This window comes from Cibotium barometz, chromosome 46, assembly GCF_041138505.1.
Source record: "Cibotium barometz isolate CiBa-2024 chromosome 46, ASM4113850v1, whole genome shotgun sequence".
In the NCBI taxonomy this organism is placed as follows: Eukaryota; Viridiplantae; Streptophyta; class Polypodiopsida; order Cyatheales; family Cibotiaceae; genus Cibotium; species Cibotium barometz.
Genome location: NC_141091.1, coordinates 1,250,453 through 1,322,541, shown reverse-complemented (window position 1 = coordinate 1,322,541; position 72,089 = coordinate 1,250,453). Strand labels below are relative to the sequence as shown.

Here is a 72,089-nt window from a genome sequence, read left to right as displayed (position 1 = left end):
CACATCTAGTCTATGAAGAACCACCACTTATAAAGAATTACTTGAGCGTGACACACCACCACATGTAGATGTAATGTTTACAAAAAATATATATTGACCTTTAAGAACCTAGAGAAGATGCTCGTGGATGCCTGAGTGCTTTTTTTTGTTCTTGTTTAAACCTTATTCACTCATATAATCAAGCATGCAACTAAGATCATTTGCAAGAGGGAATGTCAGATCTCATTCCTCTATGGTTATTCAGGGACACCTAGGTGACCATTGTATCATGCTCATCATTGGTTGGTGTCATGGTGGGTGAGACCACTTAATATACTGATGATTTAGGCTATTGGTATATGTAATTGGGGCTACGCTAGTGCCATGGGTGAGACCACTTAATATATAGGATGATGTAGACTATTGGTATATGTACTTGGGTCTACATTAGTGTTATTAGAATTGCGAGTGATCACTATGTTGAATATTAGTATATATTTGTTTGTGCCTATTTTAGATTGTCATTTTGGGATTGATTGTATGGATTCCAATTAATTATTTTGGTTGACATGGTTATAGGTGATAGTAGTACAATGGCATTACAAATAAGGTGGTGATACATAGTGTGTGGACACCCACTATAGTGTCACATGCTACTTGTGCCGAAGCTTGATACTCTGCATCTATAGTAATCAAGGCTACTTTAGGTTGTTTCTTTATGTCCAAGAAACAAAACCATTCCCAATTGAGCAATACATGCCTATGGTGCTTCTCCTTGTTGTTGATGGATCACCTGCCCAATCAATATCATAATATGTACGAGGTTCATACTCATTTTAGTGAAGTCCATGTTTCATTGTGCTTTTTACATGTTTCAAGCTTCTTCTCATTGCATCCATGTGAGGTTTCCTTGGTCTTCGCATAAATTGGCTTACCACTCCAATTGCATAAGCAATATCAGGCCTTGTAATTGTGAGATAAATGAGTTTTCCCACAAGTTGTCTATATAAGTTTTCCTCTTCAAACATCGACCCTTTGTCCACTTTAAGCTTTACATTCTCCTCCAAAGGTGTAGCTATAGGTTTGTTATAACATGTTTATGACATACTTTCTTTGTGATGAAAACACATATGCTTGTTCTCCTTTGATTATTTCCACTCCAAGGAGATATCTTAGCTCTTCTAAGTCCTTTATGTTAAACTCTGCATAAGGTTATGCTTTTACTTTTACATTCTCTTCTTCATCATTCCTTGTCAAAATAAGATCATCCACATAAATTACCAAAATTACAACATTGCTTCTATCTTCACAAAGAGTGAAGGATCCGCATAGTTGTTGAAGCCAATATTTCTCAAATAATCTAAGAATCTGTCAAACCATGCTTGAGGTGCTTGCTTTAATCCACATAAAGATTTCTTTAATTTGCACACATGTGTTGGATGATATAGATCTTCATAGCCTTGAGGTTGTTCCATGTAAACCTCTTCCTTCAACCATGATCCATTAATGAAATATCCATCCTTGATTTCCTAAAGCAGTAATGGCTCTCACCATTGACATCTTTGAAATAGGTGAGAAAGTTTCTTCATAGTCTACTCTATAAAAGTTTATGCATATCCTTTGGCAACAACGATTCTTGCCTCGAACATGTTTTTACACTTCCATCCGAGATATATTTGATCTTATAAACCCATTTGCATCTAATGATGACCCTTATGTCATATTTGTATGGTGTGAGATCCCAAGTTTGATTCTCTTGAAGAGCATCAATCTCTTCATCCATAGCTTTTTTCCACTCATGGCTTTATATAGCATCCTCAAACCTTTTTGGTTCTTCCAACTCTATTATCTTTGTCATATAAGCATAATGTTTAACCATCAAAGAGTCATATGTCAACCTTTAAACCGGATGCCTTATCTTGATAGAACTTTGAGGTTGAATTTCTTCAACATCTTCACTCCCTTGATTGATTTGAGGAATCACTTCTTGAGTATCACTAGTGCTTGGTTCACATTTCCATGGTGGATACATATTTTCCTCTTCTAGGGGCAATAAAGAGATCTCTAACTACTACCACCACAAGGTTGCTTTAGCTCGAGCTATGCCTTAGATACTGCCCGCCAACCCCAGGCAACCGCTGGCTTTGCCAGCTCCTGCACATCACAACGTTGCTCAACTTGGCCAAGAAGTGGCCCAAAGAGGAATCCTTAGGGTACCAGAAATGCCCTTACCACCCCCAGTTCTCCCATCACAACTCCCGTTACCCAAAGTTGCACCAGTTTGTTAAATAACCCTGACAGAACTCTTCAAGGATGGGAATGAGGGAGAAATCCTAGAGACTCCCACTTATGAAACCCAAGAGCCCATGAGCTCGCCCTCACAAATTCTCAGTCACTATGTCATGGAGGGTGATCAAATGTTCCCTGTATACTTAGCAGCTCTGATATCGTGGGCTAGGGATATGAATCAAACAATGAGAATTCCACCCATACAGTCTTGTGATTGTGGTGGACCTCACGAGTGGTTGAGTGTCCCAACATGAATAGAACGGCCGAGTACCCCTCCAGGTGCTCCCTCCATGACTCCACTGTGTGTTGGATGATGCGGTATCGATCATATGTACAAAGATTGCTTGTGCTAAGACCAGGAACAACTAGAAAGGCTCATGAAGCTAATCCCAGCACCAACCTTAACTTGCTAAGTGTTAGAAATGGTTTCATTCGAGCAGTCCCCCTCAACGCACTAACCAGACTACAGAACTGGCAAAGGCCGCAGCACATGTGCGGCTACAGAGGCATCAACCTCTCAAAACGAGGACCAATCAAGAGCCCTTGAACAAGCCCGAGAAAATTGGCGCTCACATAAGAAAGCCACCAAGGTTGGGAAGGGGGTGAAAGCCAAGTGATTATCAAAAGCGGTTCTGACTCTGGTATAACAGCTCATCCTTTGACTTCTTCATGTGAAGAAGAGGATATGCTACATGTCGTCACTCGCACACCCAAGAACCCATCGACCCCCATCAGCTACCCAAAAGGCTTATGGAGTATCCAAATCCTATTGAGGAAAAAGAAAGGCAGGAATCCTAGCCACCCGAGAGTTAGTTCATGAGTGCCAAGTTCAGTTGGAAGCTGATCCTCCTACTTCCTACCTCAAACCATGTCCATCTGTCTCAAACCAGAGACTTGCACATGTTGCTCAAGTTTATCCTTGCAAACTTCCAGACCAACCACTCCTGCAAGAGTTAACAGAAGAAGAAGCTACCCCCCAACAGAAAGATAGGGTGGTGGAATATCTTAGAGACCTGGGAGATGAACATCATAGGGGAACCAATGCAAAAATCCTTGTTCCCATTCCATACACCTCAAAAAGCTTAAGACAATGCAGACCTGACCTTCCTCAAAGGATAGCCTTTATTCCAAGAGACATTGCAGGTCTCTCTTCTTAGGTCTAAATTCCTATCAGCACCTTGATCTAAGGTAGCCCAAGCTTATGGAGCAACCTGAAAGATTGGATGGAGGGACGTCTCAAGGTAGGTATGCACAAAACCATGGAGCTTGATAGCTCTGATGAATCTAAGGAAGAAGAATTCCACATACCTCTTAAGGTAAAAGGGATTCCTACTGTTTGAGTGAACAAGCTCAGACAATACTTTGAAGGCGATGAACTTAATGCAGCCTTGCCGAAACTTTCGAGACCACTAAGTTACTGCAATCTTGGATGGGGAGGAGCCGAGTGAGCATTGTGACCAAACAATGCTGGGAAAAATGGGGAGCACTTGGATAACATCCGATTGTTAGTTAAGCTCATTGATGGAGCCACCGCTAAACCTATTGGTCTACTAATAAGGAATCTTAAAATTAAGATTCTAGAAACCACCTCTACTGCCACATTTTTGTGGTGATCAATCTTGGATGTCAGCTAGTTTCATATGACTACATCCTTGGCAGACCCTAACTTACATCATTATATATGCTTAGTTTAGTATATTTACCCATTATAGCCACGCAAGAGCTTGAACAGGTTGTTCAAGCCAAGCCATCAAGGAGTGCACGCTCCCATAAAACTCACAGGCGCAAAGCATTCCCTCGGCTAGAGAGGTACATCTTCCCAGACAATTCGGAAACCCATTGATTGAAATATGTGGGTGTTGTGCTCCATGATCCACATAAGGCACTGGAAGCTGAATCAAGTGAAAACTGGGAACAAGAGTAAAAAGTTTGGCGATGCCACCTACTACTGACACACATGCTCCATGACAGGAACACCACCCTTTGGAAGCATGCAACTACACAAGTGCAAAACTTAAAGGCAAACCTTGAAGCAGCATAGTCGAGACTCACAGGGAGGTCATTATGAAGAGCTTAAAGGCTACAGAGGAGCAGAAACAAAGGTACAACTCCTTAGAAAATAATAACCTCTTAAGCCAGACTATCATCAAAAGATCAACGATAATGCTGACCTAAACGCCAAGCTGGAGCAAGCAAAAGACCAACTCCAGAAAGAGGTCGCCCACACACAGAAACCCACAACACTGCATGCCCCACAAATCAAGGAGTGCCACAACAATGCAAAGGCTAAGGAAGATGTCCACCAGCAAATCACGCAACTAATAGCACAACTCAAAGCAAAGGGAGAAAGGGCAAATAGTCCGCAACAAGAAAGAGAACAAACAAACAAAGCACATGCAGAGAAGATCAGAGCCCTCAACGAAACAATAAGTGTGAGCCAGGCAAAAGTACGGAGGAAAGAATTGGAGCACCAAGAGACCGTGAGACAGCTTACAAAGCAACTACAAGACACACAGAGGTTGGCGGCCCAAAGGCTCCATCAAATTACCGAAGCACAAGAAAGGGAAACAACTGCTCGATGAGCCCAGGAAGATGCAACGAGAAGATTTGAAGAGATGGATGCTATAAGGATGGTCAGGGAAACGACAATTTCCAACCACCTCAGCAATACCGACTCCCGCCTACAAGATCTTGCACGTCAGCTTAGCAGCACAAGAAAGAAGTCAATGCTCGGAGCCAAACGATGATCTGCGTATCCTCCTTGAGCGTGCCTCGGAGTTGGGCCAGCTACCAATAACTCCTCGGGCCCCTCCTCACACTCTTTCTTTGTTTTTATATACACAAACACTCTCTTTACTTCAGTATGATATAAACCTAGCTGAAGATATAGGCCTAGGAGAATTAACATTAATCAAACAAAATACTGAAAGAGATGCTGACCCAACCATAGTCATGGGCATTTTGAGGGGCGACCTTGTATTAACTAGCCCATAGGACATCTTCTTCTACCCCTTATATCCTATAGTGCTAAACCTTTGTAGTTGGTGCCATGTGCTCCAAAACTCAGAAATACTAGACAACAGTATCAAAAAACTCGACCTCTTTGTTCCAGATGGCATACCAGCGACGCGAGCCATCTATGAGGTGGTAGCAAATACTTACCAATGGGTTATCGGTCATGGGTGGCTGGAGGTGTATAACACTCACCAACATTTGAATCTATGTGAGTCTACATTATATCACCCTGTTGGCATACTTAAACTTTATACTAATATCCACAAACATTTAGAAGACATGCTAACCAATGTACGATATAATTTTGATGCCACTCACATAAACTACCCTGATATCAATGATGATGAAATTCCTGAACTACAAAACTTTTTAAAAGCCCATAAGCCTAGCCACCCACCCCCTAGCATAGGTCAAGGTCAAGAAGAAAGTTCTTCTTCACTTTCACAATCCTTTTATCCTGTATATTCTAATATAGCCAGTAAGCTTCTTAACCCCTATCCTAACACGCCACCTATTAACTCCTCTCAAGCTGGCTGTATTTTCTCCTCTTTCTCTCCTCCCGAGATAGATTTTCCCACTAACACTCTCACCCCCGAAGAGGTACTGGCACCTCACCCATCCCCACCACGGCAACCTCAGGAGGTATGCAATCTCATTCCACAAGATAACCTTGAGTCTTTCACTGAAAATAATCTCTTGGATTCTTTGATAGCTACCGAGTACGAGGGATTCATTCGCACAGGCAATCCTCTTTTAAAGACAATGCTGATGTTCAAAGTTCTCATGCAGATTACTCCATTTGGTCCCACCCACCAAATCATGCCAGAGGCATACTCAGAAGTCACACCAACAAGGCAGCATAATGTACCATACCCTCTCCGTGCCCCACGCCTTGACTTAGAAGAATTACTTCCATTGGCTGGAGAGGGTACATTGTGGGCGAATGTAGCAAAACACACAAGAATCACAAATTCTCAATTGGCTGACTTGCTCGAGATTCACATTGTAACATTCATGATCAGCTACTATTTTAGGAGATGGAGAAGGACACATCCTGTACACACTAGAGGTGGCTACGCCACTATCATCACTAATGAAGAAAACCCACAATTGACGGATTTTGGAATCCAACTTGACTGAGGAAGGAGTACTTGTCAATTCCAGAATACAGGCAAGTATACATGAGCGCACCACCAATAATGAGGGTCGATCCATTGTACATGCCCATCAAGAAAAGGTGGACACCGCTAGAATTCCAACAGGCCAAAAATCGGGACTCACATGTGTGTTACAACTTCCCTATCTTCACACCAGCAACTTTTGGCCACATTCAAGAATAAAGACAGCAGATGCTGACATGGATCAGGGCATGGCGAAGAATACCAGATCCCGCCATTGTAGCAAGTGTCAGATTTATGAAATTGTTGGTGGTGCTAATAGATCAACCTCAAGAAGCCTACGATGGCTTTGAAGTAGAGAATCTGAAGTTCGACATGAATCAAGGGCCGTTGAACAAAGGTATCATGATGTACTACCACCGACTATGATGTATTCCAACATACATGCATGCTACATTCGAAGACATGGTGGACACTCGATTTTGGAAATCACACTCAGCATTCCGCTGCACACTTCGAAAGCTCCAATCCAAGAGAAATTTCTACCGACATGAGTTCGGTGACTAGGTCTTCTGACCTAGGTAACAGGTTATGGGTGAGGACAAAACCTACATCAAGAAGGGGGGGATATTAATCCCATTTTGGATTAACAACATGATTCTCAAAATTGAGGACATTAATTTATACTTATAGAGAGCTTTATCTCTCTCTCACACTCTACACCCTTGTGTTTTGTCATTGAGCATTGTGTGTGTGTGAGTTGAACTCTCCATTATGTGTGAACTAAAAGAGAGGTCCTCACTTCACTTGGTCTCAAAATCCTATGCTCTAGGTCCATATTGGATGGAAAGCTCCCCCCTACCAACATCTTTTCGTCCTTCTCACTTCCTTAGCCACTTTTGGTATGTATATGTTACCATCCTCATCCATATATGTTGTTTAATCTCGCTGGTGCAATGATAACACCTATTGAGACTAAAGTTGCTTCTAAAAACTTGTGGTTTCCCTATGCATCCCTCTATGCATTCAAGATGTAAATAGGTTGCCCTTGGTATCTTTGTACTGGCCTATGTCCCCTTGATTGACTCTACCTCTCCTCAGGAAGAATCTATCTCTATCATATTTAGACATTGAGTCACAAATGGCTTTGTGCAAGCTCTTGAACTCTCAAATGGCTTTGTGCAAGCTCTTGAACTCTCAAGGACTCTATGAGGTCCTTGTGCCTCTATTGGCACACCAAATCGGTGGATATTGGGGGAGTCTCGTGGAGAGATATACATATTTCCCTCTAGGTCTACATTAAACTTGTGTACGTTACATATTTCCCTCTAGGTCTACATTAAACTTGTGTACGTTACGTATGAAGCGACTACCACTTTTGGGTTATCCAAGATCTCTGGTTCATTCTGTGGCATAGCTGAAAATGACCATCACTCCAAGAGCACCCCATTATGCTCAATGTAGATGAAAACTTTTATTGTTTCATAATAAACATAGTATAATAGCACATAGGTTTCATTTGAGTGCGTACTTATTCCCTGATGTTCTCATAGATGGCTCGTCTCTTTGCAGTAGGACAAGATGCTTGAGCTAATTAGACCTTCTGGATGATTCGCCCATGAATGCTTGATGCTCACTTGGCTCCATTCTAATTTTGGGTATATAGAAAAGAGTTAACAGTACCTTTATCTTTAATGTGTGCATCCTTCCTCGCTAGGGCTCTAGGAGCTCAAGTTTTGGGTGGAGCATCAAAGCCAACCAAAACAGCCATCCTTGGATGAGGTGGTAATGGCTGAAACAACTTCACTAGCCTTTGTACCTACTCAACACTTAGCACTCAACACTTAGCACTTAGCTCCACCTTGAACTTTTATGTGTCCAAGCAATTCTCCTTAATGGCTACCTTGAATATGTTCTTATAAAGTGGAAGGCAATCCTTGTGAATAGAAAATCTCACTTATAAAGGGAATACTTCTCCAAAGGAATCACTCTCCCACTTGAAACCCCCATGCGAAGATGATGTGTACATGCCTTAAAGTACTCTCTGATTAATATTAAACAAAAACATCTAGTTTTCACTTAAGTCTGGAGGGGTAGTGATGCGTACATTTTCATTTCCTCTTCATCCTTGGAATCTTCCTCCGCGGGTTGACATATCTGTATAGAAGCTGTTCATTCTATTGTGATCGAGTCGTTACCAAACAATTCCCCCTCCATGGGGTGGGCTTTCCATGTTCTTAGGTCAATCTTTAAGATTTGCAAATCCCTACGTACATACACGTGATCCAAGGCCCAATCATGCACCAATTTGGACTCCCTCATGAATGGTCTTCCCAATATTATGTCGTATGTATCCGGTTGACGTAGGAAGTCCATGACCACGAATATATGATGATAACGAAATGCAAAAAGTTTGAGTTTAACATTTTTCAGAAGCCCCATGGGTCTTAAAGATGTTCCGTCAGCCATTTTAACGATGAGATCTGCTCTTTTTAGATTAGGTTTCTCCCAATTTTCCCAGCAACGTTTTGTAATGATACTAATCCCTACCCCTCCATCCAGGATAGCCAATTCTTGGTATCCATTATGATGAATCGGAATGGTAGCGTTTGTGTCGTCACTCTCGTAATAGCGTCCTAGTTGGTTAACTGATATCTTAACGACTCGGGTTGTCTTTGTATGCTTCAAGGTTCTCTGTGCTAGGGGTAGCAGTTTTCATTTATAGTCTCAACTGGCCGTAGACCCGCCCTCTACCTATTCTTTTATGTCCGTCCATAGGATTGGTGAATTGTGTAGCAGTTGCCCTAATGGAATTTGGATAGGCATGGTACAGCCGCAAGGCTTCCTATATCCCTAGGTTTTTTGGATATAGAGGGTTCTTTCCATGTAGGTGTCTCGTATTCTTCCATAGGGAACGAATGGATGGACCCCCCCAACTCATTTTCCTCAAACATTCTAGACATTGTGTTTGTTTGGGAGTCCTCTTCTATTCCTTCCACGGAATCGAGGCTGGCATGTTCAATACCCTATTCCGAGTTGGCTCGTCTCGTGGGCCTTGGCATCTTCGAGCTTTCTTATTTCTTCGTTCGGCATTGGGATATTTGCCAGCCCCCTTAGGAGTTATTGGTTGTTCTCCTTTCTTTCCCTGGTCTAATCCTCCAAGATTGATCCTCTTCCTTTGATTGGGTGGATCTGGTATCAATTGTATCTTCTTCAGATCCGTCTTGGATTGTAACCCGTATGTCCCCCTTACCTACTTTCTTCACACTTCTCCTGCGGCTAGATCTGGAAACAGTCGCATCCACCTGGTTTCTTCCCTTTTCTCCTAGTTGAGTTTGAGCTCTTGTTAGGACATTGAGCAATGTGATCTTCCCAGATTGTACACTAATGGTCTGGATGGTGGCCTGATTAGCAGTAGAAACAGAGCCACTTGCTCGGTAGGGACAATCCTTGATCAAGTGATCAACTCCACATTTAGTGCAGGTGAGCACTGGCATGTCATTGGGTGAGGCCGCCACTTGTTGTGGTTGATGTGTATGATTCATATTCTTGTTTGGGCACTCGGCTACTTGATGTGGCCCTCTACAACCAAAGCATTGTAAAGGTCCTCTTCTCAAATTTGAGTTTATGTCCTTGCCCTTCCATTGTACCGTGGTTTGAAACACAGGTACTAGCGTGTTATTCTGTAGGACGTAGTATTATTGCGTAACCTCAGCCGTGTCCTTATAGTAGTCCTTGCTAAGTTCTATTTTTCGCACCATGTTAACATCTTCTGATGGCTCTTCAATCATTACTTGATTGATCTTTGTCTATGGTGGTTGTGGGGGTGGTAGAACTAGTGGTGGCAAGGGCGAAGCGTCTTGTACCCGGAACATCCCCCTAGGTAAGTAGGAAGAGTTGGGTTGTCCAACAGTGGTGGTGATCTGAATAGGTGGTGCCGACGAAACCAATGGGGCTCTAAGTGCTGGTAACTATGCCACATTTTGAAACCTTGGATATCTACACATTGCAGTGTCATGATTTCCCAATTTTACACAGTGAGCACAATAGAGTAACGGCCTTGCTCCTAACTATGGACATTCAGTGGTGGTATGATTTAATCTATACATAGAGCACCACACCAATTCCCTACAGGGGTAAAGGTGGTTTTGCCCATGCTCAAATGTTTCTCTTCCCTCCCTGACTTTTAATTTTTCTAATATGGCATTACTAAGCTTATCCCACAGTCATGTTTCTGACTTGCTTACTTTGAGCTCCAATTTCTTAGTGACTCGAGACATGCAAAGTCGTGGTTGCTGCATATGTTTTAACATCTTCAGGTTGTGGCAATTCTAACATATTATCTTCAAATTCGATTGCCAATTTGCAGCATGCATCAAGAGTAGCTGGTTGGGCTAGTACCAGATAATCATGCATTTTATGGTCTCTAACCCCCCTCCGGAAACAAGGCAACAATTGATCATCTGTCAACCTTTCCCAAAGTTTACACCTTGAATTTAAGTGCTTCAAATGAGAGACAGTCTCTCACATCGACTTATCTTCCTTTTATTTGATGTTATGTAACTGTGCCACATGGCTCCATCTGTCACCACTGCGGGGGGCAAAACTGGGCACAAAAATATTCTTTAACCTTGTGAAGTTAACCTTATCCTTAGGCTTAAGGGTTCGGAACCACTGATGAGCTTTTCCCTCTAAGGTCAGCGAGAAGGCATGTATCATTGTTACATCATTGACTGGTCCGTAGGTTTCACATGTGGATTCAAAAATCTCTACATGTTGGATAGGATCCCCGTCCCCAAAGAACTTTTGGACAGTTTTGCAATGATATGGGGTTTCATTTGGGAAGGTCAGGGTTCTAGAGTAGATCCTAGTTCCCTGACCATCCCCCGGCCCACCATCTCTACTGCCATATTTAATAGGTCTGCCCTTGTGGCCACATTAAGGTCCATGGCTGGATCGTTCCTAGGCCTTTGGGGAATTGCTCCCCCCTTTCCTAGACCTTGTCCCCTACCTGTATTGGCTCTTCTAGGTATCTCGAGTTCATGGAATGGTCTAGTTTGGTGGGATTCCCCATTAGTCGCCTCTGTGCATCTTTGTATAATTAAGAGCTCCATGTCTTGTAGGAATGTAGGGTTATTAATCGTTAGCTCAATATCCTTTTTGGTATAGAGTCGGTCTTCTACTTCTACTACCATGTTATAGAGTCGGTCCTCTACTTCTACTACCATGTTAGCTAGGTTACCCTAGTTTGCGGTACCTTGGTGGGATTCCCCATTAGTCGCCTCTGTGCATCTTCCATGTCTTGTAGGAATGTAGGGTTATTAATCATCATTAGCTCAATATCCTTTTTGGTATAGAGTTGGTCCTCTACTTCTACTACCATGTTAGCTAGGTTACCCTCTTCTTCTCTAGTTGTAAACCCTTCCTCCGTTCTAGATTCCTTGTTGATGGGTTCTCGAAATTTCTCCCTCACTTCTACCTGTAAGTATTTCAAGTTCCTTTCCTCGTGGTTGGAGTGGGTTAACACTTCCTGTCTCCTTTCTCTCAGCTCTTGTCCTACAAGTATCAAACTCTTGTTTCCTTAAGCTCAATTCTCAGAGTTGTCATTCCACCTCACTTCGTTGGAGGTCTAATTCCACTTCCTTAGTGGTGGGAAAGAATATTTGACCCATCCTAGCCGCACTTTCCACATCTCGTTTAATTCAAGGGGTGCCAATATTCGATAGCCTAGAATTCAACGTTTGGAATGGCACTTCTTGTCTTGGACGACTGAGTCCAGCGCTAGTTGATGGACCCACAGATTGCGCTTCTTTATCATGATTGGTTTGGAGACCAAAAAATCCTTGGACGATATTAATGATCCCACTGGACTTGGTTGGGGAATGTGGTTTATACTCTTCCCCAAACCCAGCGTACCTCAGCCCTTCTTCCATAGATTCTTTGCTAGCGGTGGTCAGGTTTCTCAAAACACTCAAGTGTGTGCTTGCGGAATGTCCTGATCCCACACTTCTTTTTTTGTGCCTGGGTGATTCGATGCACTATCGTCAGACGTAAGATCGTCTCCGATGAGTTTTCCAGATCTTAAGTGCATGTATATACAATTTGATAAGCTATTAATCCAACCAAATTGATTTCACTTCTGATTCTATCACTCTGTTCAGGAGCCATGAAGCAGCAGAGAATGTTTCACGTCATGAAATTGCAGGAAATGGTTCACGGCATGAACAGTTTTCCTACACTTTCACGTGCTAAAAAATTTTCCACCTTAGGGTTAAATTCCGTCTTTAGTCGAAGTCACTTTCCTTAGCCGATTCTCGTAGCCTTGGTATTATCTATCCGTTGGTTTGGCCTACACATTAATCTGCAAGAAATATTTCACGTCATGAAACAGTAAGGGTTTCACGCCGTGAACCGCTTCGGGCCAAAGGTCAAGTTGCGAATCTGTCAGGCACGATCCACTAATCCCATAGTGATATGCTGAAAGTCTTGATCATCTACCAAGCCACTAACATCATTATTGGAATTCTCTCCATTCATCTTATTATCATGACTTATTCAACTCACCTACTTTCAATCAGAATTTTAAAAAAATCATCATCCTTCAATCAGAATCCAAATCAATTCATCAAATTTTCAACTAGAATTCAAAAATCATATCAACCAGCATTTGAAATCATCATTTGGGATAGCATTTTTGCTCATAACTTCAAGGTCTTAGATTCACTCATATATATTGTCAATATAGAGCTGCAGTTATACCCACGGTATATACGGGTGGTCACGGTCCTTGGTGTTTTAAGGCAAATGTCATCATATCTAGGCCTCAAGCAAGTCGAGGATTCCACACAATTGCGGTACTTCCATCTAAAAACCCAATTTCTAATTTATGAATTTCCATTCTGAATATCAACTCGTACGAATTTTAACACACAATTTCAATCTTTTGCTGGTAACTCATAAATTTTTGATATTTGTTGCTTCTTGTTTATCAACTTCAACCAAATTGCTCTGATACCAAATGTGAGGTCCCTGCCCTCTCTGCGCATCAAACTCTGGAGTGCTGGCAGCGGAAGTAGCAACCTTACACGCAGGGCAGAGCTTCCCACTTAGGACCTCCCCCACACGAATGTCCGGACAAGAGACTAATCCCTCGGTTCTTCCAAAATTGAGCCCGAAAAAAACTTCCCTCGCCCAGAAAGCATAGGCGATTCCTCCAGGAAAATCTTTTAACGTAGTCAAGAGCCTTAACTATCCTTTGTATTTCGACCAAACCCCCGCGGGTCACATGGCCGGATCAAGGAAGAACTTGCACTTGGTTCATATAGACCAAATCTTTTCCCCCCATAAAAAGAGGCACATTCGTTGATTCTTTTCCATAGAGAACAAGAATTATCCTATGACTTACTTCAACTATCGTAACTTGAACATAATTGAATTTTATTATAGGAATCCATCGATCCAACCTAACCCCATCCAATCCCATGGGTCAGCCAACCACCCACAACCACTGTATTGATGGGATCCATTATAAAAATTTGGTTATGTTTTGTTCCGGGTACAAGGGAAAAGAGTTCCCATGCCCCCTAGCCAGTACTCATGCAAAAATTAAATAGACACACCACTTATGCACCTAATATGAAATTACCTTTTTCTCAGATTCAACTATTTCCAAAAGAGAATTGCAAATAAAACCACAGTGTTTCCATCATAATCCTCAGTATTCCAGTTCCAGGGTTCAAATTCCAACTTTTCCAATTTCCATCCACATGAAATCCAATTTCCATCCACATGAAATCCAATTCCATTCCATCCATGAATTCCAATTCCATTCAATCCTTCCTCGGCGTACCTATGGCATCATCGGCAACAACCAGAATGCTCACCACACCTGGTTAGTTCCTTTGGGCTCACCTAGTACTTCACTTAGGGGTCTTTTCGACAGTTCCTAGCTCATAGTACCCAGGAGTATAGTGAATATTTTTCCATAAAATCCATATGGACTCTCCGTTGAAGATTAGCTAGATCAACCAACAAGATGCATTTATCAAAAAGAGCCATGAACTCATCCGTTGAAGACCAGCAAGGCCAATCAACCAGATCCATGCCCATGTTCAGAAAACAACTCCAACTCATTTTCTTCCTCGACGCACGCATGGGTATCCTGGGTACCGTATGGTCAACACCCTCTAGGATCCTTCGCAGGTGACCTTTTTGAATAAAAAAATACCCCTTTGATGTGATTTCTAGGTGCCTCCTTGATGAGGGGTTTTCTCTCTCCTGAGGTGTCACAAAGCCTCCCAAAAGTCTCCTAAATATCTGAAAACTTAGAATTATTGAATCTTCATCTCATGTGAGCCTTTCTTTACTATTTTTTTTGTGGATAATTCCAAAATTTCTCATTTTTCTTTAATTTTTATTTTCCAGCCTTAATGGATAAGGATATCACATTTTTAAATTCAAAATAATTTAATAAGGCTTAGAGCTTTGAACTAGCGGACTCCTTGGTTCACCCATTGTCCAAATCTAATGCAACTTAGAAATTTCTGATTAAAATTATGTTTTAGGAGATCACTTTCTATTAAAATTATGTTTTAGGGGATCACTTCCTATTGATTGGAAGAAAATACTTATCCAAAAATATTTCAAAACTGTATTACCTCTCTCTAGAATATTTTCTTTCTCTAGACCAAAACAGGGTCAAACAAGATCTTTTTCCATTTCTGAAGGGGGGAATGATTACGAGAGACTGAAGGGGAGGTTCTTACATCTTTACATCATCAAAAGCTAGAGAGAGGAATCTTATAGATTCTATGCTTGATGCTGTTAGTAGGCCATGAGATGTATTCATTCCTAGACTGGTTCAGTGGATATAATCAAGTTCAAATTGCCCTAGAAGATTGGGAGAAAATAGCTTTCATCATAGAATGGGGAGTTTTTGCATCAAATGTTATGACTTTGGCCTCAAGAATGCTCTCGACACATTTCAACGCATGGTCCAAGAAATTTTTGCTGATTTTATGACCACCTTTATGCGAGTGTTCATTGATGACTTCAGTGTTTTTGGTAAAAAAATCTCAACATTTGATGCACTTACAACTGTGCCTAGCCAAATGTAGACTCTCTAGATTAAGTTTAAATCCAGCCAATTCGACCCGCCGCCCAAGGTCGAGGTGATTCAGAAAGCCCCAACTCCAACAAATGAGAAAGTGCTGAGAAGATTTTTGGGACAAGTCATATGGCATAGCCGAAAGCTCAGATACCTTGCCCATGTAGTAGCCCCCTTGAATCAAAGGATGGTGCATATCAAAACACCTCTAACCAAGCAGTTAAGGTAGGCAAATTTCAAACTGGATAGAGGAATGAGATGTCACATTCCGATATCTCAAGCTCATGCTATCAGAAGCATTAGTTTTCCAACCCCCAAACTGGGACCTACACTTTCATGTCTTTGTGGATGCCTCTGATGTTGCAATTGGTAGTGTGCTGATGCAAGAGGCTAAGAAGAAATGGTTTTGGCCTGTCTAGTATGCCAGTCAAAGGCTCTCTAATTTTGAGAAGAGGAACTTCTAAACCACACACAGAGAAGCCCTTGGCATGATCTACTCAGTAACCAAGCTTTGGCACTACCTATTGGTGTGAGCAATAAAATTACCTTTCATGTGGATCACTCCGCTTGCTGTATTTAGTAGATAAGCAGAGTCTAGCAGGAAAGCTAGCTAGATGGATACTAATACTCCAAGAATTTTAGTTCATAATAGTGCACACCCCAGGAGCGAATCATACAGTTGAAAGATCCCTACCCCCTCTCTGCGCAGCGAATTTCGGGGGTGCTAGCAGTAGAAGTAGCACCTCTTGCGTAGGGCAGAGCCTCTCACTCGGGGCCTCGCCCACCAGGATATCCTGACAAGAGACTAATCCCTCAGTTCTTCCAAAACCGAACCCGAAAAAATTTTTCCTCGCCCAGCAGATAGGCGATTCCTCCAGGATAATTTTATTCTAACGTAGTCAAGGTCATCACTAACCAAATTGATCCGACTGAACCCGTAAGTCTCATGGTTAAATCAAGGAAAAGACTTGCACTTGGATCATAGAGTCCAATGATTTTTTCCTCATCAAGAGGCACAACCATTGATTCTTTTCCATAGAATAAGAGTTATCCGCGATTTACTTAGTGTAACTTACAGAATTGAGTCTCATTTTAGGGATCCATTAGTCTAGCCTAACCCCATCCAATCCCATGGGTTAGCCAACCGCCCAACCACTGTAGTGACAGGATCCATTTAGAAATTTGGTTATGTTTTGTCCCGAGTACCAGGGAAAAGAGTTCCCAGGCCCCCTAGCCGACGCTTCAAGCAAACTTCAAGATAGCCACACCACTTACACACCCAATATGAAATTGCTTATTTTCACAGATCTAGCTGTCTTTAAAACAATCTTTTAATGAAACCATAGTATTACTAATCATAATCCTCCAAAATATCCAGCTTGAATTCTAATTTTTGATCATTCCTTCATCGGTGTACCTATGGCATCATTGGCAACCATAACGCTCACCACTTGTTCACTCAGGGGCCTTTTCAATAGTTCCTAGCTCATAGTACCCGGCAATATAATCACATAAGAAAATCCAGATTGACTCTCCGTTGAAGATCAGCAAGATCAACTAATAGATCCATATAAAAAAGCCATGGACTCATCCATTAAGGACCAGCAAGGACAATCAACCAGATCCATGCTCGAGTTCCCGAGTTCAGAAAATAACTCTAACACCTTTCTTCCTCGATGCACGTGTGGGTATCTTCAACGACCCAGAGCCCGAGCACCGTATGGTCATCAGCACCCTCTAGGTTCCTTCGTCGCAGGTCACATAGTGCTTCACTCATAGGCCGTTTCCTTGGTCCCTCATCCACAGTATCGGAAGCTCACCATTTAAATCGAACCGAGGCTGGTCAAGACCTCGGTCGACCTTGCTACGCGAGATGTCCTCCGTTTACTCTCTGTCAGCTATGCAACTTTATCACTTAGGTCACCACCACGACCTCATTCACAAGATGGTCAAAATGCTTCCCCAGCATTCTTGACATAAAACAGTCATTTAAAAACAGGTCATACAATTTCTAACGAACTCTCATCTTTCCACATTGTTCCACATCAATTCACATTGTTCCAATCATATCTATTCCCATCATCCTTCATCCATTCTCATCCATCATATCTATTCCCATCATCCTTTATCCATCCTTCATCCATTCTCATCCAATCATACCATATTACATCTCATTACATCTATCCACATCACATCACATTCATCCACATCACATCTCATCACATCTAATTACATCTATTCAGATCCTCATCACATCACGTCCTATCCACATCACATCACATTCATCCACATCACATCTCATCACATCCAATTACATCTATTCAGATCCTCATCACATCACGTCACATCCATCCTCATCACATCTCATCCATTCACATCTTCCCATATCCACATCACATCACATCACATCTCATCCATTCACATCTACCCCGATCCACATCACATCACATCACATCACATCTCATCCATTCACATCTACCCCGATTCACATCACATCTCATCATATCCATTCACATCACATCTTATCCATTCACATCACATCTCGTCCATTCACATCTATCCCGATTCACATCACATCACATCACATCCGTTCAGATATCATCACATCACATTCACATCTCATCGCATTATATTCACATCCACATCTATTTACATCGCATCACATCTTATCCACATCTCATTACATCCACTCATATCTCCTCACATCACATTCACATCTTATCACATCACATTCACATCTATCACATCACTTTTAGTACGGTTTTCTACTTTCGATACCGATGGGACTTTTCTAAGTTTCTGCCAATTGCTTGGCCTAGTTAAAGGTACTTTTTCTCGATGGATATTTTCATATTCTTTCTCAAATTTCTCAAGTGAAATATATTCAATATTCTTCTTTTTGAGTAAAAGATTCATGGGATTTACAAAAATCAATTGTACCCATATTTCCCAATTAAATTTAACAATGCTCAAAATTCCACTTTTGATAAATTCTCATAATTTGAATTATGCCAAAAATTTCTCTTTTACCATTTAATTTCTTGGATCTCAATTGTATCATGGGAATTCCTCTTTTTGCATAAAATAGATTTACCAAAAATTCCTCTTTTTTCATTTAATTACTTGATTCTCAAATATCATGGGAATTCCTCTTTTTGCATAAAAATAAATTTACCAAAAAATTCTCTTTTTCCATTTAATTACTTGATTCTCAAATATCATGGAAATTCCTCTTTTTGCATAAAAATAAATTTACCAAAAGTTCCTCTTTTTCCATTTAATTACTTGATTCTCAAATATCATACCAAAAGTTTCTCTTTTTCCATTTAATTACTTGATTCTCAAATATCATGGGAATTCCTCTTTTTGCATAAAAAATAAATTTATGAAAAATTCCTCTTTTTCCATTTAATTACTTTATTCTCAAATATCATGGAAATTTCTCTTTTTTTAAAAATTAAGTATTTATGCATAAACACTAAAATTTTGTTTCCCATGAATATGATGAAAATCATTCTTTTAGCATAGGATGTCCAATCGTAGAATATAGTAGGAACTCCTCTTTTAGCATTATGCATAAAAATAAGATATGTGTTAATTTCTAAAAAATTTACCATAGCTTCGCTGCTATTACAGATAATTTTTAATTTTTCTAGAAAAGAATAAGACTTTGTAATACAATTATGATAGAAGAACTATCCTTAAACTTAAATCCAAATTATGGAATTAAATCATAAATTTACCATAATTTAATTAACATAAAAAGCATAAAAATACTATTTTCTTAACCTTTAGCTTAACAAGCTTAGAGTTTGGTTTTTAATTAAGAATTTATCAATGAGAAGCATTCTTTTTCTAAAGAATTAGCCATAGGAATGACTATTCTTTTGGAAGAGAGATATACATAAAAAGCATTCAAAATAAGCATAAAGATTAACTTTTTCTAGAATTAGCCAGAGGAATGACTATTCTTTTGGAGAGAGAGAGATATACATAAAAAGCATTCAAAATAAGCATAAAGATTAACTTTTTTATGATTAATCATTAAAGTTCTTAGAGAAAGCTTGATTTGCATTAAAAACAACTAATTAGAAACTTCTCAAGCTTGAGAGGGGTTGAGAAGTGAAATCATTTGAGAATATTAACAAAAACCATGAATTCCTTCTTACCTCTAGGTTTGGCTTGCTTCTTTATCTAGAAGTGAAGCCCCCAACCAATCAATTGGTTTAGTGAGTTGAGAAGAAAGCTCCAAGAGTTATTGAAGAGAGAGAGAAGCTCCAATCTCTCCAAAAGTAGAGGATTTGTTAAGGGATAATAGAAAATATGATATTATTTCAATGTAATAGTGGCATGGTATAGCTCACAGATTTCTTTTACAAAAGACTAAGGGTCTATTTATAGGTGAGGGAGGCCACTAACCAAGTCCAACTAGGTTCTAAAATTTTCCAGGTTCTGTTTGACTCAATCTGGACAAGATTTGGACCAGTTTGGCTCCCTTTTTTTATCTAGTTTGATCCAGGAGAGAGGAGAGATAAAAATAGCACATTTTTTTGAATTAAAAAACCTTCCCACACATGTGAAGGAGGTGCCTACCTTAAAGGTCCCCCCTTCCTTACACCAAGGTGTCAAAAATTCATCATTTCTCTAAAATATCTCATTTTTTTAGTAATATCTCTTAATTTCTAACTAATAAACCTGTACTCAGTCAACTCTTCATCTTATGTGAGCATTTACTCATTTTTGGGTATTTTCTTTTATTCTTTGGATTTATCTCATCCCAACACTTGCATTAATCCTATTGGCCATAGGAACCTTAATTGGACCATAATCTAATTTTTTTTTGAAAATGTAGACCCTTAGGCTAAGGTTCCTTATAGCATTTTCAATAATTCCTAATGCACATTGGATTAATTCCTAATTCCTAATTAATCCCACCACATTGGATTAATTCCTAATTACTAATTAATCCCACCACATGAGCATGAAGCTGTCCTCCTCAGAGAAGCTCATCAAGGAATCAGTGGAGGACACTTTGTTGGAGAAATCATTGGGAGGAAAATCCTCCAAGCAGGTCTCTGGTGGCCAAGAGTACTTGGTGATGCATACAAATGGGCCAAATAGTGTGACGTATGCTAACGTCTTGGCCAGCCAACTAATAGAGACATGATGCCACACAACCCAAACCTTCCCCTAGAATAATTCCAAAAATGGGACATTGATTTTGTTGGCCCATTTAAGCCCCCAGCCCATTTTACCGGTCACAAGTATATCTTGGTAGCAACAGACTACAGTACCAAATGGGTAGAAGCTCGCCGCCCTCTTTGGGCTAACATAACACAATTGCCAAATTCTTGTACGAGATGATAATCACTCATTTCAGATGCCCGATCAAGTTGATTAGTGACCAAGGTAAGCACTTAGTCCATGATGTCATCAAAGAACTGGTCACCCAGTATCTCATCATTCCTAAACTCTCCATGGTGTACTATCCACCACAAGCCAATGGTCAAGCTGAATTGACCAACAAAATCCTCAAGAAGATCCTCACAAAGTTGGTCAATCAAAATCACAATGATTAGGATGAAAAGCTTTATTCAGCTTTATGGGCATTCCACTTAGCCTACAAGATTTCGATCAGAATGATCCCATTCAAACTAGTTTATGGCACCAAGGTAGTCATACCAATGGAATTCCTAGTGCCAAGCCTCTGCATTGCCATTACAGAAAAGTTAATCCCAAAAGAGTCCCTTCAGCATCACCTGGACCAGCTCCTTGCACTGGATGAATCTCACTTCAAGAGTTTCTGCGTCACCCATAGTCATTCAGAAAAGAAGGAAGAAATGGGTCGACCGCCACTCCAAGTTTCAGATGTTCAAAGAAGAAGATATAGTCCTCTTACTTCAGTCTCGCATGGGTTCGCATTCCGAAAAATTGAAGCTCTAGTGGACAGGACCATTCAGGATCATCGAAAAGTTCTATGATGACGGCACTTTCCTTCTTGGCATGCTCAACGAAGAATAGTTCCACAAGCCAGTCAATGGCTACTACTGCCTCCAACCCTACCACACACCAATGCTGTCGAATCCCTTTGTTAAGGCAACAGAACCACCAAACCACTACCTGAGCATCCATCACCGTCATGACATCACCCCCCTCCAAACAATCATGAAAGATTCACCTCAAGTGCTAAGCGACATGATGTAGTCTCATTAAGAATTTTCAACCATTGCTTGCCAATGCTACATGGTAACTCTTTTTAAAACCCCCCAAAATCCAACTAATCTTGGTGTATCTATCTGTTTGCATGCAGAACCCCTTCTCACTTCAAGCCATAACCCTTCGCTTGCAAATGACCTTCTACACTTTCTCTTACCTTGCACATGCTTTGCAAACAGCCATGAAGAAAACCATATATTTGCCCAAAGGCCAACTTCTAACCATAGAAAACCTTACCCTCGTATCCAAAATTGATGTACAACCCATCTGTACATCCACACTCCATGAGGTACAATGCACTCCCAAAACCCAATAGCCCCTAGCTCCTTTCTTTGTCTCTGTTTACACAAGTCCAAGTCACCATTACCCTAAAAAGTAAGCCACCATCTATGGTTCCTATCTAGGTCCTCATAGAAGTTTCTACAGTGAAGGGAGGCTAGTCATTTGGCGGTGATAGTAAAGATCCTTACAACAAAGGGAGAAAGCCAAAAAGAGAACCGCCTTTTTTGCAACACTGGAGATCAAAGAATGGGTTTCAAAAGCTCACTCCTGGCTATGCCAACAACCAACACGACAGTCATAGCTCTGATGACATAGACAGTCATAGCTCTGATGCCAACACGACAGTCATAGCTCTGATGACAAAGACAATTACTTTGGTTGGAGAGGACAAAGAATCCAACATTCTAGAAGATGAAGATACAACAACGATGACACCAGAAGACCATTTACAAGAAGATAGTCTAGTTCTGAAGTTACTACCAGCAGTAGTAACACAGAGGAACATGCAAACATAAGGGCTCATATTCAAGGATCATGGGCAACTCCTTTACCTCCCATATCTATGATCCTACCCGATATAGCTAGGATATCACTAGGAGAGGCAAAGCCATCCTCATCTTAGAGCATCACTTTGCCCTCTAAAGTAAGTGATGAAGTTAGGAAAGTGGCAAAAGCAGTGGAAGTGGAGATACCCCCACAGAACCTGCTAGCACTAAATCCACAAGCACCTATCAATATAGGAAGGTTGCACAGCTATTGAAAGTGCTGAAGTATTATTCTCCAGAAGAACTATGACCAGTTGCATGACCGGCTAATTACCATGATAATTCCCGAGGACAAAAGACTAGCACCAAACCGATAACCACCACCGCCCAAGATCCTTGCTCACATCAAGGAAGAAGCCAATACTACCCCAAATTTTTTCTTCCAGAAATTTGCTTCTGGGAAGTAATCCCCAGAATTCATCTTGTGGAAGGCGTTTGTCATCTTTTGCCTTCTGGATCCATTCTTCCAAGATGTGCATGCTACCATAGCATTCATGATCTGGCCTCTACAAGAGGTCATCACTAAACACCTCCATTAGCTGTGATCAAAACTCACCCAGAGGCTAAAAGGAATCTAATAGTCTGGAATATGGCAACCTTGTGGGTTTGAGTCATTGGATTGGGAATCTGACCCACCGGGTGTGCCAAGTGTTAGGCTAGCCTGAGTTGTGGGCCAGCACCGCAATAGAGTCGAATAGTCACATGTCAGCACCGTCAACCGCTGTCGGGGCCTGCCTACTTCTTAAACACTCAATCAGCACATCTTATCATAGTACCGACAAATACTGCAAGTAGGCACTATAAATGGATGAGTCCCGAGCCTTGCAAATCGATTGTATCACTTTATATTTTGGATTGATATAAGAAAGACCATTCTTTTTTGTTATCTCTCTCTTGTACATTCATCTTCTTGTTACGTCTCTGTGTATTTCAGTTCTGTTTCATACGTTATGATCGTTAAAGTTATCTACGAAGGTATTGTGTTTTTACACTCTTTATTAAGCGGTCAGCTCGATAGTGTTCAGTGATCTGTGTGCTGTGTTTGTTTTTATGTTAGATCCGTATTTGTCTAGTGTATGCTACGTGCATAACCACTGAATCTCAGTAGGTTGCTATGAGAATAAGCAGTCATATTTCCTTGTCAACATAAATATGTAATCAGAACTCTGTACAGAGGCTGGCTATTTCTTCTTTGAGCCAGGTGTTTTTTGTCAATAAAAGGAGCATTCTGTATCATTTGTGTATATTCGTCTTGTGTTTATCATTCCTGTGAATCCATCTTTGAAGTCTTGTATTTCATTTAGCAATCCAGATCATGCGCACAAGTTGATTAGTCTTAAGTACTCGTTTCTGTTTGCATAATTGCTTGTAAGCGATAAGTAATTTTTTGTGTCATTCGGTGCATGTTCTGTATCAGATTGGTGTATTTCTACGTGCATAACCAGAGACACTCAGCAGGCTAATCGGGGTAGCTGTGTGTGGGGTTAACTATGACAACACTTTGGCGACCATAATGCTACGAGAATAAGCAATCATATTTCCTCGTCAACATAAATATGTAATCAAAACTCCGTACAGAGGCTGACTGTTTCTTCTTTGAGAGCCAGGTGTTTTTTGTTAATAAAAGGATCATTCTGTATCATTTGTGTATATTCATCTTGTGTTTATCATTCTTGTGAATCCATCTTTGAAGTCTTGTATTTCATTTAGCAATCCAGATCATGCGCACAAGTCGATTAGTCTTAAGTAATCGTTTCTATTTGCATAATTGCTTGTAAACCGACAAGTAATTTTATGTGTCATTCGGTGCATGTTCTGTATCAGACTAGTGTATTTCTACGTGCATAACCAAAGACACTCAGTAGGCTAATCTGTTGAAATGTCAAGCTCGTATACAGCTGGAGGATAGCACATGGGTGCTGACAGAGTGACAGTATGGTCGATGGATATCGTGTGGTGTGTTTATGACCGCGTCCAGCTGGTCATGTGTGGTGTGGACATTACATTAGGTTTACTTTGTAGTGTGGACATAACACTATGTTGTGTTCTCCTTTGTGTGTGTGAGAGAGATGATGACTATGGCTTCTCTCCTTCTTTATGATTGATGGATATGGATTAGGGTTTGCTTCTCTTGTGTGTGCTCCCTTTTGCTTCTGTTTTTTATCATGGTATCAGAGCCTAGAGCTCATTAGTTGTGTTGTGAGAGTGAGTGAGAGAAGAGGGAAGAAGAAGAAGAAGCTGTGAAGATTTCCATTGAAGCTGTGGAGTAAAAGAAAGCTGTGGAGCTCACCTCGGTTACAGATATGAAGCTTGGCCTAACTGGTAAGAGTAGCAAAACTCCCTTGAGCGGATTGCAGGTGCCAAAGAGCAAGTTCAGTGAAGATCGAAGTGCATAAAGCAAGCAGAAAATTTCTGGTTTTAAAGCTTTCATGGAAAGCTTGTGAAGGAATGTACTTTGTCAAATGTATTGGGGCAAATACAAAGTAAACAGAGAGGTTGTCATGTATTATGAAAGGGCACATGTATTAGCAACACTGGAGCAAACCATTGCATGAAACATTAATGTATTTCAGGAGATTTGTGAAAGAAAAATTCTGGTTTTTTTGACTCCTGCAAACCAGAGAATATATGCCACGTGGAGGATCAAATGTGGCAATTCTACTCAAAATTGGAGCTTGCCCTTCATACCCATGATAGATTAGGTCATTGCTAAGAGACCTATCAACTCAATGGTGATAACCCCTCTCAGAGCCTCAGGAGAGCAGGCGGCGCATTCTGGAGCAGAATTCTGGACAGTTTCAATAGATTTCATGCCATTCACTTATTACTAATCCATTTGATGCCATTCAAAGCTTGGGGAGTTGAGCAAAGGCATTGCTAAAGCATTGTGAAGCTTGGTTGCAGCTCATTTGATGTATTTGGAGCTCATTGAAGTCATTTATCAGAGAATTGCAGGTTTGCAGAAAGTCTGTCCAGAAACAAAGCATCACTAATCAAGGAATTAATCCTTGTCTATATCAAATTGGCCTAATTCCTTTGGTACAAGTAGAGTCCTATGAGTTGCTAAACTTTTGATTCAAAAAGTTTTGAATTTGGATCAGATTTGAAGGAGATAGAGCACTTTTAGTGAGAGGTGGTACCTGACATATGCAGAAAAAGGCAAATCAGAGAGCTACAAAAATTGGTGGTTCTCATTAACCTTGAAGAATTTGATCAAACCCTTCTAGGATATGTTGGAGCAATGTTTTATGAAGCCAATGAATGCATAAACATCAAATTTGAACAAGATTTGAAGGAATTAGAGCAAGAGCTTTGACTGGTTCTCTGGCGAGAAAAAAAACCAGAAAAGTTTTTGTGAAGAAGTATCCTTTGTTTTCAACCTTGATCGAGTATACATTGTTGATGAAGCATTGTGGGATCTAAAAGCACATATATTGCAATCATTTGATGTGATTTGGAGAGATTTGGAGCATTACAGGTACTTCATACATTGTGATCAAAGGGGTGCATCTTTTACCTTGCAAACATGGGAGATGGTCCGATACAAATTGTTGGAGAGAAGCTTGACAGAACTAACTTTCAAGTGTGGAAGTTTCGAATGAAGAGTTTTTTGAAAGGAAAAGGTTTATGGAGTCTCGTGTCGGATGAAGACTCGGAGCCATTCCTACCTCCTCAACCAAATAATGCTCAGTTGGTGGCTCACAAGCAATGGGTAGAGCGGCCTTCGAAAGTGTTGCATTATTTTTCAATATGTGTAACAGATGCCTTGCTTATTCACATCCAAGATGCAGATACACCAAAAGAAGCATGGGATATATTGTGCCGAATGTATGAGACAGATACTGGTGCAAGGAAGATACAACTAAAGCAACAGATTCACAGTGTAACACGAAGGAATAAGAGTATACATGAGTATGTTCAGGAAATCAAGGGTTATGCAGATTCCTTGTCCTCAATCCATGCTCCAATGGATGATGATGATTTGGTTGCCCTCACATTGCGTGGTTTAGGCAAAGAATACAAATCTTTTGATACTTCCATCTCAGCAAGGTTGGGAGGAATGCCAGACTTTAATGAGCTTGTGTCATTGCTCATTGTTGAAGAATTGAAGCTTGGACTTGGTGGTATGAGTCTTATAGGTGGTGCATCCTCGTCGAGCAATGATGAGCATGCAAGGAATCAGGCTTTTTACTCATCTAGAGGCTCTCGAGGCAGGGGGAGATTTACCCCTCGAGGCCGTGGAGGACGTGGTTGGAATGACAGGTTTAGTCAACCACAATCAAATCAGAATTTTCAGAATTCACAGTCATCATTTGGATCACGTGGAGGTCGTGGATTTCAATCCCATAGGGGGAGAGTTGGAACAGGTTCTCGTGGAGGACGATGGCAAGGTCCTCAACAAAATTTGAATGGGATTGAATGTCACTATTGTGGCAAACTTGGACATATGACAAAAGATTGTTACAAAAAGCAGAATGATGTCAGGAATGGAAGACCACAACATGGAAATTATGCATCTACTAGTAACAATGATGGGAGTTCAAATCATCTTTTTGCAATGAAGCACATTATGGGGACAATGGATTCTCAGAATGCTGGAGATGAGTCATGACCATAATGCTACGAGAATAAGCAATCATATTTCCTCGTCAACATAAATATGTAATCAAAACTCTGTACAGAGGCTGACTGTTTCTTCTTTGAGAGCCAGGTGTTTTTTGTTAATAAAAGGATCATTCTGTATCATTTGTGTATATTCATCTTGTGTTTATCATTCTTGTGAATCCATCTTTGAAGTCTTGTATTTCATTTAGCAATCCAAATCATGCGCACAAGTCGATTAGTCTTAAGTAATCGTTTCTATTTGCATAATTGCTTGTAAACCGATAAGTAATTTTATGTGTCATTCGGTGCATGTTCTATATCAGACTAGGCTATCGGGGTAGCTATGGGGTTAACCGTGACAACACTTTGGCAACCATGATGCGTCTTGCTATTTGTTTCACTTGCTGCTTGATTTCCTTTGTGTTTGAATAGATCCTTCATGTTATAACGCATGTGAACTGCACTACTTAGCGTGGCTCAAAGCTTGAGAACTCCAATTTTCTAGACCCGAAGAAGAACCAAAAGAAGAAGAACTTGAAGACGAACCAATAACTCCACCACCACCCCACGACTGTTCATACCACCCCCACCACCCCCACCACCACCTCCCTACCTTCTACATTACAACATGCTTCAACGATCAACCGTCTCGGTGAAGTATCTAAAATTATATGGGAAATCCTTGGAGGATGCGGATGCCCACATCCTTCTCTTTGACAGTGCATGGCACGTGAACATCCCCAAGCCAGTGGATCAAAATCTCAAGAAAGCCACTTTTGTCCCGACTTTACAAAAAGTGCTGCTGTCTAGGCTGCTTAATATGAGTATGCTCATTTCCCGACATACAATGCAATCAAAGATGCCTTTCTTCAAAGATTTAGGGAAGATTTAGGGAAGATAAAACATTTGTGCATGTGCTTGATAAGCTCTACTGGATGAACCAGAAAAACTTCACGGTCGAAGACTATGCTGCTAAGTTTCGGAAGCTTGTTTGAAGACTAGATGTAACCAATCGGCCTCAGCGGAGGAGATCCTCAATTCTTATTTCATGAAGGGATTAAGCAAACAGTTGAAAAGGATAGTAGCTGGTGCTGATCTCACACCAATGACTCAACAGCAGCTCGTTGAATCATCTCTTAGGGCAGAGCACATGTTGGTAGGGTCTGTCAAGAATAAAGGCAAGAGAAAAAGCAAGAGGAAGTCTAAAAGATCCGCTTCTGACTCTGAGGTCAAAGAGAAAGAAGGTAGGAAAAATGGCCAAGAAGCTGGTTGCAGCCATGGCCAGTGAAGGAGCAAAGTCCTCTTCCAAAGTTTGATAAGACACTTGGTGGTCGAGGTGTCAGAATCATGGTCATGACGAGAAGCCATGTCAAGTTCTTTGATTGCCGCTATCTCATTCAATGTGATGCATTTAGCCCTGTAGATAGTAGCACTAGCTTAAATGAGCTCTGGTGTGCCATTTACAGAATTGCGACACACAAAATAGAGGCATGCAGATATAATGGGAGGAGAGAGCCTCAACAACCTGCAATCCATGCCCCCGAATGGTGGTCGCAGCCTAACTTGCCCCTGCGGCGGCGGATGGCTCTGAAGGATCCATATTGAAGACCACCAGTCCACCCACATAGGAATTTTCCTCCCAAGGATGTGCCTGGTGCTCAACGACCCACTTTCACATGCTTCTATTGCCATGCCCCAAGTCACTGCAAATCTGACAACCGAGATCTAGAAGAGGCATAGGGCCAAGGTAAAAGGAGCCCAGGCCTATATCAAGCCTATCGGTAGTAAATGCCATATGGAAATCTAGGCCCTGGACGAGCAAGAAGTAATCAAGCCAACCATAGAGTCAGTGGAATCATCAGCCATGGCAGTGACAAGATCCATGCAACTTGAGACTCCAAAGGCGGGGAAAGAATCGACCCACAGGTAAGAGGGGGAAGCAAAATGTTGTCACCTGGGAGGAGTAGAGCAAGGTACGGATGGAGGTTTCCGATTGGTTGGAAAAGCAACAAGCCCGAGAGGCACTGCGAAAAAAGGAGCCAGAAAGGCCCAAGCCGATTTGTTGGCAAGAAGTCGAAGTGACCATACAAATGATGAACCCATATTAGGGAGGTGAAGTGACCTCACACCATGACCCAATGGGAACCAAGACAACAATATGGAGACACTGCGGGGCAAGAGAAAGGTGCAAAGACACCACGACATCCAAAGAAAGGCACAGAGGAAAGATGAAGTAGGCTCATAGAAGGAGAAATGATGCCATACAATCTGTGGGAAGATCTAAAGTGGTAGCCGGTGGGACAACTCCTCACATTAGTGTCAAACTTCAAAGAGAAGCTATGCTTGTGCTGCTTGATGCTCTAGGAGGATGTCACCCTCGTAACCTATGAAAGCCATGCACATTGAGAGGATAGAAACTCTTATGATGAAGCCATCCTAATGATCCAGGTCAAGCTGACCAAAGTGGACATAGCAGAAGTACTACTAGATGGCGGATCAAGAGTTAACATTTCGTCAGATATGACATTTAGAATGCTTGGGTTGAGAAGATGGGATCTATCCCCGTTTACTGTAAAAATAGCGGATCAGCAGCAGTCGAGCTCACAGTGGAAGTCTCTAGGTTCACTTTCTAGATTGCAGTAGTGGGGGTCCGCATTGGAGGACATAAAAGGTGCCTAGCCGATGTTACTAGGTAGACCATGGCTTAGGCAGGCAAGGACTGAGCAAGACTAGGATGCAGATAGGAGAACTATCCGGATTGGAAAGAAGGAAGTCAGGATTTCAACACAACCAGTCAAAGGAAAGTGGAGAATCCTTCTTACCCAAAAGTAGCCGAGGAAGTAAACATGCTGGAAGGATTAGAGTGCGATGAAGAGGAGGAATATCTCCAAAAAAATACAAATCTGATCAGCCTATTTAAGGTTGATGTGGTTTGTATCTTGGAGAGATATAACCCATCCCATCATCTCACAAGAATGAAGCCGCTAGGAATCAGCCCGATCCGTTGAGTGAAGGGCAATTTTCTAATGAGGCCAAAGATTTTTATGAAGCCTTATATGATGATGATAGCACACCGAGTCTACAAATCATTACGGTAGAGAAAGCATTTTTTGAAAGAGACCTGAAGCAATCCAAATGGGTCAGAGAAGATGAACTGATGGAGATGAATTGAGGTATGGATGCCGACTCAAAGATGGTTAGAGTCAATGTTGCCCAACTAGACGCTTCATTCCGAGAAGAGATTCAGGTGCTACTCACATCCTTCAAGGATGTTTTTTCCTCGGGGGGTCCACTATATGGAATCCCCTCCTACGACGTGCGTTCAAGCGGTATTTAAAAATCCCCTTATCTGTGAATTTTGAGCTAATAAAACTACCCCTTTTTCTTTATAAACTTACGGTTTTTTTTCCAAAGTACAATTAAAATACCCCACTTGTAATTGTATTTCTGTAAATTTAACCAATATTTTGGATTAAAAAAACCCCACCTAATGATCGCACGTGGTAGACTTACATATTTTGAGGTGCACCCCCCGAGGTTTTTTCATGGAGCTACATTGAAATGAAAGGGATTGACCCTTGATTCTACCAACATCAGATCAATATGAGGGAAGATACAATCCCCATCTGGTAACAATGATACCGGATGAATCCCAACTATGTAAAACGGGTCAAGGAGGAACTGGATAAACTGTTGCACGTTGAATTCATCTATTTGATCGATTGGGCGACATGGTTGTCCTCGATCGTGATTGTTCCCAAGAAGAATTAGAAGCTCAGGGTCTGTGGTGGTGGATTATAGGAAGCTGAATGCCATGGGAGTTTTTTTGGCGATTTTCGAGCGAGCGCTTTTGGGAATCAGCCGAGCGGATTCCAAAAAGATTCCCCCTCCCCTAAGACAGAGAGGGCCTACAATTGAGGTTATTGGTTTGAATTGAGAGTAAAACCTAGTTTTTTAATGTAAATCTTCCAATTACAAAAATTCCAAGCCCCCCTCCATAAAGAGAGAGGGGCAAATCAAGTTAGAGAGAGCAACATGACATAATTACTTCGGCGAGAGAGAACACATAAACACATGTCAACATCACATCCTCTACATTGGGGTTATTGGTTCAAAGTGAAAATAAAACCAAGTTCATTCACGTACACCTTCCAAATATAGAAATGCAAAAACCAACATCTTTACTACTATGGGCCTCGCTTGTTCTTTGGGGTGTAGGCACAAAGTAAGCGAATGGTGTTTGTACCCTTCCGTACTTCCTCTAGTAAGACATGCTCGAACGATTCATCAATAAAACCATGAACTCGACAAATTGCACTTAAGCCCACCACTTTGTCCTTAACTTGATAAATTTTTTCATCATTTTCAAAAAGTGGAAAGGATGTGAGACATTTCCATGCTTGTGCACCATCTATGGTCTTCTGCTTGATCTCCACATCGGTGGCCTCCCTCTCGATACGTGCAATAACAACTTCAATGCTAACATTTGATGAGGCCATCACAAGCAAAAAGAAGGAGGGTTTGGGTTGTTTTACTCTTCTAACAAGGCTTGGTGGCAATGCTATATAACAAATTGCTTTTACTTGAGCTCCAGTCTCTGCACTTCTTCTACCACCATAGCTTTCATTTTCAAAGCAACCTTTATTTTCTTGGCTACTTCCTCTGATATATTGACGTGTAGTACTTGACTCTTATGCCATTTCGCATGCTTGACCCACCAACCTCTATGTTAGTATAGTGGACCCATATGGCAGATCTTTTGAAGCTGTAGTTGTTTAGAACCTTGAAGCCCCAATGCTACGCGATGGGGTGGGCACAACATCTTCCGCATTCTTGCACTCCACCTGGTATCCATCTTCCCACAATGAACATACCTCCTCGTTTGTGAGGTTTGTTCCTATAGCAACTCGCTATATCTTGGGTGGTGGAGTGGGTATTGGGTCTATGTTGTTGTCCACTATATAGCAATGAAGCACGTGGTTAGGGCAGAACCACATCCATTGTCTAATGAGACCATTAGGGTGCTTGCGATAGCCTTCAAAGGAAGGTGCACGCACACCCTTAGCAGATTTGACTATGTGTTGCCCACACCTCTTAACCCCACGAGGTGTTCTGTTGCATGTGACCTTGCTGCCAATGCATGTCCTTTGGATTGCCCACATTGCTTCATTCACCTTGCACTCAATGACATTGCCCTCTTTGACTTCTGCAGTTCTTTCTGGAGTTTTTCTTGTATCATGTTATTTGAAATTGATCTTCTGTGGCATCCCAAAATACTTGCGATCTCTTACATGTGTGTTGTACTTTGGTCGATGCATGGCCTCATCATCAATATCAATTACCACCCTTGATGGTCTCTTGTAACGTGCACTCTCTTTGTCACTAGTGAGAGGGGTAGCCACCCTGTACATGGGTGTTCCTTCAGTTACCTGATTAACTGTTCGGACCACTTGGGTAGGACTTGTAGAGCATCATTCTTTTAGTTTCTCCAAGCTTGGGCCTCTCCCTAACTTGAGTGTAAGAGAGTGCCTTTTTGCTTTGCAAAATTTCATTCACCATATCAATAGTACATGCATCGTAAAGAGAAATCTTGTGTCTATATCCTTGCCCTACCAGCCAACTTCCATGCTTGCTTTCTGCTAGGTTTGTTCTTGAGGTATTTGGCTTATCTCTATCATTGTCATGACTGAACCCCAATATGCCATGTGTACTTCCCACCAGCTCAACCAAGAGTCCATTTTTGACAAATTCCTATCCATCACACCATTGACGTATCAATCAAGCCTCCACTGATGCACTAGGGTAGGAGCCATGCGCCACTTCTCACACATTTCTTTGTGCTCTCCTTTTGAGACGTAACACACACATACTTAGTTGTGTGGGCAACCATGTTTTGCTCCCAATGAAATAGGCAAGACCTCTCCCTATCTGTTAAGACGTTGTTTTTTCCACCATCAAACACATGTTGAACTGCATTCCAGTTTTCTTGAGCCTCATCTACCATGAAACCATAGAAATCTACCCTCTCACAACCATGGTTGTCCATCACTTCATTAATGCATTCTCAGAACAGAAATTGGGCATCCGTATCCTCCTCTTTCATTTCACATGTTGCAATGGTGAGAAGATCCTACATGCTGCGTGAAAACGATAGTCATTTAAGAGGTTATACAATTAGCTTGCTCTAACCATTTAAATACTCTATATTGGCGATTTTCTATCTTGGATCATATACATGACAAGCCATGGTCATTTAAGAGGTTGTACAATTAGCTTGCTCTAACCACTTAAATACTCTACATTGGTAATTTTCTTCCTTGGATCATATACATGACAAGCCATGTCACCCAATTTGATGTTCGTCAGGTGTGGTTGAACTATATCCACACATGTTGCACGTTGCCAAAGCTGGTTCATCGCATTCTATTCACCAAAACCAACCCTGAAGCGGGTCTGATGGTGGACGTCTTAAAAACATAGCACTTTTCACATGAGGACCCTTGACGTGGGAACCTGCTTCCATGGAAGAAGTCGTAAAAGTGCACTCTTGCTTCAGCTTCAGCTTCACAAGTGCATCCAAGCTAAAAATCTCCTTTGAAGGGCCTTGAGGGGCTCTACAGTAGCGACCGACCCCCGAAACCTAAATAATAAATCGTTCAAATATTACAATGCATCTTATCAAGTTTTTAATAACTATTTAACACCTACCAAATTTACCAACCAGATTAGCCTACCAATTTTCTTCCACTAGTGGTCGCATCTCCTCTGCAATGTTGATGAACTCTTGTCCCCCAATGAAATGAGAGGAACCACTTTCTTGCCACTAGTGCTGCCAAACGACAATTTCTCTTGCCACACACGTTTGAACCTTCCTTGCCCCAGCATTGCTGTAAGATTCCTCCTCAGTAGCCTGAATAATGAATAAGCTTTTACCTCAATCCCCTGTAATCATTCCCTATTTTTGAATACAAGAAAATATTATTTTTCCTTGTTTTTGCATAGAGAGGAAAAATTTTAGAAAGAGGTAATTCAATATTGAGATATTTTTAGATATAAAAATTCTCCTAGTATCTAAAATATATTTCCCTGAAACAGAAGTTCAAAATAAATTCTCCAAGGTGAATTAGGAATCAATTGAAAATGATATTAGGGACCTTAGCCTAAGGGTCTAGATTTTCAAAAAAAAATTAGATCATGGTCCAATTAAGGCTCCTATGGACCAATAGGATTAATCCAAGTGTTGGGATGAGAAAAATCCAATGAATAAAAGAAAATACCCAAAAATGAGTAAATGCTCACATAAGATGAAGAGTTGACTGAGTACAAGGTTTATTAGTTAAAAATTAAGAGATATTACTAAAAAAATGAGATATTTTGGAGAAATGATGAATTTTTGACACCTTGGTGTAAGGAGAGGGGGACCTTTGAGGTAGGCACCTCCTTCACATGTGTGGAAGGGTTTTTAATTCAAAAACATTGTGATATTTTTATCTCTCCTCTCTCTTGGATCAAACTGGATCAAAAGGGGACCTAAACTAGTCCAAATCTTGTCCTGTAAAAAGAATGATTTTCATCATATTCATGGGAAATAAATTTTTAGTATTTATGCATAAATATTTAATTAAAAGAAAAGAGAAATTCTTGGTAAAGTTATTTTTTATGTGAAATAGAAATTCCCATGATAATTGAGATCCAAGTAATTAAATGGTAAAAGAGGAATTTTCGGCATATTTAAAGTAATGGATATTTTTTATTTAATTTAAAAAAGAGAAATTTTAGATAAATTTATTTTATGTATAAGAATTTTTAAATGATAAAAGAGAAATTCCCATGACATTTGGAATTCAATCATTTAAATACAAAAAGAGAAATTTTAAGCATATTCAAAAAATGGATATTTGTATTTAATTAAAAGAAGAATTTTTATGGTATTTTAAGTAGAGAAAGGTTTAAATTAAATTTTGGTGACAAAAGAGAAATTTTCACCATAAATCCACCTAGAAAATTATGGTTGATAATTAAATTGGTAGAAAGAATATTCTTAGATATTTTATGTGGATAAATCACCAAATTGATATTTACCCAAAATTAGATTAATGGAAGAAGAGTATTTTTATAAAAATCCGATATTCTCATATAGAACCATTTCTTAATCTATTATGGTTTACGAAGGAATGAAATTCATAAAGTTAGAATTTTCTTTAAGGTTAGACGTTCAGTAGATTTTTATTTGAAGAAAATCCTTAGGAATCAAAGTCAAAAGTAAACCGAATAATTTTGGTTAGATCACGATTGTGAGAGGAGCGGCCAGTAAACTACTTGCCCATCTCTCGAATCTGAATCAAGCAAAAACCTCGTGTGACCAATTCCAATTCTTCACACAAAGAATAGACTAACGTTGAATTAGCATAGTTTTCCCTTAACCAAAATCATTAAGAATCTAATTGGAAATACAGTCAAATGATGGGTGGATTACCCTAATGAGAGATCAATGATTCTCATTAAGAAAATCTAGATTAAGGGAAAAGGGTTTTGTGGAGCCAATCTCGAACCGGAAATTCTACTTGCATAAAACCTCTGTTTTCTTTAAAGGACTGTTTTACACCAGAATGTTGGAGGAAGCATTTGGTCTGTGGTTAACTAAGGAGAGACTCGTTTTGCAACAGCTGACAGGGAGTCGTCCGTGAGAGACATCGCTCGGCAAAGCCTGCTGAGGTCTTGACCAGCCTCGGTATAGTTAAAATGGTGCGCTTTCGGTATACGATGGGCGAGGACTGACGAAGTGGTCCCTAAGTGAAGTGCTAGGACACCTAAGTAGGATCCTAGAGGGTTCTGTCTAGGTGATGCATGGACTCGCAATTGCTAGGACACCCATGCGTACGTCGAGGAAGATACGGATGAATTGAAAAGAATGACTTTTGTGAACTGAATTTTGATATTGGATCTTGTTGGTTGACCAGCTGGTCTTCAACGGAGAGTCCGAATGATATATTTTGTAAAACAATGGACTCAATATTTTGGAGGATTATGATCAGTAATACTATTATTTCATTGAAAGATTATTTTAAAGACAATCGAATTTGTTATAATGGCAATTTCATATTAGGTGTGTAAGTCATACGCCTACCTTAAATTTTGCTTGAAGCACCGGCTAGGGGGCCCAGAAACTCTTTTCCTCGGTACCCAGGAAAAACATAACCAAATTTTTATAAAGGAATCCCACCAATACAGTGGTTTGGCGGTTGGCTAACCCATGGGATGGTTGGTAGGCTGGATCGGGGGATTCTTGCTGCGATACAAATAGTTACGATTAAGTTACGTTAGTTAGTTTAAGTCCTAGAAGACCCTTGTTCTTTGTGGGAGGGAATCAGCGGGCTGTGCCTCGCTAAAGGAGGAAAAAAGCGGTGATTCTATGGACCAAGTGCAAGTCTCTTCTTTGATTTGACCATGTGACTTTTGGGTTCGATCGGATCAGTTTGGTTAGTTAAGACTTTGACTCGTTAGATCAATTCTCCCGTTAGATGATATTCCTGGTGGAATCGCCCGTGCCTTCCGGGCGAGGGAAGTTTCAGGAATGAAAGAAGACCTTTTCCTCGAAGCTCTTTCTCAGGAACTCCGACTCTTTTAAGAATACAGAGGGAAGAGCTTCGAAGTGAGAATAGGTGCTTCGGATGTCAGGGGTTTGGAAGCACCAGCTCAAGGATTGTCCATCTCCTTCTGTGGGCCAAGGAAGCCAGGGTCCCAGAGTTCAGAGACAGACTCCTTCATATCAGTCCAATCAGGGTCCCCGCACCAAAATCAGGGCAACCCGAGAAGAGTGCCAGCTCAGCCTGCAGCCTCCATGCAAAGAAGTCTCTGAACTCCCTCCCAAAATTGCTGAAACCAAAGAGAGAGAGTTCCACCTCAGACTACAGCAGCTAGAGTCGTCACTATGGCTGAGGAAGTGGAGGAAGAAAAAGGACAGATCTATGCCGCAATTGAGCATCAGGGGAATAATCGTCAATTTTTAGTCCTCTAGACTTCAACAGAGTACCAAGGTAAGCAATTCAAGCTTTTGATTGATTCAGGTAGTACTCATTCTTTTATTTCCCTAGGATGTCTGCGTAAGTTAGTCCTAAATCAAAAATCAGGGAAACCTATGCAAGTGGAATTGGCCAGTAGAAAGATTCTTTTTACACACCTTGAGATAGACCTTATTCAAATTAGTCTAGATGGGAACGTAACTGAGTGCCAGTTCAGAGTCCTATCCTTGGGAATCTATGATGGAATGCTTGGAATGGATTGGCTCCATAAGAATCAGGCTGACATTCATTGTCACAATGGAACCATCTCTTTCCAGATCCCCAGTGCTGCAATTAGTCAAGGCTTATAAATTATTAAAAGGGCTCAGAAAGAGGCAAGTTGTTTATGTCGTTAAGATGAATCCGGTAGACATAAAATGCAAGTCTAAAGAACCATAGTGGTTAAGTGAGTATGCAGATGTGTTCCCTAAAGAGCTGACTGAGATGCCTCCGACTCACGAAGTAGATCATGAGATCGAGTTAACCCTCGGAGCTCAGCTAGTAGCCTAGCGTGCATACAAAATGCCAGTCCCTGAAGCCATAGAACTTAAGGAGTAGCTAAGATAATTGTTAGAGCAAGGATTCGTCAGACCTAGTGTCTCACCTTGGGGTGCGCCCATTCTCTTTCAAAAGAAGAAAGATGGAACCTTAAGACTCTGGATTGGCTAACAGAGGATTGAATCAATTAACAATTAAAAATAAGTATCCTATCCCTAGGATTGATGAACTTCTAGATCGGTTAAGTGGAACCCAAATGTTCACAAAGATAGATGTCAAATCCGGGTACTACCAGATCAGAATCAAGGAACAGGACATCCCGAAGGCAGCATCCCGAAGGCAGCATTCAATACTCGCTATGGGCATTATGAGTTCACAGTCATGCCATTTGGATTGACTAATGCCCCGGCGACGTTTAATTGTCTTATACAGGATATTCTCAGAGAATACTTGGATGATTTTGTTCTTGTCTTCTTTGATGATATCTTGGTATACTCAAAGAATTCTCCAGATCATGAAGATCACGTGCGCAAGGTCCTAGAAATCCTAAGGAAGCCCCAACTCTTTGCAAAAAAAGAGCAAGTGTTCTTTCTTTGTTAACTAGCTGGAATACTTGGGATTCATAGTGTCTAAAGATGGGATTTCTTGTGACTCCGTAAAGATCCAAGCAGTCGTCGTCGTAGATTGGTCGGAACCCAAGATGGTAAAGGAAGTCAGAGGATTCCTAGGATTAACCGGATGGTATAGGATCTTTATACCTAGGTATGCTCAGATAGCATCCCCTTGAACTAACCTTCTCAAGAAGAGTACCCTATTTCAATGGTCTGCTATGTGTCAGAGTGCCTTTGATAAGTTGAAGACAGCCTTAGTAACCAACCCTGTCCTTAAATTGCCAGATTTTACCAAACCTTTTGAGGTAGTGATGCCAATGGGTTTGCCTTAGGCAATGCTCTTATGCAGGAAGGTCATGCAGTGGCCTATGAATCCATAAGGCTCAAAACACATGAGAGAAATTATGCCGTCCATGACTTGGAGTTACTCTCAGTAGTTTATGCTCTGAAGTTGTGGAGACATTATCTTTTGGGGACAGAGGTTCACCTTGATGTGACAGATTTTACCAAACCTTTTAAGGTAGTTACTGATGCCAGTGGGTTTGCCTTAGGCAGTGCTCTTATACAGGAAGGTCATGCAGTGGCCTATGAATCCATAAGGCTCAGAACACATGAGAGAAATTATGTCGTCCATGACTTGGAGTTACTCTCAGTAGTTTATGCTCTAAAGTTGTGGAGACATTATCTTTTGGGGGGACAGAGGTTCACCTTCATGACAGATCATCAAAGTCTGAAGTGGATCTTCACCCAAAGGGATCTCAACATGCGTCAAATGTGATGGATGTAGACCCTCCAAGAATTCGATTTTGAAATCAAGTATCAGCTAGGGAAAGAAAATGTGGTGGCAGATGCACTTAGCAAAAAAGCCTCCTTGCTTGCAATTACAGTGGTGTCAAATCCATTAATCAGTGAAGCAAGGGAAAGAATCATGTAGGACAAATTCTTTGCCCCTATTACTACCCTTCTGATGCAAGAAAGCAAGACTCCTTAGGAAATGAGTCGAGTTCTTGGGTACAAATTGGATGAAGGATGCATGTATTATAATAATCGGCTATGCATTCCCAACGATGAGGGAATAAAGGGAAGGATTCTGAGAGAAGCCCATGATAGCCTGATAGCTGGACATCCAGGGTTTATAAAAACCTATATGTCTGTGAAGAAAAGCTTCTTCTGGCCAAGACTCAAAAAGGATGTACTTGATTATGTGCGGTAATGCTTAATGTGTCAGAGAATCAAGGTAGAGAGAGTCAAGATGCCAGGGAAACTGCAGCCTCGACATTCCATAGATGAAGTGGGAATGTATCAGTATGGACTTTATCACTGGATTACCTTCAGTGCAATCAGGTTACAAGTCCATTTTTGTGGTAGTTGACAGACTAACCAAAGTTGCCCATCTGATTCCAGTGAAAGAAACATACACTGCAGTGGATGTTGCCAGAGTTTTCCTTAAAGAGATCTTCAGATTGCATGGCTTACCTAGGAGGATAGTAAGTGCAGAGATCCCAAGTTCACATCGAAATTCTGGACTGCATTCTTTGAAGCAGTAGGAACTTTCTTGGATCTCAGTACAGCCTATCACCCCGAAAAACAGATGGCCAGACTGAAAGAGTGAATCAGGTAATAGAAGATATCCTTCGGTCATGCTGCGGCGGCAGGGAACCCAAGAAGTGGTTAAGCCATTTTCATATGGTTGAATTTGCTTACAATGCTTCTTATCATCGAAGCATTGGGATGAGCCCTTTCAAAGCTCTGTATGGACAAGACTGCCTTACACCATTGACTTGGTCCGACCCATTAATCAAAGTCGAAATGTCTAGACAAATGCTTGATGACATGGACTAGCAAATGCAATTAATCCGTAAAGATATTAAGGCAGCCCAAAATAGGCAAAAGCAGTATGCAGATAAAAAGAGATCAGAGAGAGAGTTTGAAGAATCAGATATGGTCTTCATTTAAGTACGACCAAAAAGAAGTTCCTTATCTTTAGGGAAGTACAAGAAGCTCTCTCTCAGATACTGTGGACCGTATGCTGTTATAAAGAAAGTAGGTGATCTAGCTTGTAAACTTCTTCTGCCTCCCCATCTCAAGGTACATAATGTATTCCATGTCAGTTTGCTTAAGAAATATGTACCCAGCCCGAGTCATGTGCTTGATGATGAACAATTGATTTCTCCGACTCAAGGCCATATGGTACTCCAACCTGATGAAATCCTTGACATTCGGGAGAAGGTTCTTAGGAGTAGAGTCCTCAGAGAGTTTTTGGTCGAGTGGAAGTTCTTCCCTCTAGAAGACGCCACCTTGGAAAAAGAAGAAGAGTTGGCAAAAGATTACCCCCACCTTGCGAGATGCGGACATCTCACGATTTCAAGTGGGAGAGGATGTAAGATTCCTCCTCAGCCTGAATAATGAATAAGCGTTTACCTCAATCCCCTGTAATCATTCCCTATTTCTAAATACAAGAAAATATTATTTTTTGTTGTTTTTGCCTAGAGAGAAGAAAAATTCTAGAGAGAGATAATTTAATATTGAGATATTTTTAGATATAAAAATTCTCCTAATATCTAAAATATATTTCCCTGAAACAAAAGTTCAAAATAAATTCTCCAAGGTGAATTAGGAATCAATTAAAAATGATATAAGGGACCTTAGCCTCCTAAGGCTCTAGATTTTCAGAAATTTTTGGATTATGGTCCAATTAAGGTTCCTATGGGTCAATAGGATTAATCCAAGTTGGGATGAGAAAAATCCAATGAATTAAAAAAAATGCCCAAAAATGAGTAAATTCTCACATAAGATGAAGAGTTGACTGAGTGCAAGGTTTGTTAGTTAAAAATTAAGAGATATTACTAAAAAAATGAGATATTTTGAAGAAATGATGAATTTTTGACACCTTGGTAAGGAGAGGGGGACCTTTGAGGTAGGCACCTCCTTCACATGTGTGGAAGGGTTTTTAATTCAAAAACATTGTGATATTTTTATCTCTCCTCTCTCCTGGATCAAACTGGATCAAAAGGGGACCTAAACTAGTCCAAATCTTGTCCAAATTGAGTCAAACTGAAGCTAGAAAATTCTAGAACCCAAATGGACTGCGTTAGTGGCCTCCCTCATATACATAGACCCTCATTCTTTGTATTCTCATCTGTGAGCTATACCATGCCAGTATTACATTAAAATAATCATATTTTCTATTATCCCTTCAAAATCCTCTACGTTTGGGGAGCTTGGAGCTTCTCTCTCTCTTCAACAACGCTTGGAGCTCTCTCCTCCACTTGCTAAACCAATTGATTGGTTGGGGGCTTCACTTCTAGAAAAAAAAGCAAGCTAATCCTCGAGGTAAGAATGAATTTTATGGTTTTTTTTGTTAATATTCTTAAATGACTTCTCTTCTCAACCCCTCTCAAGCTTGAGAAGTTTTCTAATTGGTTGTTTTAAATTCAAATCAATATTTCCCTAAGAATTTAAATGTGTAATCAAGAAAAAGTTAATCTTTATGCTTAATCTGAATGCTTTCTTATGTATATCTCTCTCTAAAAAAGAATAGTCATTCCTATGGCTAATTCTTTAGCAAAAGAATGCTTCTCATTGATAAATTCTTATTTCAAAACCAAACTCTAAGCTTGTTTAGCTAGAGAATAAGAAAATGGTATTTTTATAGTTTTATAGTAACAAAATAATGGTTAATTTTTTTAGATTATTTATAAGTAGTTAAAAACTACTTTAATTGATTCTAAATGGGAAAGAGATAATCCTATCAATTTGGGAAAAGAGGAATAATGGAAATAGCTTAATCTAGTAGAATAATCATAATTAAGTTTATGGTTATGGTTAAAATTATGATTCAAATTCATAGTTTAGATTTAAGTTTAAGCATAGATCTTCTATCATATTTGCATTACAATGTTTTATTCTTTTAATAAAAATTAAAAAATTATCAGTAATAGCCGAAGCTATGGTAAAATTTTTAAAAAATAATACATATCTTATTTTATGCATAATGCTAAAAGAGGACTTCCTACCATATTCTAGGATTGGACATCGTATGTAAAAAGAATGATTTTCATCATATTCATGGGAAATAAATTTTTAGTATTTATGCATAAATATTTAATTAAAAGAAAAAAGAAATTTTTAGTTTTTTTTTAAATGCAAAAAGAGGAATTCCCATGATAATTAAGATCCAAGTAATTAAATGGTAAAAGAGGAATTTTTGGCATATTTAAAATAGTGGATATTTTTATTTAATTTAAAAAAGAGAAATTTTAGATAAATTTATTTTACGTATAAGAATTTTTAAATGATAAAAGAGGAATTCCCATGACATTTGGAATTCAATCATTTAAATACAAAAAGAGAAAATTTAAGCATATTCAAAAAAATGGATATTTGTATTTAATTAAAAGAAGAATTTTTATGGTATTTTAAGTAGAAAAAGGTTTAAATTAAATTTTGGTTACAAAAGAGGAATTTTCACCATAAATCCACCTAGAAAATTAGGGTTGATAATTAAATTGGTAGAAAGAATATTCTAATAAAAAAATTCCTTTATGCATCTTTCTATGCATAAAAATCAAATTTAATGAGAATAACACTTTTATAATAAAGACATTTTCATTATACATCTTTTTATGCATAGAAATTAAACTTAATGAGAATAACACTTTTATACTAAAAAAATTTTCATTATGCATCTTTCTATGCATAGAAATTAAATTTAATGAGAATAACACTTTTATAATAAAAAACTTTCAATTATGCATCTTTCTATGCATAGAAATTAAATTTAATAAAAATGACACTTTTATAATAAAAAAATTTCCATTATGCATCTTTCTATGCATAGAAATTAAATTTAATGAGAATAACACTTTTATAATTAAAAAATTTCCATTATGCATCTTTCTATGCATAGAAATTAAATTTAATAAAAATAACACTTTTATAATAAAAAATTTCCATTATGCATCTTTTTATGCATAGAAGTTAAATTTAATAAGAATAACACTTTTATAAGAAAAAAATTTCCATTATGCATCTTTTTATGCATAGAAATTAAATTTAATGAAAATAACACTTTTATAATAAAAAAATTTCCATTATGCATCTTTCTATGCATAGAAATTAAATTTAATGAGAATAACACTTTTATAATAAAAAAATTTCCATTATGCATCTTTCTATGCATAGAAATCAATTTTAATAATTAATGTCAGTGATATCCATGCATATTCAATGGTGAATATGTACATGGAGTAATTAGAATATTTCTTTTAGATGCAAAAATGGTGCGAATTACTCTTTTGGAATAACATAAAAACAAACTTTCTTTTCCACAAAATTCTAGAAAATTTTGCCATAACCTCCTTTGTATGGCTGACCATTTCTCATTTTTATCATTCTTTAATTGACTTAACTTAACCCAAATTAGATGTATAGGACTCTAATCTACACAATTTTCAAAATTCAAGGGGGAGGCTTTTACAAAGGGAGAGGCTTCTATTTATAGGAAAAAGTGAGCCTCTAACCAAGCAAACTGATTCTAGAATGTTCCAGATCAATTTGGTCAATTTTTGACCATTTTTGGGTCAGTTCAGCTTACTTTTGGATCTAGTTTTGAAATAGGAGAGAGGAGAGATAAAATATCTCATTTAATTGATTTAAAATTGGGGGATAATGATGAGAAAAAGGCGCCTACTTTATGAGGGGAGATCCCCACTACTATGAGGTGTCAAAATTCAGTTTTTTTTAAATCGTTTCTTTGGTCCTTAGTCCACTCTTCATCTTATGTGAGCATTTACTCATTTTTGGGGGGTTTTTCTTTTATACTTCAATTTATCTCCTTCCTACATTTGGATTAATCTTATTGGTCCATAAGAACCTTAATCCAAAATTTTTAAAAAATCTGGAGCCTTATCTAAAAACTGAATTACCTCTCTCTAGAATATTTTCTCTCTCTAGGCCAAAATAGGTAGAAACAAGATCTTTTATTATTCTAAAAAGGGGATTGATTATAGGGGAAGAAACTGGACATCTTGAGGGGCTGGGGAGGAATCTTACATCGGGCCAAATTACTGTTCTCATGACGGATGAAGAGCTGCTGCTTCCCCATGCCAAGCACTTCCTATTCCACCACCCACAATCATCCCATCACCTCACCCTTATCAATCCGTCCCCCCCAAAAAACAGTCTGTTAATCATGCCAACATCATCAATGCCTCTCACACCCACACCACCACCATGCACGGCAATAACCACTGCTCACATTGCCACTTCACAAGTTGCTACCCCACTAACCCACACTAACCTAACTAACACAACTAACACCATTAACAAAATTCCACAACACTCACTATCTCGCCATTGGGTACCTCAAAAGCTTCTTGCAGCACAAGGATATTATGCGGCTAAATCAAAGTTGTGGATTTCCAAAAGGTCCAACCATCCTCCTTGCCCACAGGCACCCAAAGCTCCTTTTCCCCAATGTAGGCAATACATTTGCCAACCTCAAGCCTACAAGGTATAGGACAAACGCAAGCCCAAGCACTCTCCATGACGTTCTAACCCTCAATTCTGTCCAAAACCAATTCCCCAATGGATCCCAAAACCTCTTCTTTGAGCCCAACACTTCTATAAGAACAATCATTGCATTTGGATTCCCAAATCTCCCCAACCTAAACCTTCACCTCGTGTCACTCCACAGTCCCCTACCCTTCAATAGATACCCAAGGTAACATCCGCTATTAGGACTACCCAAGAAAAGGGAAAGCAGAAGCTTCATAGTGACACTACAACCCCCATACTGATGGTGACAGAGCTCCTTATTAACTGATGTACCTTCAGCGTCAGTATAACCTCCCACCTATCATTGTGAGGTTGCAAACAACAGAGTACAACAACGCCATCATCAACTCCTTCAGCCTCAAGTATGGCCTTACCAATTGCCTCAAAATCCCTCAAGGAAGTGACCCCTACTACCTCGCCATCACCCAATTGGAATCGACTACTTATCTTAGCAAATTGGACATGCAGTCAGTACAAAACCTACAATGGGGTGTTGGCAGCATAGCCTTTGGGTACAAAACCTGTTTCAGGGTGCCCACACCACCCAAAAAAAAATCGTCACAAGCGTTCCACATTTGCCACGCCCGTTTGAAGGTTGCCTCGACCGTTCCCTTCTCAGGTTCTGGAATGCCCCAGCCATTCCAAGTTTGTCGTGGCTGTTCCTTCTTCAATCCAAGTGCCACACCCGTTCAAAGTTCCCCGTCGCTGTTCCATTCCAATTCAGTAAGCGAACACCCGATCCATTCCAATTAAGTGAGCGAATGTCCGTTCCATTCTAATTCCTGAAGCTAGGTGTTCACTTGACTTGCCGCGCCCGTTCGCTCCCACTGCCCAACTGCCATGACCATTCGTTCACCTTGCCACGGATGTTCTCTGCCAATGCCGTGGCTGTTCCCTAGACTTACACAACCGTTCCCTTCTCCCAGAGCTATAAATATGGGCCCCACCTCTCTCCTCACTTTCAACTCTCACCTTAGCTGAACTATTGCCATTTTTCTCTTGAGCTCCCACACTTACCAACCAGCTAGCAACATGTCAGAAGCCTCCGACTCCTCCCACAAGAGGTTCTCCATCACACCTCTATCTGAAGGAAGAGACCTACAGGTGGCCATTTTGAAGAATATGCTAAGCACCTGACCCAGTTCTCTCAGTTTAGAGAAGCACTCATGAAACAAGTCAATGGGCATATTGTACACTCCCTTATGAAGAACAATCATAAGGTGGAGCACAAGCTCCTTTATTACACTGGACCATGTTACAGGGCCGTGGCTATAGACCCCATTGTGGTGCAAAAGCTAGAACAATTTGGTTTAGGAGATTGCCCACCTTAGAGCCATGGGGGCCAGACCTCTACAATGCCCTATACTTCATAGAGACCTACAATGCCAATCAGCATAACGAGGGCTAGAGGCACCATGTGCAGCTCAGTGTGGAGCTAGTCAAGGATGCTTTGTCACTCCCCCATATGGATCCGTCATACGTCCTCAACAATGTATCAAAGCTCACCAATGGTCTATACAGGGGTAGCCCCAACAAGGACAGTGTTGAATGGGCGAATATTGCACAGGATGTTCTTGTCATGCTCGCACGAGCATTACAGTTCTTACTCACCTTGTAGACAGACTGTTTCAGTCGCTTAGCATGTCTACTTTGGCTTGGGTCCACCAAGGCCAGATGGTGAATTGGGTAGATTACCTTTTCAGAGAACTGCACGTAGTTTGTTCAAACCCCCAAGGGGAGCTGGCAGCTGCTACCTTGCTTACCAGAGTACTCTACTATGCAGCTGGATGGGAGGAGTTGCCCCGAGCAATCTAGTTGAGAAGGTGAGATGCAACAATGATCTCATTACCTTCTCCGTCCACTTCTCCTAATCCCCCACCATCAGGCCACACCACGAGCCAACAGTTACAAAACAAGCTTCGCTGCCCTCCCAGCCCAAGACCAACACAAGAAGAGCTCATAGGCAGCCTGCAAAAGCCACCAAGAAGACCGACGGAAGAATAGGAAGAGCGGCAGAAACAAGAGTTTTTCAATAGGAGCCTCTTTGAAACACCCCCTCTAGAACACTTCAATGAAATGCCATCATATGCAGAGGTAGGCCCTTCTTTCCCCAACGCTAAACCATTGGGAGCGCTCGGGGAGCTTCCATTCTAGTCAAGCTTATGCAAAGAGCATACATGCGGCCCACAGAGATGTACCAAATTTTGTGCTCGACTTCTCCCACATGGCAAGAGAGCTCATCACACAGATGACTGACTGTATTTTTCATCAACAAGAGGTGGCCCAAATGTCATAGAGAGAGATGCTGCTAAGCCAAAGCCTCGGAGCAAGTTATGTTTGAGGACCTATACCAAACGAACCTCCAATACATGTTGCAAAAGGAGTTTAATGAGCAGACGGAGCAGTTTGGGAATGCCATTCATTACCTGCATCACTGAGCTCTTGCAACAACAAGTCACTCAAGTCCATGCAGTGGCTAAAAGGGCACATCACGAGCTTACTATCATCGAGGGCTTGCATCAAGATGCACAGAGTCGGTCCCAAACTATGAAGGACACTCTTGCCCGCACTCAAACACACTTTGTCAAGCATCAGGAGCTTACAGAGGCCACAATCCGTACTTTTCAAGAGTAGCTCGGAGATGTTGAGGCCTAGGCAGCACCACCTCCTCCCACACCCTCTGGTCCCTCCTCCAGCACCTTAGACAAAAAGGTGGACACCTTGATGGACACGGCAATGGAGCTCTCCGTCTTGACTCTCCCCCCACAAACTCCCTCCTACCAGCTCGTCGATCTCCAATTCTAGAGCATCCATCTATACCTCTTATAACATAACCTCTACAACGAGCCACTCTCCCGCCAACACTTCACATACGCCCTTGCCAAACTCCCCATCACTAGTGTAACATTGATCCCCCACTTCTTCTTCCAAGGGTTTCTCTCATTCCAGAACCCTCACGACTTTTTTGAGCTCCCCTAGCACCCTATCCTGAGACAAGCTGGAGTCATTTCCTTCGCTTTGGGTTTCCCTCTAACCCTACCTACCCAGCGGAATTAATTGACTTATCGGTCCCAAAAGGCTTATTCCCATACCCCTACTCTTCTCAGCTCTCCCACAGGGCACTCCAGTATCTATAGATAGTTGGGTGGTATGTAGTCAATAGCGCATATCTTTCTCTTCATATATTGACCCCCTCCCACCAGACTCTGTGGATGGCCTGCTAGTTCTCTGCCATAGGTGTTTTGTTCAGATTCAGGTGATGGCAGCCAACTGACATTGCCAATTTGATGATACCCATGTCACGTTCCCATGGGAGTTCTCCGGTGACGAGGCTACTGCTGCTGTCAGATTCTTTCATGATCATGGCCCCAACGATGCTGCTAAAGTTGACCTGCCCCCGGACAACAATGACGGAGGCGATGATGGGCAAGGCAACTTGCCACCTCCACCCCCCAAAACTTCTTATCCCCCACCTCCCCCTCCCCCTCCCCCACCCAGTTCATCCTCTGCACCTCCTAATAACCAACCCCCACCATCACCACCCCCCTTTGGAACCTCTACCCTTCCTCTTTTTCATGCACCGTCTTCTTCTCCCCCCTCTCATTTTCCCACCCCACTCCCCCCTCACCACATCTCTTATCCCTTCAATTAGGAATGCACATTGCATTCCAGGATATACCCTCCCATCCGCCGCTAAACCCCCACCACTTCTCAACACCAGCCTTGCCACCATACCCTCAACATCAATAACCCCTCCACCCCATCATCAGCTCAGTAAACCCCCACCCAAACCCTGGCGAGATCCCACCACCGTCCCCATCTAAGCGTGAGGAGGTCGACCCTCCACTCAACCACCTAAATTGGCACAATCCCCTGGACCGCACGGAGTTCAAGCATGCTATAGCCATCCTACTTAGTCGACAACTCCAGGCTGAGCCCCTTACCCACATCACCAACCGCCTTGACATCAACTTCCTTTGCCCATACCTCGACATGAAGCACCATCAATGGCGGCGTGACCATCCACCCCGAACCCCCATCGCGGCTACCAACGGCCTGCCGCCTGCTCACCCCATAACGTTTGATCTTATGGGCAAGCAGCCGGCTTGGCGGTGACCATTCCTCACCAAACTGTTTATTTGGGAGACCTATTGCAATGCACCACGCACATTAAGGATCAGCCCCGTGACTTTCATGACAAGCAGCAGAAGAACCTAAAGATGAAGTTCAACTTTCCATGGTTCGTTCCCCTGTTCGTGCAACATCCCTGCACTAAAGAGAATATGGGAAAACTATGCTAATTCAACGGTAGTCTATTCTTTATGTCAAGAATTGGAATTGGTCACGAGGTTTTTGCTTGATTCAGATTCGAGAGATGAGCAAGTAGTTTACTAGCCGCCCCTCTCACAATCGTGGTGTAACCAAAATTATTCGGTTTACTTCTGACTTTGATTCCTAAGGATTTTCTTCAGATAAAAATCTACTGAACTTCTAACCGTAAAGAAAATTCCAACTTTATGAATTTCATTCCTTCGTAACCATAATAGATTAAGAAATGGTTCTATATGAGAATATCGGATTTTTATAAAAACACTCTTCTTCCATTAATCTAATTTTGGGTAAATATCAATTTGGTGATTTATCCACATAAAATATCTAGATGTGACCAGTTTAGAAAAATACCCTCAAAACTCCCGCCAAATCTGAAACTAAGTTTGAGACCCTTCGAATTGATCTGTGGATCAAGGTTGCAGAATTCAAGGAATTCTAGTATGAAATTCAGAATTCTGTTCAAGAAGTTTTGGGGATACTGATTCAAGATATACTCATTGTATTCAAAAGAAAATCAAACTGAAAACTTGCATAGAAACCCTATTTTCTTAAAGGATTGTCTTACGCCAGAATGCTGGAGGGAGCATTTAGTATATGTTTTTCTAAGGAAAGTTTGGTTGCAACAGCTGGCAGCGAGGAGTGTTCAAAGGACAACTCACGCGGCAAAGCCTGCCCAGGTCTTGACCAACCTCGGTACGGTTAAAATGGTGCGCTTCTGGTACGATGAACAAGGGCCGACGAAGCGGTCCCTGAATGAAGTTCTAGGACACCTAAGGAGGATCCTGGAGAGTTCTGACCAGGCGATGCACGAGCTCGTGGTGCCTAGGACACCCATGCGTATGTCGTGGAAGATATGTATGATGGACCAAATGATTATTGTAATCTGTTACTGGATCTCGTTGGTTGACCAACTGGTCTCAACGGAGAGTCCAGAGTGATACTTTTTTTTTTGAGAAACAAGGGACTGGATGGAAATTTTGAGTTATGACATCTGTAACCAATAACTATTTGTCAACGAATTGTTTTATAAGTTAAAGTTTTAAAGAGGATTGTGTGCGTATCTGTATTCGAAAGCAAAAGTTAAGAAAGGCATTCAATTATGGGTGGGTGAGTAATTTTCTGGTTCTACCGATTCCAATGGTTGGGTGGTGGCTAGAATCAGTGGAGTTTTAATAATGAAATTGAAATAATAGGAATACGCTTAGAATTCAAGTAGTTAAATAAAAACCTGAAGACTTTCTCAAATGCCTAAATCAATCGGCTGTGCCTGATTTCGGTTAGGAAAAAAGCGTTGATTTCTTCAAGTCAAGTCTATAATAGTTTTCCTTCTATCTAGTTTAATCAGGTGAAGGATAGTTTAGTTCTCTTGACCCCGTTAGAAAAATTCGTTAAGAAAATCAAAAAGGTGGAATTGTCCCCGTTTTTCGAGCAAGGAAATTTTTTCCGCTTTCGGTTTCGGAATGACCAGCAGATTAGTCTCGTGTCCGGACATTCATGGGCGAGGCCCCGAGTGGGAAACCCTACCCCGCGCAAGAGGAAGCTACTTCCACTGCTGCTAAAACAACCGGGAATCCGGTGTGTGGAGGGAGCAGAGGGGGCAGAGGGGTCTCACAGCTGGTATCAGAGCTTGTTGTAAACTTATGAAACAGTAGCAAAAATTGCCTAAAATTTTAAAGTAAATCTGGGAAATAATGTTTTCACTTGTGGTACATGTTCCTTTTATGCTTGTGTTTGTGAGTGTGAGAGTAGAGAGGTGACTGTCCTTGTATGTGGAAAGGCAACCTAGTGAGGATGACAGCTTGAGGAGGAGTCAAACCTATGCAAAAGAGTTTTGCATAGATCAAGGCTCAACTAGATTTGGTTTTGCTAATGTGAAGTGAAAATGATGTCGATGGATGTGAAGTCAACCTTCTTGAGAAAACAACTTAAAAAGGAAGTGTACCACCACTAGGTTTTGTAATGGCCCATTCAAAAGGCAAAAAAGTGTGTAGGCTTCAAAAGACATTGTATGGGATGAAACAAGCCCTTTGACCTTGGTAAGAGAAAATTGATACTTATTTCATGAGTATTGGCCTTTATAAAAGCTTAATATATACAAATTTATATATTTCTTTAAGTAGGGTAGATACATGATCATGGTCCTTTATGTGGACAATCTTATTTTGACAAGGAACCTCTTATAAACAAAGAAGTCGCTAAATTTAGACTTTATCATTGTGCTTATGTATTTTCATTTAGGGATTAAAGTCTAGTAAGATCCAAATTATATCTTCATAACATCGCTATGAAGGTTGATGTGAAGTTGTCGAGAGAAGACACTTCTCCATTGGTGGATGCAAAGGAGTACATGAAGCCTATGGAAAGTTTGATTTTCGTTTGCAATACATGGCCACAAACATCGGGTTTACAATTAGTGTATATTGAAAAATTTCTTGAATATTCCCAAGAGAAACATAAGAAAGGAGGGATGTGAGTATTAAAATACATCCAAGGTACACTAAAGTACAACTTCATAGGTGATTGTATTGAATAACTTCCTCGATATTGGAATGGAGATACAAGGACACATAATGCAAAAAGCAAGGAGAGATAGGGAGAGTGTATACATATGTTCAAAAAAAACACCTTCTAAAGAGGAAAAAATTATCCATATATTGGATAACTTGATACTTTATGTCTTTATATAATTTTTTCTCAAGGTCAACCCAAGGAAGATGACCAACAGTTGAATACCCCAAACACTTTAAGTATAAGCAATTAAAAAAAAACATAAATTTACAAGAGAAATGACTTAAGAATTTATGAAAGAATTCACTCATTCCTTTAGGAGCAACTAACAAAGTAGCCTCTTTTACATCCACATAATGTAAGGTCAGCTTGCACAATTTACTACTAACAACTAAAACAAATGCTCTCTTCCCTTTAATAATATCCTATGAAGATATGGAAGAACAAGGAAAGGTGGGATTCTTATGTATGCCCTTGAATTGGTACTTGAGTAGTACAAGGAGTAGTATGTCATCCAATTGCCAAAACTTAATCTATGGCCCATATCACTAGTTTGATAATAGAGCAATAAAGTATCCATGGACATATTTATGTCATGTTTACTGACCAACTTTATAGAATTATTTAGAATACATGGATAGTGAAAATCAAATGTTTCCTTTTTCATATCATCACGTACATAATGAAAGAAAATTAAGATTTTTTGGCATCACATTAGTTATCTCTAAGCTTTTCAATTTCATAAGCATCCATATGCTACATTACAATCATAATGCAAAGTTGTTTAGACTATATTTAGATCAAAGGCTTTCATTAACCAATTTCTCATTGTTTTTCCAAAGAGTTTGGATATGCATTACTTTATAAATATATTTATAGTGTAATACAATCCATCTAGGCTCAAAAGTCAATTATAACTCCAAAATTTAGGTCTTAATAGAAATTCTAAAGTACCTCAAAAAATTAACTTTCAAGATTTTCATAGCTAATCAAACAATCATAGACTAAGATCAAATTTTACACACATATTATGTACAATATTATGCTTTGCTGGTATATTTTATGAGAACCAGTCACATATACACCCATCTTTTTAGGCACTCTGTTTTAAATAAAAGTTTAAAATTTTTAAATCATATTTATCACTATAAAATAAAAGACTAATTCATATATTTTTAAGCATCTATAAAACTCTAAATAAAATATAATCATTTTATATAATAATAAACACTATTTTTATAAGCTTCTCACTAGATGATCCAAATATAAAGAAGAATTCACAATCGTTGTTTTGTTATCAATGCAATTTTAAAACTTCAAACCATTACCTTGTCTTCTAACTAAACGAAAATAATTATATATATATTCTTGATCAATTACTTAGTAAAGATATTCATTTATTAGTATAACTGAAATAAATCACCATATAAACTCACACTATTGTCATATTTTAAGGATCAAAGACTCAACAACTAAAAAGAGATTCTAAGAAGTAAATTTCATTAAATTAATTATTATTGTAATAATTTCTTTAATCATGAAAATTCTCCTTTTAAATATTATGTAAGGTTTAAGAGAAATTTATAATAAGTCAAGATCATTTTTCCCTTGTGTACAAAAACCTACTTTGTAAATTTGTAACGTATTTGAATTATAGTGCTAGATATACCTCTACTTATGGTGATTTATCAATTATATTTAAGGTTTTTTTTAATAATTTTCTAAAGTTTGCCGCATTCATCAAGACATACCTTAGAAAAGAAATGCCTAAATATTGCTCCCATTCACCAAATATAATTTTTTTTTAACCAACCCTTGAAAAAACATATTTATATCTTGCTAAGCTACCAAACTAGTGATATATACAACATCCACCATTACATTCATGGCATGATGCCTATGGTGTCACTAACTCTTTTGATCCTATTCAAGCTAATAAGGACTTTGAACTCAATTCTTTCACAAAGCCATTATAGCCATCTTGGTCACAATTGAGCATCCAAGTTGAGATTGGTTTGTTCTGCTTCGTGCCTTCCATAGACAGCCATGTTAGCAAGATTTTGTGACAATTCCTCAAGAAAAAAATCTAGAGAATAAAGAAGCACAAATTCTAAGGCTTTTATAAGAAACAAGGGGTGAGTTCACCTCCAAAGAATTTGATGACTATTGCAAGGAAAAACTACAAGGTTTAAAACAAGAGACGGAAAACTTTAAAGACTTCACAATCCATCTTTATTACAAGAGACACAGAGGGAAAGTTTCTAACTCCCACAATCCATGTAGCCCAACCCCTTTTTTTCTTTGAGTAAGAAGTGTCTAGTTGCTGACCTCCCACATGCAATTGTGCTTTTTCAAGAGTCGCTCCATGCGTCTACTAAGAAGTTCATGCACAAAGTGCCACAAATACTTTGAGCATATCCAATAACTCTCCATAGTATCACCTCCTTCAGCAAACAATGACAGCAACCCCAAGGTCATGGCATGCTAAATGGAGGAGTTAAGCATGCTAGCATCTCTACTTCCTACACACTGCATACCACTTGCATATCTAAAGCTCTCTACATTTCCCTTTTTGACTCTCTCTCCACACAAAACCAAATCATACCATCTTCGCCAAGGTACACTAATGAGATCCTATAATATTGTCTTTTCACTATCATATCTTAGCCTCTTCACCACGGTAAGCGGTTCTGCAAGAGCAAGTCAATTGTGACTTCAATGCCAATCAAATGCAGAAGACAGAGGTGTGATAAAGCACTTGTTTATAATACTTTTTACTTCAAAAAAAAATCACCCATTACAGCCAATGTTGAACAAGAAATAGGTGGGATATGAGATTTTGAGATGGGGGGTACTATGCTACATTGACCTACTTACATGCAATAACATGTGCAGTAAGGAAGAGTGATGCCTCACACCACATCATAATATATGCAACCATTCTTTTCAACTGAGTTCAGCCTTGTAATAGCCTGTTATGCTGTGATAAACTTCATGGAGTGTGCTGTATGCTCCTTTTAGTATATGATGAGAATTAAAAACGGACCATTTGAAAAACAACTATCACCCAAGCTGCATCCTCAAGCCCTGCTAGGAATGTCATAAATATGTTTCAATAAATTCATTGCTCCCCAGTTTTTAAGAAGAGAACGGTGAAGCTAGTCAGTCAAGGTGATGAATATAGGGAAAGGAGGTGACATATCTGTGAGAAAGAACATTGAGAAAATGGCAAGTGTGCTGATCAAATGAGCTCTCATATACATGAAATTGCCAAACCCTGAAAAAACAGCATGCAGAGCAAGGGTACTGTACTACTATAAATTCCATCGTGTCAATCCTGCTGCAGAGCAAGTCATTGGATAAGATGGCAAAGTGGAAACATCTCCATCAGAACTTTGACCTTTTGTCTACTCTATGCACTTCGCAAACAAGAATCATTCATCCTCAGCCAAGACTTCACCTATTTACATTCATAGCTAAGGAACTAGTTTATGCAGTAGAAAATAGTTTACAATATGAGATTGGACAAATAATTTGACTTACAGAATGATGAATTGGCCATGGGCGACCATCCACATTAGAAGTGGGACTAGATGATGCTATCCAAAATCTGATTAAAGCATCATACACTAAAAGCTTCCTTCCAACAAACAACCCCAAACCACCAAAAAAAAAGTGCACACCCGCACCCGCAAAGAATAAAGTACAAGGTTAGCTTAATCCCAAACACAAGCTTCAAGTTGCTGTTGTTTCCTCCTCCTGAAATTCACCTGCCGGAGGTAAGAAAGGAACAAAAGAAACGCTAAGCTGACAGTGGCAGATGGAATCAAATCAATGCCTTCAAGCAGAGAAGTGTACAGTTACTAATTCTCTTTAACATGTGGCACTAGCGAGCAGCTCAGATTGTAAGACATCGAGCCCCTTCGAGGGAAAAGAAAAAAAACTGCACTTCAAGAAGAGAAACAATTAAGCTCTTATATGGATGCTTGTGCTGCGCACAACAAAAGCCTCACAACTAGATAGCACATAACTGAACTGCTGGAGAGGTTCTGATTTTCACCACACCCACCATGTGTTGACTAAATTTGCTCACTGTGGCTACTTGTTTCCATGTCAAAGTGACTACCTCCCCAATCCGCTGACTGAAGTGGCATCACATGAGTCACATGGTGTTCTTCTTTATCAACCCCTGCTAGGGGCCCTGGAATATGATCTTGCATAGGTCCAGAAGCATCCATTCGTGTTTGTTCTATAACGGGCATAGATGGGTGTCTTGCCCCTGCCGATGTGCCTTCCCCATTTCCTGCTCGAGCCTGGCTTTTACGGCTCTCAGAAAAAAAAGTTCCAACTACAACCTGTACAGCAAAGCACAAATTTGGCATCACCTTCATTACAAGTATACAGCACAAAGCTGGTGAAATCTGAGTCACCTGAATTGGAGTTGCTGCCATCAGAAGGCCTGCTACTCTCCCTCCGATAACTCTGCCATCTTGCCCAGCTAATGACACACTCAAACCTCCAGTTCTGCTCCGCATGCCACCACTTTCAGTCAGCAGGAACAAACCCGATAAAGAAAGAACTTCAAAACGGCCCTGGGAATACACAAAATAAGGGCATCATTACTTGCCGTCTTATAAGCCTTAACAGAGGGAACTGTTACACTCAGTTGGATACGAAAGACATTGAAGTTTTGAACAGCATTTAACAGAGTCATTATTTACTGCTGTAAGAAAAAAATAATGTCATGAGTTTTTGAAAACTAGATCACGTTCTCCACGTAAGCGATCTTAACTGCAGCATGCCTAGTGGAGGCTACTTTGTCCTGCAACAAATTGATGCCAAAATGCTTCCTCGTTGGCAGCTACATAGAGTAGCTTTTGTAGCAACATCGATGGTAGTCCAAACAATTTCTTCTTTCTTTTTTGCGGGTTATGTATGCATGTAGATATATTTCAGGTATCAGGGTTCAAACTTAAACCCTAATGAACAGTAGACTGCAACAGCCACTCCAGCAAAGGCTTGCTGCAGCTTGCAAGTAGGGTCCAGGGCTGCTCTCCCCCCACTTGCAAAGTTTTATCCCTATTAAATGCCCCTAAAAAAATAAGTGAGCAAAATCGAAACTTCTATAAGCATAAAATAGCATACAAGAAGGGTCCTCCAGGCTTAAAAAGGCAAAACTCATTGAGGCTTCCACGCAATACCAGGTTGGGTATCAGATATGGAGGAGGCTCTATCCAAATACACATGAAGGCCTTTCCCTCTTTATTGAGCTGTTCTGGAAGATCCTTGAATCCCACTCCAGAGGGATGCAAGGGCCAAATAACTGATAAAGCCTGAAGTGGAAGGTCTGGGTGTCCTCAAGTGAACTGTCCAGAGTGACCAAGCAAGTAAATCAAATCGAAGGGATGACCCTTTACTGTACCTCTGACAGCAACATGGCATGATTAGTAGGTGTTCCCTGAAACAAACCTAAGGCCTTTAAACACACCGAACCCCCTATCCCACTCAGAATACTTCTGATAGCTTCCGATCCACAGAGCGTCTTGCACTTAAACTCAGCACACTTGACAATCTAGCAATCATCAACATCTGATGTCAAGTGCTAATGAAATGAGTTACCTTTGGTAGCAGGATTAACCGTATTCACAAGCTTAATCCATGAATGCACCTAAACAATCTATTGCCATATGTTTCATTATAAGAAAACTCTACCAAAGTCATCAATAGACTAGATACTTAACCCACACTCTTGTAAATTAGTGGGGCTCTTGTAAATTAGTGTGAATCTGCAAATAAACCTCGTCTCTCCAACATTTGGAAATGTTTTCGATGCTATACAGACTATTTACAAGCATCCTCCTTATTGATCAAGACAACTCTGTGTGTTTTCGATGCTAAACAGACTATTCCCAATCCCCTCCTTGTTGGTCGAGATAACTTCGCACCAAGGCATAATTGCATTCCAAAAAGTCAACCATACAATGCAATACTTCTCTCTCCAAAGAAAAACAATAAATGTGTGGATCCCAGCCTGGACCGCTTGTTATAAATATCTGTCACTCCACTGATGGACTTCAGAACAATATCAAATGTCTACATTGAGCTCAGCAACAGCCGGCTTAGCCCTTCAGAATTTTCACTCTATCTAATCACCCAATATCATAGGACATCTTAGTTTGAACTTAGGGAGTCTGGATGTGAGCATTCATTGTATCTACATGATTTGTTCGTGACAGAGGCACTCGATAGTCTAAAATGTTAATGTGGGTGAAGTGCACTGGCAAACCCATCAATGATAACATGAAATAATGACCACAACAAGGTGACAGAGAGAAATTTAAAGCAGTAAATGACAATTATACAGATATAATTTTGGTACTAAAAGGCTTAAATCACATCCAAAGGATAAGAGTGAGACAATGATTTTCACACTGAGTGTCAGATGACTTCCAAAGGGTAAGAGAGTTTCTTTGAGGTTTAGACCAAAAGTTTGCAAGGAAGCAAGTAAGCTTATGAGAAAAGAAGGTGGTTGAGAACGCTTAGAAAATATCATTATGAATCAATTGGGCATGCTTAACATTAATAAAGTTTCTTATAACTTTTGACTAGTATAAAAAGGCCAAATATTTATCTCCAAAGAATCAATGAAGCCCTGAAGACTGATGAAAGTTCTGATGCAGAGAAAGGAAGCCATTAAAATAACACAAGGCAATCCCAAATGTGTGAGCACTGTGAGTGCTCAAGTTTTGGAGGAACGGAGAGAGCACCAAGAGTTACCACCCCCACTCTGATCTGCACATGCTGTACAAATGCCACGTCACCCTGAAAGCTGAAAAGGCAGTTGCCTTCACCATTGTGGAACATCTAGAAATTTGGCACCCCAAAAATGAGCTATAGAACAGCCCCTTCCCCTGATCAACTTAATCTTGGTTCAATCCACACAAAGACTGACACTCACCACCTGACAGACCTACCAAGTCCAAGAATTGAACCTAAGAAATAGCCCGTACAACCTTGGGCCTCAATTTATCAATACAATCACATCTTGCAGTCTATTCAATGTTCAAGAAACTCACACACAAAAAGTCCTCTCGTAGTATATTTCTCATAAAGTCAGAAGACCAACCATATTTCGACACCTTGCCTGTGTTTTCCAAAATCTTAAGTCAACACGTGGTGCACATTATTTCCTTCCTGTACAAAAGTTGCATGATACATGATATTTACCCTACTGTACAAAAAATGCAGAAACGAAGACATAAATAGTAGTATATAAAAGGTTTCCTTAATTGCATCAATCAAACTAGTTCATGAAAGAGCATACGACACTAGCTACTTATAAAATCACAACCTGATGAGACTAGCCTACAAAATAAATCATGCAATATAGAAAAAAAAAAGCCTGAGAATCAAGGAGCAGGGAAGAAAAAGATATCCAAAAATTTATCACAACCTCATATGTCACAGCGCCACTTGATATGCCAGCATGCCAGAGACTTGCAGTTGAGATAGCACCATTAGCGGATAGTATACACACAGCCCATGGTCCATGCTGTGAGAATGTCATGATTTTCGCAGTCACATCCTGCGGAAAAAATACAGATTGACCCGAGAGCATGATTTGCATGGTTATATATGTGGCATTTGAGTGTATCTAATATGTAAGTCAAGACAATAGAAATAAGAACTAGAGAAAATAAAACAGTCCCCTTTGTTGAAAACATGCATTTGAACCTTCCCTTCGTCAAGAACATGCTCAAACTAGTCATTTAAGATTCAAAAAATGATATATATTCAAATCATCAAATCAAGCATGCATGACAGTAACCCCTCCGCTGTTCCAGCGCTCGACTCATCGCGGTGGTCATGGGGGATGCCTAATTCGTGGCTCTTGCCCGATGGTGCGTGGCCCTTGCCCGACCATGATAATTGGCTAATTGTTGGAAGGGGAAATCGGCCCCACCCACTTGAGTGGGCCCCGGGTGTGTACGAAAAAAAAAAAACTGAATGTCTACTTGCATCATTGCCTAGCCATGACAACACAATTTCCTTACAATTATTAATATGCATGAATGAATGAGCACAGGGACGATTGTTGATTGTTTACAAGTATGATATCACATGTGATCATATGCACAAGTGATTGGAAGCGCAAACACATATACACACTCACAAGACATTTTTGTTTCAACAAAGAACCCAGATGCTTAGACTAAGTGCTACAGGAGAGCATGCAACAATTTCCTTCTCCGTACTTGTGTTGTCAACACTGTAAAACTCTAGCTTAAAGATTCTTGTCTTGTTGACAAGCCTCAAGAAACAAAGATCTCCCACTTGAGAAAATAATACTGCACGCCTTCCGGCCTAGGATAAAGCTGAATGCATATCAGTCTTTTTAGCACTGTCAAGTTTGTCTTAAATACTTAATGCAATATCTACTTTAAAAGACATCATCTCAATGGAACATATGGTGTGTGCTTATAAAGACAGATTTGGAGAGAGAGTTTGTTTACAACATGGTCAGTATAGCTTTCCATCCTAATTCATCCTTGTAATATGCATACACTCACTGTGATTTTGGGCACAAGATTCCAGAAGGTCTAAGGTTACCATCTAGCTAGATAATATAGATTCACACATAAAAGTGAAATACAAAGACTTCACAACCTTTACACTACGGAGGTGGCCTTGTGATTTGAATCAACATCTCATTGTTGAAACGGAGCAATCAAATCCATATAGAGTATGGATGGATAAACAAGAAAGAAGCAATGAGAAATTGAAGCTTTTTATGTCTTTTAAAAGAAAGAGCTCTTCCTTGGAGGAGAAGTGATTTATTTCAGCTTGGGTAACAATATAAATTCATCATCTTGAGACTTGATCCCACATATGTGCCATATGAATTAAAAAATCCTCCACCGAACTTGTCAAATGCACTGATGGAAGCGTGTTTATTTTACTTTGAACTTGTCAAATGCACTGATGGAAGCGTGTTTATTTTACTTTGAAGCACAAAGCCGAGAGTGCACAGACAAAAAGAAGAGAGAAAAGAGAAGTGATTGTTGATATCAATGCTTCACCCTCATATCGACCTATGTATAGGCCTCGTTATGAGTAGCCGCCATGAAGCCCGAACACCCAACTTCTCCTTATTCGCAAAATTTGGTGCACAGACAAACAAGCTAAATGCATGAACGACCATTATCTCCATAATGGTCCACAAAGGTTGGTAGACTTTACTCTTGGACACCATGTCCTCACGTTGTGTAGCCCAAACCGGTGCCCAAATGATTTTGGATGGGCTTGGATGCTACAACAAGAACAAGAGGTCTCTTGAGACTAGCATTATTCACATGTGGATGCAGAACAGTCATATCAACCTAGTCTTAACCTATTAAAAGACGACCTTTAAGGGACATTGTTATGTACCTAGCACTAACCCTTGAGGTTAGGGACTTATCCAGCAACGTTACAAGAGCCCTGGGATTAGGAAAAGCAGGCGGGTTCAGGTGGCTAGGGTACAGATTTAATAAATCCAAGGTTACTGGCTATTTATGCTTGGACTATTACTTATGGGTTATTATTGACTCATTGTGGTCTGGACATGGACCAAGAGGCTTACTCGTGCCATGGACATGGCGGATCACGGGTAGTCTTCTGAGGGCCCCTGTAGGCAAGTATTGGTGGTATGGGACACCATGGCTAACTAGCATGGACTCATGGGAGTGGAACCTTGGCCCCTGGCTTGGGGGAGGTTTGTGGATGTGAACCTATGGTTGGGTGGTAAGCTTGCTTGCACCCCTTTTATTTGGTTTCTCTAATCTTGTTTATGCATGTGTATTAGGTGATCCTTGGGAGGAGTCCCTCACAATTGGTATCACAGCAAGCCTAATCGCAGAGGCAGGGAAAAAGTAAGGTTTGCATGGTGTTGTGTTTTTGTCAAGATTGCCTAAGGTAGGTATCTCTCGTTCACCTATTTACACATTTAGAATCTACAAGAAGTAGGTGCTTTTTTAGGTTTTGCTGGCAGGATAGGGTTCATGTGGATTCTAAGAGAAGGGGGGAACAAGGAGATTTGTATGCATGCGCCCCCTGTTTTTGAACTGGAACCCTAGCGGAAAAACGATCATGTGCAGGTCCCATGAGAGCAGCCGGTGGCTGTCCACTAGGTCGGGATAGGCTCTGAACTGGTCACCACCAGCTGCAGCAGGCCCTGCAGACCTGTTGCAGACTGTCCAGCCGGCCGTACGGTGCCTGTGAGCAGCTGTACAGGTCTGAACTGGCCGTACTGGCGCATAGGGACAGAACAGGCAGACAGCAGGGCAGCACAGATACACACATACAGAGAGAGCATATAGGCGATCTGATTTTTTTGGCAGAAAAAAGCATATTTAAAAGCCAAGTATAGGGTTTTGTGTTTTTAGAAAAGAAAGCTATGCTATTTTTGTTATAAAGAAAGCATGGGGACTGTTTTTTATTAAAACGCAAGGGGGAAGGGTGTGGGGGGGGGGGGGTTGCAGTTTTTAGCGCACACTTTTAAAAAGCCGCCTTTTTTTTGGGAAAAAGCACTCGGGTGTTTTTGTGCCCATAAAAGGGAAGGCCTTAGGTCCCTTATACTGAGCCCGTGACAAAATTGATTGAACGCAGCCTGTTGTGAGATTCTCAGTTGGCTCTTCATGGAGTAAAGGTGGGTCATTCACATTATAGGTCTACAAAAAGTAATAACTGATGTTCAATTCCATTTGAATTTAGTAAAATTGCACTCACGCTTCAATTAGTTGGCTATGTAGCCTACTTTTTTGGCCTGTTTCGAGCTCATTCTGTTAGCCTTTATTGATTAGGGCTCACAACATGGGCTCAATCATGCTTTAAGTGTTCGAGCTGTGTGGGATTGAGGAGATTTGAAAAATGACTACACACTACTCCTCCAATTCCAAAGAACCTCCAGAACTTGAATCTTCACCCTTGGCCGGCTGCTCCTAAAGACCTGTACAAGATGTGTAAATGTGGGGAGAAGCCAACTTGCATTTAAGTTTTGCAGTAATTGCATTCACGCTTGTGTTAATTTGGTACGCATCCTACAGTTTCCCACTCAGTCACTCCATGGCTAGTTCCTCTGCTTAACCCTAAGTATGACATGTTGGAGCTGATGCATATGATAAAACCGCTTAGGGACCCTGCTTAACACGTATAAAAACTGCAATTAATACAAATCCCCAGCAAGATTAGTATAACCTAAGAATTAAGAACAATGACTTGTGGCTGAGTGACAATCAAAGGCCCCTTCACTTTTGATGGTCCCTATGATCTCTATACCTTCACCAACCAACCAGAAGCTCCTATAAAAAGTCAACCAGCCTACATGTCCATCTATGTTTACAGCTCTGACATTTTGCCTTGATTTTTTCAAACTATCCAATCCAACAAAACGAAGTTTGCCTTTGGCTGGCTTTGAGTTGTAGTGTAGAGTCCCTCCCTCCCTCCTAAGCCTAGCCTCGTAGCTGTTTGTTATCTCAAAGCTCTGACTGGTATCAACTCTGAGTTGCATATGCATCATAATAACAGAATTTTTCTTTAAGCTTAAAATGTCTACAAAAAGCACCACTGTTTCTGTATTTCAGGTTAGTACATGATGACCCTTGGTATCATATGCTCTACAATACTAGAGGGAAAGGCCTAAAAACACTACTAGGGACAGATTCTGCCTTGGTCATTTAATATTTAGTAAAGCTTATTCAGATTTCAGCTTTTAATGGTGTTTGATTTGAACTTGCATGTGCATCATATTGAATATGTATTGCTTTAAATTACATCTTGTTAACTTGATAATTCTATGGGTGACCAAGATTCATGTCACAAAGTGATGGCTTTCAGTATCATATGCTCTGCAAAACTTGGAGAATGGCTTGAAAACACTATTTCGGACACACTCCTCAATCCATCTGTGTCATAGTCATGTACTTGTTGGTATAACTATTTGCAGATGCTTTGAATCAATTGTTGATTGCCTTTACAAATACCGCTTCGGCGTCAATAAGATCAACGAAGCATGCATAAACATGTGTTCAACCCCTTCCATCAGGAGTATATCTTCAAGAAGAGGGCAAATTTGAGCTAACTGGATCAATTTAACAAGCAAAAGAAAGGCCATGGTCTTGGGTCCCAAGACGTCCATACAGGCACAGGAGGTCCAACCAATACATATAATAATCCGCAAACAGTTCAATTTCCAAAGAAACGAATTGAATCTCAACAATAAAATAAAGTGAACTTCACTCATAAATCAAATTGCGTTTTGAATGCAAACAGGTGTGCAAATGGCACCTGTGCAGAACTTTATGCATCACAGCATTTTCTCCTTGTAAATTTGGCAAACGGCCAGTATTCACTTAATTGATCCATACCTCTCCTGCTCCTATTGTCAGAACATGAGGCGTGAAACCTTGACCAGTTGCACCTGTAAAAGGGTTACATCTCTGGTCATCTAGCAAGAACTGCATTGTGATAAGAACACAGAAAGCACCCACCGTACGTAGACATAAGGTTGTACTCAAAAAGTTTGTTTCTTTGAAAAGTTATCCAAATGAAGAGTGGCAACGACTAGATCTTCTCTTTGGAGTTGAAAAACAGCAAGAAAAACAGCAGCCTTCTGTGAAGAAAGACTAACCCAAGGAAGACAGCTGCGCTTTCTTGCCGGAGCCTCGTCCTCCTTTCTTCCCCCGTGGGGAGGCAGAGCTAAGCGGCAGGGGGGACGAGGCTAAGAGGACCCCGTTGGCATCTGTGGCATACTTCCGCGGCCTTCCTCTCTTCCTTTTCACTGGATCAGACCGAGAGACCACCATGGCCGTGCTCATGCCTAAGCCCATGCCCATGCCCATGCCAGAAGGGGGGCTTGAGGCAGCGTGCAACTGATTCTGGATCATATGCGGGGGGGTCTCGGGGGGGTAACAAGCAAGAACGCTAGGATTGGGGTTAGGGTTAGGGTTAGGGTTAGAGGAAGAATGGCGCATTGCGGAAGGAGTGTGGATGATGGAAGGCATGAGGGGGTTTCTGCTGCCGCTCTGTTGCTGTTGCTGTGCAGATGGTGGTTGTTGATGTTGATGTTGATGTTGCTGTTGCTGTTGATGTTGATGTTGATGTTGATGTTGCTGTTGATGCTGCTGCTGCTGCTGCTGCTGTTGTGGTGGGAAGGCTCCTGGTCCGCCTCGGAGATGTTGGTAGTAGACGCCGAAGGAGCCCGGCTGTGCGGCGGCAGACTGGGCCTGCATCTGCAGCCCGGGGGGGCGCAGGGGGTCCCTCGCCTCCATGCATAGGCTATTGATATCAACAGGGGAATGCAGCAGGAGGGCAATCCATGAGCCAAGAGGCCAAGAACTTGTTTTCTTTTCCTTCCTGTGTGTGTGTGTGTGAGGGGGGGGGGGAGAGAGAGCTTTGGCCGCGTCGGGTTGCGCTTTGCCGGTAGTGGTGTTTATAGGTGATGGGTCGAGAATGTTATCGATTGACCTTCATATAATTATATGTTACCTTTGTACCTTACAAAAAAGGATACAAATACGATATGTAATTTTTATTTATTTACTCGTTTATTTTTATAAGACTCTCTCTCTCTCTCTCTCTCTCTCTCTCTCTATATATATATATGTCTATATATATATATATGTATATATATATATATATATTGGTATCCAAAATAGTAGCCTAATATATCCTCAATCAATGTCCTATCAAGTTCACGTTCTAAGAGACATCATGTTCAAGTATTATAACCTATATCCAAATAATAGGTTACTCTTCCAGAGGTGTCACAACCATAAGATGTTATGTAGAAGTATTAAAGTATCGGTTACGTACTTTGAGATGTCGTGTTCAAGTACTACTACTATCCAAAATTCCAAGATCTCTCGTTCAAATATAACTAGTATAAAATCAATATCTTGAGATGTCTATTACTCGTATCCAAATATTCAAGTAGTATCAAGAAATGTTGTCTTCAAGTATGTGTGTCTAGGATTTTCTTGAGATGTCTTCTTTAAGTATGTCAAGTATCCTGAGATGTCTTCTTTACGTATGTGTCTCTCACCATCAGCTACATCAAATACGAGACCATGTCTTGCAAATGGAATTAGGTTAATGCCCTAGTTTAAAGAAAACTCTAGTGTAGCTATGTTGATTTGAATAGAAATCATCGTTGGTATGAGGTGAGTTCGGAAATTAAAAAACTATAATGTGAGTTCTTACAATTAGGATTGATAAAGTTTTTAAAGTCAGGCTCCATTATTTTGGTGATGGTCTTTATAATGTTAATCATTGTCGTACACTTTCACTGAGGTGATGGTCTTTCTAATGTTTAAAATCATTGTCTTACACTTTCACTGAGGTGAGCTCATGATTGAATTGGTATACCAGTGCCATTCCCTGAATCACATTGTTATCAATATGCCTCACTATCCTAAGAAGATGTTGGCATGAATTAAAATGATTAAACAACTAACGCATCGTATAGTTCCATGGTTCTTAAAAGTTGTTTCTTAATGTCTCTATGTTCCAAAGATAAGTCATGTGATGTCGTGTAAAAGTGGTCTGGTTGAGAGAATGTCATCAATATGTCCCCTATTTGGGAACAACCTTCGAGGGGTGTGTTTGGAAACAAGCTACAGTACCCAAAATGACTTTTTTAAGCGTACATTAGTAGAATATTGTACCTTTCAAAACAAGGTATCACTCAAAAGCCTTTGTAATGTCTATGGATATCACACTCATCATGGTATCTTTAATAAAGTAGATTTTTCAAGCTTATCTTTTTGCATGTTTGTGTATCAAAATGTGTTTCTTTACTAATGTTTATTAATTAAGTGCTTCGTCTTCTTCTCGTGTAACCAAGGATATATATCCCACAATTCCCAACATTGAGCACCCTCACTTTTGTGTCTAAATTTAACAAGCAACGAAGATTGGGACAAGCGAGTGCCCTTGATTTGCCCTCTTCTTCTCAATTACTAAAAAGGTCATTCATTTGTTGAGAAAATACCAAACCTCCTCTTTTGTTCATGATTATCTTGTGTAGGTTTATTACGGTTCCCACCCTCCTCTTTAGCTTTGAGTCATCTAGTTTATTTCCCATAACCATGATCATGAGGATAAGTAGTGATTTGAGAAGCTAATTTCATAATAGTAAACTCTTTTTTAGAGGTTTTTTAAAAGACTGTGAAATATGTTTCAATGCGATAATTTAGCTAAGTATATTCTTGGAAAGTTATGATTGGTCTCATGTTATTGTGCGCTTTTGCCGCACAGGTCGTAGCTGGGGACTTGCCAGACACCGTATGCGAGCCATGAATGGCTACAAGCATACAACCAGGGAAGGAAGCTCAAACAGAATGCCAAAGGGTGTGTCACTCACCGCTCAACCGCCGCCTTGAAGGATTCCCGCGTTGCAGCCGTGAAGGAGGAGCCGCCGTCGCCACTCTACCGTCTCACCGCCGCCGCCGTGCCGCTACACAGTGCGCTCGATCGCTCTCTCACTCTCTCTCTCTCTCTCTCACACACACACGCAGGAGAAGGAAACCAAAGAGATAAGGCAAGAGCACTCTTGTATTCACAACACACTATAATGTGCGCTTTTGCTGCACAGGTCGTAGGGACTTGCCGAACACCGTATGCGAGCCACGAATGGCTGCAAGCATACAACCAGGAAGGCAAGCTCAAAACAGAATGCAAAAGGTGTGTCACTCACCGCTTAACTGCCGCCTTGAAGGATTCCCGCGTCGCAGCCGTGAAGGAGGAGCCGCCGTCGCGCCGCTCTACCGCCTCTCCGCCGCCGTGCCGCTACACAGTGCTCAATCGCTCTCTTATTCTCTCTCTCTCTCTCTCTCTCTCTCTCTCTCTCTCTCTCACACACAGGAGAAGGAAACCAAAGAGATAAGGCAAGAGCACTCTTGTATTCACAACACATGAGAATGAGGATTTTAGGGTTACATTTGACTCATATAGGTGACTTGGCCGTTCACACTTGGGCGCCCATACATGGCCGGCCGACCCTAACCCTTATCCTACTGATATCCAAGGTGCGCCTCTCATCGGCGATCACCCAATCCCTTCATCCTTAACATATGGTGCCGACAAGCCCGGCCCATGACTCAGAATATTTAAATTAATGATATAAAATATAGTACGTCGCCATGTCCGCCATGGGTTAACATGCCCCCCTTCCTGATGTAGATTCCGTCCTCGGAAGCTATGGTATGGTAAGCTCGAGAGGGTGTTGTGGTAGACCGTCTGCAAAACAGGGAAGTAGAGTGAAGGTATGCTGGAATTCAAAAGATATAAAGTGTATAAATTCAAGCATGTGAGACCACAATGGATGTTGCTATGAGAACTTAGTTTAAGGGTCACATGAGTGAGCTAGTGTAGCAAATTAATAGGAGTTTAAAATTATTGAAAGGAATTCAAGAGTTAGCAAGATGTCAAAGGTTAATCAAGGTTTATATAACTGGCCTAAGTCAAGGAAAATAACCAAGCTTAATAAATAAACAGATGACCACACTGTGTCTACTCTAAGAACAAGTTAATACCACGCGTCTAGGGACACAAGAAACATCAGAGTTACAGGAGCCTTTTGCCTTTTTTTTTTTTAATGCACATGACAATTTTTACACACAATGGCGACCTTCCTAAGGCAAAACTAACATCGATCCTGGTACCATGTTAACCCATGACGGACATTGTGAGACATACTATGTTTTACGTCATTAATTCAAATATTCTGAGTCATGGGCCGGGCTTGTCGGTACCATATGTTAAGGATAAAGGGATTGGGTGATCGCCGATGAGAGGCGCACCTTGAATATCAGTAGGATAAGGGTTAGGGTCGGCCGGCCATGTATGGGCGCCCAAGTGTGAACGGCCAAGTCACCTATAAGAGTCAAATGTAACCCTAAAATCCTCATTCTCATGTGTTGTGAATACAAGAGTGCTCTTGCCTTATCTCTTTGGTTTCCTTCTCCTGCGTGTGTGTGTGAGAGAGAGAGAGAGAGAGAGTGAGAGAGCGATCGAGCGCACTGTGTAGCGGCACGGCGGTGGCGGTGCGACGGTAGAGTCGCGACGGCGGCTCCTCCTTCACGGCTGCAACGCGGGAATCCTTCAAGGCGGCGGTTGAGCGGTGAGTGACACACCCTTTGGCATTCTGTTTGAGCTTCCTTCCCTGGTTGTATGCTTGTAGCCATTCGTGGCTCGCATACGGTGTCTGGCAAGTCCCCAGCTACGACCTGTGCGGCAAAAGCGCACATTTTTGGCGCCGCTGCCGGGGAGTTGCCCTGCACCAAGCTCCAGTTTGCAGTTCGGCTGCTGCGTGAAGTTTAATCTACACTGTAGGAAAGCGATTGTGTGTTTGTTGTTAAGGTGTTTCTGTGATTTGCAATCTGTTTCTGTAATTTGTCTTCTGCATTTCTGTTATTTTTCCGCTCCGCGTGTGGGCGTGTGATCTGTTATCAGGTTTCTGCGTGTGAGGGGGGATTTCTGAATCCCTAGACCTGTGCTGTGTGCGAACTGCACCGCGGCCAAGGCTGAACCCTAGATAGAAACTCCAGAAAACTTATCCCAAAAAAAAAGAAAAAGAAAATAGAAATTTAAAAAAAATATAAACAATTAAAAATAAAAAATTAAATTTTATTTTTAAAGAAAGAACCAAACATGTGGAGAGGAAAGATTTTCTAATTGGAGAAAAAAATTTTGAAAAGAAAGAACCCCAATTGACCCACGACCCACGACCCCGGCCCCGGCCTCAGTCTTTTGATATATATATATAGGAGAGTGAGCCTCCATAGCTTTCTTTCAAGTGAGAGCTTATGGGAAGTTGTGCCCTTTATGTAGCCCACTCCCCAAGGAGTAAAGTGAGTATGTGGGATAAAGCCCTCACCCTTTCCTCCACAAGCAAATAGGCTTTTGCCCCTTCCCTCCAAGGGAAACGGACTGTTTTGAGGACCACAGGAGCTCTAGATAGGCGAACACGGTGCTGTAAAGCACACTAGGACCCTTTAAACGATACGCTCGTTTCGAGCTATCACACGCCCTAGTCCAGGTTCGACCATAAGTAAGGGGGTCAAAAACGGGTTAAAAATAATCTAAAAACAAGTAAAAATGGGGTGCGAAACACCTAAGAAACCACTTGTGTGAGTTTCAAGGGTAGTTACCAACGCACGTAGGGTACCCACGTCACATGCATCTATGCTCTGGTCGGGTGCTGGAGTCTGAGCCACTAGAAAGCGTTTCAGTCTACGCAGGCTCACACCATCCCTCCACGTTAGCATCTTGGCCTTCGGCTGGAACCCAAGGGAGTGCGACCCAAGATCCACGAATAGTGGATAGTGACTCATCTTCTAACTCAGAAGCCATGGAAGGACACCCTACCAAGAACCCTGAGGAGACAAGCCAAAACATGCCAGTGTGGGCCCCACAACCTGGATCTAGCATGTTTAGCCGTCTAATAGAGACTTTTAGTAGAGCTACACGCTCTGAACATGCGACAAGCGAATTAAATGAAGAAGGAGGGGTAGTGGATTCGCCATTCACATCTTATGTAGACCCTACCCTCCCAAAGAGTGTCCATGTGGATATTCTACCCACTTCGTTTAATGAGGGCCCTACTGAGCTACCACCTTCCGATACTCTTCCTAAAGTAGAGGTCCCTAGAAGCCAATCCATAAGAAGTGACATTGCGTCCACTTCAAGAGAGCCGTTTGGCACACCAAGTCTGGATGGGATATTTCTCAATGAAAATTGGGAATATGATCTACACACAGAGACTCTAACGGACCTATACACGGGTTACACATACCATGTAGGTTGGTTAGAAGTCCTACGATCTACATCTAGCGCCACTAATCTAGAAGAGCAGCAGCAAATGATATGTGAGGTTATTCATAGAATTATCCAAATTGAGAGGCAAAATAGGGGAGTGAACTTAGGTTCCACTGGCCCTATGAGATTTTTGGATACAGGCAAGGCCAAACAACCAACCCTATCACAATTGGAGACTCCCTCGGTGAGTCCCATAGACCCTTCATATGTTGTTTCGCCTGGAGTCTCAATGCAAGTTGAGCCCACGAGTAGTAACTTTAGCTTTCCAACCTTGGCTCAACTTTCCATTAAGGAATCCACAATGCCTACCCCAATGATGAGCATGATAGAAAGCGCACCTGTTGCCACTGCAGTTAGTACGACACCGCTACCTGGTGGAACAGTACCTACAACAGTGCGTGGCAGTGCCTATCGGCCTTATGTACCTATTGCTACTCATGCTCAAGTAGCTCCTACGCCTCTTAGTATGCCAATGGCATATGCTCCACGACCACCTTATCATAACCATTATCCAAGGGGAGCTAGGCCTAGCCACATATCATATCCTACGTCATTTGCCAACATACTCAGACCAACGCCAACTCCTATTCAGGCTATCCCAGAAGTGCCTCCACCAACTATGCCTGCTCACTTAGGTGATCTCGCAGCGTTTGCTCAGACGATCGGACGATCTATTGCGGAAAACATGTGGGGCATGCCTGAGAGAGAACCTAGAAGCAAGGCAGTACAAGTGGCTAAGCTCGCTCAAAACTTCAGTGGTAACGAGGATATTAGGAAGCACATTGAAGTCTTTGAACACGTGTGTGATTCCTTGGAAGAGCACAATGAGCTGCATAAATGTAAAGCCTTAGGCTTAACCTTGAGTGGGAAGGCCGGAGATTGGTATCGAACCTTAAGGGTTGAAGAACGCACTCACTACCCCACTCTCAAGAGATTGTTCTTGAAAGAATACATACGTGAGGGTGTGCTTTGGGGAGTAGCATCTCAACTCCAAAAAGCTGAACGCGAGGAAGGGGAGTCAGTGAGAGACTTTATAAGTCGATTGAAGCATCTAAATTCTCACTGCACTCCCGATGAACGCTTTAATAACAACCAACTCCTCGATAGATTCATCCGAGGATTGCGCCACGAGGACATTTACAATGGCCTAGTCATTAGAGGTCTTACAACGTGGGAAGCAGTCACTGCCAATGCAATCCAGTTAGAAGACAACTTGATGATTGCAGGTAAAAAGGTGTCTTCAGAAACAAAATCCGTTAGTTCGCAAGTATCTGGGCACGAGCCAATGACAGTAAAACCTATTGCCAAGGAGCCCAAGATATCTGAAATGTCTGTGACCGACCTTACTAAGGCTCTCCAAGAATACTTCAGGGGTAATCGAGCTCCTCAGAATAGCCATATGTACCCAAGGAGAGAGCAACAATGGTGTTCGGTGTGCTTAGGACCACATAGCACGAGTGAATGTCCCACCTTCAGAGTCAAATTCAATGGGAATTGCAATGCATGTGGTA

At 40.8% G+C, this 72,089-nt stretch overlaps 1 protein-coding gene across 3 annotated transcripts; it reads right to left on the bottom strand.

Moving 5' to 3' along the window:
- Positions 1-55,186: 55,186 nt before the first annotated feature.
- On the bottom strand, positions 55,187-65,204 carry LOC147611792 (AT-hook motif nuclear-localized protein 14-like). 3 transcript variants are annotated; one of them, XM_086783624.1, is made up of 6 exons: positions 64,391-65,204; positions 64,128-64,180; positions 59,177-59,308; positions 56,154-56,315; positions 55,793-56,078; positions 55,187-55,666 (listed from the first exon to the last, which is right to left on the bottom strand). In XM_086783624.1, the coding sequence occupies exons 1-5, from the start codon at positions 65,028-65,030 to the stop codon at positions 55,803-55,805; spliced, it is 1,263 nt and encodes a 420-aa protein (XP_086639750.1). In that variant the 5' UTR covers positions 65,031-65,204; the 3' UTR covers positions 55,187-55,666; positions 55,793-55,802. The 3 variants fall into 3 exon arrangements, with proteins under 3 accessions (XP_086639750.1, XP_086639749.1, XP_086639751.1); XM_086783623.1 differs by having other exon boundaries at positions 55,187-56,078; XM_086783625.1 differs by lacking the exon at positions 59,177-59,308 and having other exon boundaries at positions 55,187-56,078; positions 64,391-65,157.
- Between the last annotated feature and the right edge of the window lie 6,885 nt (positions 65,205-72,089).

Bases quoted from the DNA above. Each gene is read 5' to 3' on its own strand.
- LOC147611792 (XM_086783623.1), bottom strand. From the start codon at position 65,030: ATGGAGGCGAGGGACCCCCTGCGCCCCCCCGGGCTGCAGATGCAGGCC. The intron at 64,181-64,390 runs GTTAGTCTTTCT...ACCCTTTTACAG, and splicing joins AGCGCAGCTGTCTTCCTTGG to GTGCAACTGGTCAAGGTTTC. The intron at 56,316-59,176 runs GTTGTGATAAAT...GTGTATTCCCAG, and splicing joins GTGGCGCTGTGACATATGAG to GGCCGTTTTGAAGTTCTTTC.